The sequence below is a fragment of the Chiroxiphia lanceolata genome, chromosome 1 (genome assembly GCF_009829145.1).
Source record: "Chiroxiphia lanceolata isolate bChiLan1 chromosome 1, bChiLan1.pri, whole genome shotgun sequence".
Lineage (NCBI taxonomy): Eukaryota > Metazoa > Chordata > Aves > Passeriformes > Pipridae > Chiroxiphia > Chiroxiphia lanceolata.
This window is the reverse complement of record NC_045637.1, coordinates 141,211,460-141,283,548: the sequence shown is the minus strand read 5'-3', so window position 1 is coordinate 141,283,548 and position 72,089 is coordinate 141,211,460. Positions and strand designations below refer to the sequence as shown.

General features: G+C 38.9%; 1 protein-coding gene across 1 annotated transcript; it reads left to right on the top strand.

Moving 5' to 3' along the window:
* The first annotated feature begins 36,619 nt into the window (after window positions 1–36,619).
* KIF5B (kinesin family member 5B) lies at window positions 36,620–71,360 on the top strand. The gene is made up of 26 exons (XM_032688204.1): window positions 36,620–36,957; window positions 45,236–45,323; window positions 46,835–46,908; window positions 47,377–47,481; window positions 47,891–47,939; window positions 48,263–48,318; window positions 48,438–48,525; window positions 50,113–50,237; window positions 51,744–51,848; window positions 52,271–52,416; window positions 54,198–54,346; window positions 55,763–55,956; window positions 56,555–56,623; window positions 57,713–57,919; window positions 59,208–59,351; window positions 59,994–60,182; window positions 61,020–61,137; window positions 61,476–61,537; window positions 61,649–61,758; window positions 61,940–62,041; window positions 63,349–63,409; window positions 63,525–63,596; window positions 63,766–63,870; window positions 64,388–64,604; window positions 66,339–66,468; window positions 68,795–71,360. The coding sequence occupies exons 1-26, from the start codon at window positions 36,832–36,834 to the stop codon at window positions 68,799–68,801; spliced, it is 2,898 nt and encodes a 965-aa protein (XP_032544095.1). The 5' UTR covers window positions 36,620–36,831; the 3' UTR covers window positions 68,802–71,360.
* The last annotated feature ends 729 nt before the right edge of the window (window positions 71,361–72,089 follow it).

Below are 72,089 nucleotides of genomic sequence, written 5' to 3'. Positions count from 1 at the left end.
TGCAATGGATATGGAATGCTCCAAGTTAAGTGCCTCATCTTCTACAGCAGATGAACATATGGGAGAAGAGAGTGAGGGATAGATTGTGTCTTCTTGGTTTCAAGCAAAAAACTTGTTATAAATCATACTAAAGCTTGATCCAAAAAGGGTTTAGGAGAAGGTTGTTAGTCCTAGACCACCACTACTACTTAGCTTTCTCAGGGGTTAAAGGCCCAAATTAAGACGTAGAACAGAAGCCTTGCCATATCTGTTTAGAAATTGATTGCTTGCAGTTGCTTTTATTTCCTTACAGCCCTTTTGTTATATCAGAAAATGAGATGCATTTTTCCCTCTTGTCTCTTCCCTGTAAAACAGAAGGAGCAGTTGCTGTTGTTCATAGTGGGACCATGCAGCTGAAGGAAGCGAAGTTACACTGGAGAGGACTCTTCCTTGAAGGAAGTATGAGGTGAAGGACAGTGCCACTGAATTCCAGATTACTAGTCTTACCTAGTGATTAGATCTTTGGAAAATTCAGGTTAAGAACGTGGCTGTAGTCTCAGTGACTCTTTATTGCATTGCTGAAAAGAAAATAAATAAAATAATAGAAGTCAAAGAAGTCTCTAAATCTAGGAAAACTGGACTGTCACATAGCAAAAACACTGCAACCATGAAAAAACATGAGCTAATAAATAATGGTGGCTGAAATGTGGAATGTGCATGAAAATGTCATGACTCTAGGTAACTGGACTGTTCTAAATTTGAGAGTTTTCTGAAGGCTTAACCTGTGAGGTGCCACCAGGTGGAGGTAAACAGATGGTAGAATGAACAACTGGAGAAGTGGATTTCAGAAGTACAGGTTCTCCACAGAGTATGGCCTAATACAGGGTTATCAGTCTATACCGAAACCCTACAAAATACTAGTAATAGAGGGTGAAAGATTGCTGCTTCAGGAACAGGATGATGGGAGCAGGCAGGGTAAGCTCAGCCAAAACTCCAAATACACTTGTCCCTTGCTTGAGAGGAGTAAGTCCAAACTGATGAAAACGGTGCAGATTAAAATTGTGTGCTTTTGGAATACTGCTGGTTACATTTTCACTGAGTATTCTATGTTGACATTGTTTGCATACCTGGCTCACTATGGGAGGTAGTTAGAACTTTACCTTTTTTTTCCCATGAATGTGTCCTGGGGAGCGAGTGTGCCAGGCTTATTGGCATTTGACTGGGACTAACACATCTACTGCATGTTTTAAAGGAGAAGGTAGTCAAAGCAAGAGCGCTAGGATTTTTTCTTTCTTTTTTCCAAAGGTTCCTAATATATAAATAAATCCACAAGGGGAAGAAAGGGAGAGTTAGAATCGATTTGTTAGGGAAGTAATTTACAGGAACTAATTTCTGTACCAGTAATGGGAGACAGCCTGGACTGAGTGAGGGAGCACTGACTGCGCTGCGTTGATCCGCATGAGAAGGACGAGGCAAGGAACAGGAACCAGCCCACAGTGGCTCTGTGAGGTTGCTCTGTGCACTGCCACAGATAAAGCAAGTTATTTTAGAGTAAGTACTAAGCCTAAGTAATCTACAGGAATGAGGCTCTAGGATAAGAGTGTCCTAAGCAATTAGTGAGCGAGGCCTGTTGGTGCTGATCCAGGTCACGCAATTCAGTTCTGTAAGAAAATGAACTCCCAGGTAGTCCTGCTGCTGGAGGTACAGCAGTGATGCAGGTGGAGAGCAGCTCTGTGTTAGCCTGTTGATGTGGTGCAGCTGGAACGAGCTGTTCCAAGGGTCAGTGGGAAGGGGAGGGAAAGGTTTGCTCCTGGCACAAAAGATGCTGAGCTGGGTGCTGAGCTCTGTGTCTGTGGCGTTCCCAGTGACAGCAGCCGGGCGTGTGCTCACCATTAGGTGGTGGTCTAGAACAATGGGAAAAAAACTGCAGGTTGAGATTTTCAGAGCAGCACTACAAACTCAGCTGCAACTCTTCAGCATAATGGGGGCTATTTTTTCGGTGGAGATTAGTGAAAGGATATATTTTACCTTTAACTGTTTGTCTTCCCCCTGTTGTGGCATGTGCCACATCCTCGTCTGCACCATCTCTTGACATATGCAACAGCAAAACCACCCGCATCCTAAATCCTGTCAAAACTTTATAGTCTCCTCTTCTTGTCCTGTTTTAACACATCTGCTGAAAGAATTATGCCCTGAAGATGCTGAAGGACAGAGGTATGTGCTTTCCCAGTGTAGAGAGCTCTTCCAGGTCTGGAATTACTGCAGTAGTCTGGGACACACGGAGCAATTTCCATTTCAGTTTATAAATTGCCTATTAACCTGAATCTAGGTATTGGCTAGAATGGGTGTTTAGGAGCTGGAAGTAGTAGACAAGTTGGGAAGAAGCTAAAAATCATAAAAGTGATGCTTTGATGAAACTACCAGAGCACTATGTTGCTGATTTAAAACTAGTTATATACACTTTTTTTTTTAATCTGTTTCATAGCATAAACATTTTCAAATGTTTGAATACAGAAGTCATCCCTCACAGTCATATAGCACTGATCCTGTGCCTTTCTGCCTATGGTGACAGCAAATAGTCTCCAATCTTAATGAAGCCTGATTATAGCCACTTTTTTTAAAGGCATGTCCTCAAATCTAGCCCAAGTGCAGATGAAAATGGTGTTTTCCATACTGTTTTGGAACCATGATTGCATAGGTATTTGAGGGATGTAGTTGCTTACCTTGCTGTAGTCAAGCCTGTGCTATCAGTAGCTAAAGAGCACTGTGTTACACAACATGCAGTCTGTTACTGATTTTCTGCTAATGAGGTGCAATTAAAAGGAGTAGAGACACATTCTTTTTCTCTGGGTTCCACTGTGATTTACATTTTCCTAGTGTCTGTTCAAACAATTCAGTCCTATTCAGTGCTAACAAGCCTGTGCTGATCGCAGTGCTGAACAGCAAACATGAATTATTTCAGTACCATTCAGCCAGAGATGATGCTTAGTGTGTCAGGTGTTAATTTTAAATCCCCATCTCACTTTGTTAGACCCCTGCTGTAAAAGCAACTATGGGCTACAGCTTATGGTTTTTATGGCTGAGTTGTCAGTGCTGTGACCAGCATTTTTTGGGTTCTGTAGAAGACAGGTTTGATGAGAGATGTGAGGCGTTGACAACAATCCTTTCATCAACGCTGTCTCAGGTCTTCAGGGATTTTCAACCACTGGCACTGATACAGATAAAATCCTTTTCACTACAGTCTGCAGACTTCCTTTCCTTTCATTTGTGACTTTTGGAGCATTGCCAGTGTAAATCAGTCTGTAGCTGTCAGTAATACTTGTCTGGTTGATGTTTTCATGATGGTTTGAAGCAGGAACTGAAGTGAGGTAGACAGACTGATTATTAAGAGCAAACATCATCCATCTGCTGATGCTCTGGCATAAAGCTGCTGTTCACTTCTCTTGTTTCTGGGAGATGCTATTTACAGAGATGTCCCAATAAGAATTTTTTTCTTAAGGTACTTTAATTTCCTGTGTCATATGTTTGTTGTAAAGATGCTTGCAAAAAAAGCAAAGCCATATTAAAGCAAAATTGTATTAAAGTATCAAAACCCAAAATCCTTTCGGAAGTGCTAGACCCAAAACTAACAAAGCAGATTTTACCTACAGCGGCTCACAGTAAGGAAAGGAGTAGATTAAAAGTCTTAAGTTAACACAGAACAAAAATATAGATCAGGTACCATGGTACAGAAAATCAATAATGTATTGAGATTCTGGCATCCCTTCCAGCAATAACCTGGAACTAACCTGATGCTCAGCCACTGTTCCTCTGAGTACTTTCTGCTTTTGGGTACCTGCTCAGCCAACAATTGCCATCCTTTAGGCACTTGCTCAAGCCAATGTCACCTTCAGCATCAGAGACATGGTGGAGGGGCAGCACTAACAATAGGTCCAAATAATACAAAATAAACTTCTGATGGCATAAGTGTTAGATAATGTTCCCATTTTCTTACTGCTTCCCAGGGAGCTACAGACTAATCCTGCTTCAGCAACGTGATCCTCTGGCCAATTTGCCTGCCAGGCCAGCAGGCAGACTGCCTTCAGGTTCCTGAAAGCCCCAGCACAGTCTGTACTGAGTGTTGTGGTTTAACCCAGTCAGGCAGCTCAGCCCCATGCAGCCACTCGCTCAATCCCCCCCTGTGGTGGGATGGGGGAGAGAATTGAAACAGTAAAAGTGAGAAAACTTGTGGCTCAAGATAAAGACAGTTAACCAGGTAAAGCAAAAGCTGTGCACATAAGCAAAGCAAAACAAGGAATTCATGGGCCGGCAGGTGTTCAGCCATCTCCAGGACAGCAGGGCTCCATCACATGTGACTCTGGCTTGGAAAGACAAATGCCATCACTCCAAATGTCCCCCCTTCCTCCTTCTTCCTTCAGCTTTATATATGAAGCATGACATCATATGGTCTGGAATATCCCTTGGGTTGGGTGGGGTCAGTTGTCCTGGCTGTGTCCCCTCCCAGCTCCTTGTGCACTCCCAGCCTCATCACTGGCAGGACAGTACGAGAAGCAGAAAAGGCCTTCACACTGTAAGTGCTGCTCAGCAGTGACAAAAACATCCCTTGTTCTCAACACCCTTTTCAGCACAAACCCAGAACACGACCCCACACCAGCTACTGGAAGAAGAAAATGAATTCTGTCCCAGCCAAAACCAGCACACTCAGACTCTCCAAAATTTCTATATGCCCTTGAATAATCCATTTGTTCCCCTCAGGAGTAATATGAATAGTGTGTATTGGATTACTCATGATCAACTTTAATCAAGTTTTAAGATAAAGCTGATAGTTGCTTAGAATTGTAGGCTTGAAAAATGGAACTAATGATGACCACAGAAAGCAGCAGCATGCATCATTGGAAGTCTGTTTACAGCTCCTCGGGGGCTTTGTGTGTCTTGGCTAAGTTGGTATCATGAGCCAGTCCCACAGAAACCATCCCTGTACAGATTTGGCCTGAAATCTAAACTGGCTCTGCTTCTAAGCCTGACTGCTGGTGTTCCTCAGAACAGCCACCATGGATAGGATAGGCCTTCTCCCTTCTCACCTCCCTGCCCTTGCACTGAAACATCACTAGGTAAAACAGGTGCCTTTGGGTTTTCCCTCCTGCCTGTTGCATGTTATTTCTTAAAGCAATCATGCTCTTGATTTCAGCTTAATTTGTAACTGGGAGGAGCTTGTATACAGCTCTATAGCTTGGCTGGCTGAACTAAATGAGGCAAGAAGAGTCAGAAAGTCTAACAAGAAGGCTAAAATCTCTACTCTGCATGGGTGTCAGAAAAGAGTTGTGAGCTCACAGTCCACAACAAACCAGTTTTTGGAAAGATTTCACTCTGTGCAATCCAAACACACCATCCATCGCAGATTCCTGCCAAACCACAGTGGCAGGTACATGTCAGGAACAGCCACAGGGGTCTGACAGTGCCAAATGGCCAGCCTAGGTTGTGTTTGCAGCGATGGGATGTGTTGTAATGGAGATATGCACTCATTTTCTCAGGTTATTCATGAGTAACAGCTTTAATGTGCTTCTTTCACAGGTTGCCCAGGGGCTCTGTGACAGGATTTGGCACTGGTTCGGTTGGTACCAGAGCAAGCAGCACTCCAGTGGCATGCACGGTGCAGCAGGTCCTGGTACCCAGACAGGACCAGAGGCACAAATTGAAGCATGGGAGGATCCCTCTGAACATCAGGAAACACTTTTTCACTGCCAGGATGACAGAGCACCGGCACAGGGTCTATTCTTATTTTATGAAGTCAGCAGCTGTACTGATTCCCAGCATACTAACATGCATAACTGAGTAGGATTTCATTTTGGATGGGTTCCAGTCCAGCTGCTGATTACCTTTCAAAAACTAGTAGTTCAGTCACATGCTGCTATTTGTTAAGGCTTGAACATCTTCTAACTGTTGGTGAATCCAGGGCACTTTGTGGATAAGTTATTTCTTGTTAGTATTTCCCTCATGAAGGGAAGTGGACAGGCAGACACTGATCTCTTCTCGGTGGTGACCTGGGACAGGACCCAAGGGACTGGCCTAGAGTTGTGTCAGGTTTAGGTTGGATATCAGAAAAAGGTTTCTTCACCCAGAGGGTGGTTGAGCACTGGAACAGGCTCCCCAGGGAAGTGGTCACAGCACCCAGCCTGCCAGAGTTCAAGAAGCTGACAGTTGGATGATACTCTCGGACACATGATGGGATTCTTGGGGATGGTCCTGTGCAGTGCAAGGAGCTGGACTCAATGATCCCTGTGGGTCCCTTCCAACTCAGCATAGTCTGTGATTCTGTGGAGACACAAACTGGCTGCTATTTGCCAAAGGAACAAACCTGCATCCCTGGGGAAGGGATTTTACTGCATTTGAATTCACTAAAAACTGAAGCCAGGAGCAGCTTTCAGAAGCAAGAACTGGTTTGTGGAAGGACTAAAGCTCCCTGGCCTTGGCCTGGGAGCTCTTGTTGGTGATGGAGACAAGGAGGGACAAACTGTGCTAGATTACAGCTCCCTGTTAACTCTGGAACTCACCTTTCAAATCAAATCACATCACTTCATGTTGCAATATCTCTGCATACAAAGACCAAGGAACCATGGTTACTTTTGGGGAGTGTGCACACAGCCTGGCTGACAGAGGTTCTTCTGAAGGCATCTCTCTTGCAGCAGCGTCCTTCCCTCTGAGTCATGGAGGTTGCCACAGCCAGTTATGTTGTTTATAAACAAACAAAACAGGCACCTGTCACCCTTTCTCCACTTTTTAATATTGTGACTGCTCTGTGCAGAACATACAGTTTGCATAAAGAACTGGATTAAAGTAAGTGAAAGCTGTGAGTGGCCCGCAGGATCTTCTGAGGTTCTGCTGAAAGTGTCACAAGATTTTGCTTTGTAGTGCTAGATTAGTTCCTCACCTCTGCTACATTTTCTCTCAGTGAGATGAATGCAGCAGTATTGCTCATGTAAGAAAAATAACTGATGTTAAAACCTGGAAACTGGTGTTGAAACTTAGAAAGTGCTCCAGGTCTCAAGCACTAAAGATCTTACTGATTTCACTATGTGGGTACACAGTAATGAAGTCGGTTTTGATTTGCAAGATTGAATTACACTGTAAAAGTAGTGTAGCAGTGAGATAGAAGATACTTTAATTGGACCCACCTTCCCAGGAACACCAAACCCTTGGCTGGCTTTGGCAGCTGTCATCCCACTGTGTCTCAGTGCGCAATCACTACATAAGCAATGGAGAAACCTCATCGTTTTGAACTTGGAGATGAAAGCAATCCTTATTTACTGTTACACCCAGTGTCCATTGTGCACAGGAAGAGTGTGATTATAAAAATACAGTTAGGACAAGTCTTGCAAGTCTTCTCTACCTGACTGTAGCGGGATAAATCCTGCCCTTGTTGGATTAGCTACACCACAGCAATGCCCCTGCAGCAGTGCAGAGCAGACCATAGCTTTGTAAAATCTGTGCAGAGTTGTCACTCTGGGGGCAGAGTCTGGGTCTTGGGGGCTGTGATGAGACTCTCTAGATTCTCATAGAATCTCAGAAAAGAATTTCCCTCTCAGTCAAGGCTCTTTCCACTGGAACACAAGCAACATCTGGTTTTACACCAGAGAGTTTTGACAAACAATATCTTATAGGATTAAAAAAATGTTATTTGTTAACAATCATCATTCTTTGAGCCACAGGGCTTGGTTTGCTCGACTGAACAGCACTCTCAAGTATTCCCAAGACAAGCCACACCAGGCTCACAGACCTGACAGAATCTATGGGAGATCTGAGCTGTTCTGGAGCGGCAGCTGGAGGCCAGGCTGGCTGCCCTGAGACTTTTCTCTTGACACTGTATTTGCACATTTGAATCTCTTCTGCTGTGTCTCCCGACACCCAGTAACCACCCTGCTCCCCTCGCCCCTCTCGCTGGCAGAGGCAAAGGATGGCTCAGGCATCACTCCACCTGCATGGCCATGGGAAGGACAGGGTCTGAGGAAAGGAGCCTACAAGTGCAAGGTGAGGTAGAAGAGGGTGTGTCCTGAGAGTCTGTAATACCTGCATCACAGGTGGATATTCAGCTACAGCCTGAGTTTATGGAAAGGTGATACATCCCATGAGCAACAACTACTGATGAAGTAGCATTCCTTTGCTCCACTGATCAGAAGAGTCTATCTCTGCATTAACAAGATCTTGCACCAAATTCAAACCCCTCATTTTTGAAACCTTGAGGCTGCATTGAAGCAGGCAGCTGGAAGTTCAGAGCAAAAAGTACTCACTTCTGTATGAAAATATACCTTCACCCAGCAAAAGGACAGTTCTGGATAAGATGAAAGTAGATCCAGCTTCGGAGGCAGGACAGTATTTCATCATCAGAACTAGAGCAGAAGACATAATTTCACAGTTTTTCAATCATCTGAGACAGACATTGAAGGAAATGGCTGCAGTGAACCCCCCATTTCTGGCCAACGCTTTTATAATACATTCAGATTTTTCTAGTTCCTCCTGCAAAAGTGACATATAGTTTTGCAATATTTTTAAGTGGCAGCAAGGACATCGTGTTCCAGTTCCGCATCCCTGATGTATCAATTAACTTGAGTGACTTGGAACTCTTACCTTGAAGCTGTGCACATAATGTTGACATTAAAAAAAGAAAATGCTGCCAACAGTTGTTGAAGTGCCAAAAAGAAAGTGCTCTGTTCAGGCTCACCCCAACCACCTCATTGTTCCCATCCTATCTTATAGGATAATCAGAAAGTGCCTGTGCAATTCCCCACCCTTTCCTCACTTTCTCTACAGGGAAGCATGAGATCAGCAGCTTTCCCTTTTGTTCATTTTTGTCTTTTGCATGAATGCTATTTGTTTTGATTTATTAGAATTTATTTTCTTAAATAGAAAAAAAATCATGGAGTATAATGCAGGGATACCTACAGCCTGGGGAAGCTGTCTCTGGAGACCCCCTATTGCCAAATCTACTGTACAGAATGGTTCAGAGCACTTAAATTTTAGGTTTCTGCTCCACATTGCACTGTAGAAATTTCATCCTGACTGTAGAGGTAGCACAGGGAGATTAATCTGTCTGGGCTAAAGAAAGCCTTTGTGAATACCACTGTAGTGATTAGCAGGTTTATAATTGCTAATTTGGTATTCCGGTATTTAGTGATGTCTCTGGAAGGAGTGTTATTGGTATAGAAATATTTACAAATAGCTCTCAGCTAGCCAGTAAACAAAGACACAAGTCTATTAGTGCTAGGAAATAAATTTCCTGCCTGTAACATATGAATATAAGAAACAATAATAGCAACCAAAAGCAAGAAATCTGCAAGATTTAAGAGATATTTTAGCAAAATAGGAAGCACAGTTTGGTTAACAACCCCATCAATTACTCACTGTATCTGGTGGGACTGCTACCTGTTTTAGAGAGTTTGGTCACCATGCCAAGTCAACTTATTTTAATCTGTAAAGTTTTTGGCAATGTCAAACCACATATATCATGTATTTAATTCCACATCTAAAATCAGGAATTATATCTACCTTACAAAACCACAAGTACTAGCCATAAAATAAAACAAAAAAACAAAACAACCTTGGTTGTGCAGAATTCCTTTTGGTAAAACTTCCTGTGCTTTACTCATGCTAATTCTGAAGTCTCTGTGATCAGTCCCTTCCTTTCCCAGTTGTACAGCAAATGGGCTAATGACTTAAACTAAATGGGAAAGAGCTTCTGGCCACAAGCTATTTTACACTACTCAAGGCAAGACAGGCCAAAAAGAAAAGTGCCTGAAGTGAGGCCTGGGTAGCCACTGTTCTGGCAGCACAATGTGTGCTTTTAACTACTGGCAGAATAACAAACTGAACGAACTTGAGGTCAAATCAATCCCCAGCCTTAAATACTAGACACTGACTTTAACAACACTCCTTACGTACATCCAATGGCAAAATGACATAGAGGGTGATATATCCACTATGATTCATTTTCTCAGCCTCAGAGGTACCTGTCATTGCTACCCTGTATTGTCTGGTTTCATGGATTCCCATTATTTTTTATCTAATTTCCAACCATTTTCTGGAGAAATATTTTTAGTGTTCTGTCAAAACTGCTGAGTAATATACCCAGCATATACAGAGTAATCTGAAGAGATTACCAAAATTGACAGATTTCCAGTTGTTCACCTTTTCTGTGTTCATCTTTTCGTCTGTGCTTGTCTCTGCTGTAGTAGTTGCCTTCCATTCTCCCGTTTTTTACTGCTTCTTTCCCTCCCCGGGAGACAGCCAACCTCCACATGGGGATTCCAGCAGAAAGGGAAGCAAGGCAAGCTCTCCATCTTCAGCTTGCACCAAGGATTTCTTGATGAGCAGGGAAGTTGTGTTCTCCACAGCAGTGCCCAGGACTCCGTGGGTTTAGTGGATTTCAGTTGCATGCCATGAGGGATTACCCTAATCTTCAGGTACACAGAGCAGAGGTAATTCACCTTTTAATCTATATTTAGCAAAAGCCTTTCAAGGCACCTCCGTAGTGCAGCTGACTACCTTTAGCACTTTAGCACTAAATATTATAGTGGGTAAATGATAGAAGTTTAGGAAACTCTGGGAATACTGGAGTTGAGAGCCCAGGCACTACGCATGGTACCATTTCTATCTGTATGTTACTGCCCAGAGCTGGAAATGGTTTACAGAGAGGAACTGTAAGCAAAATGGTCAAGCAATATGGAGTAGAATAGTGGCCTCTAGCTAAAAGCTAATTTAGTTCTATTATGGTTGTATCAAAACAATCTGATAGCAAATAAGTCTTACTAGAAAACAGAATAAGAGACATACTTTACCTTTGTGAAAATTCCCCCCATCATATACCGGAAGGAGACAAGGCAACATGATAAAGAACAGAAGAACAGGAACAGTTGGTATACAGAAAATAAGTAAATAACCAGGGCAGCGGCATCTATTGCTATGTGACTACTGAATTCAGAATGTGTTCTCCATGAATTTCTGATGCATATTTCAAGTTGCTTTAGACACTTACACTACCTGTTCTGAAACCAGTGATTAGAAGCTCTGTAACCCTTCTGGTCAGTATTTCTACCTTTGATTATTTGCCCACATAAATGTTCATTGACTACAAGGTGTGGTTGTAAGATTTAGGGAACATCCCTCAGATGCAGAGTACCTGATCGGTTTTGATACACATAAATAAGTAATTATGTCAAATTATGGCCACATTTTCAAGTTTTAGATCCAGTTTATATATGGTGAACTAGAAAAGCAAATTAGGTCTTTATATGTTTAAGTATCTAATCTGTAGTGTAATCAAATATTCATGGCCTTCAATACATTCTCATAATATATGGGAAAATTAATTGTTCATAGTTGAAAATTTCACCCTTCTTTTTTGTCATTTAAACACATCTAGGGCAGTTGTAGGAGAGGGGGAATGGCTTTAAACTGAGAGAGCAGGTTTATATCAGATATTAAGAAGAAATTCTTTACTGTCAGAGTGGTGAGGCACTGAAACAAGTTGTCCAGAGAAGTCGTGGATGCTCTATCCCTGGAAATGTTCAAGGGCAGGTTGGATGGGGCTTTGAACATAGAATCACATAGTATCACAATAGAATCATAGAGTGGTTTGGGCTGGAAGGGACCTTTAAAGATCATCTGGTTCCAACTCCCTTGCAGTGAACAGGGACATCTTCAATTAGATCAGGTTGCTCAGAGCCCCATCCAACCTGACCTCAAATGTTTCCAGAAGTTGGGGATTCCACGACCATTCTGGGCAACCTGTACCACTGTGTTTCACCATCCTCAATGTAAAAAATTCCTTCCTTATATCTAGTCTGAAACGACATTCTTTTAGTTTAAAACCATTCCCTCCTGTCCTGTCTCAACAGTCTCTACTCAGTCTATCCTCTCCTAGGGTTTGTGGTAGTGCAAATAAAAAATTCCCTACAGCTTCTCAGGAAACAAAGTGCAGTGTACAACACCTGAATATGACTTTGCTGACTCCCCTTCACAGAAAGACTGGACAAAGCACCATGTTCTCTACTTATTTAGAGCTGCAGATCAGCCCATTCTGGGCACAGATTCTGGTTGTAAATTGAACAGTTTTTTTTTAAGAAAAGGAAGAAATGCAAATAAAAGGAGAATGAAAAGGAGCAAACAGCAAAAGGCAGGGTAGGAGCGGGAGTCCAAAAGTAAAATGAACTTAAAGCCCAAGAGTCTGAGGAGAGTCACACAAGCATTCACCTCCACCAGCCCAGCCTCAGCAGCAGGGAAAGAGGGGGCAAGACGTGGGGTTAGCAGCCATAACCCCCTCCTGCTGAGCACAGGGGATAAGCATTGGCTGCTGGCACCACCACGGGAATATCAGCCCTCACAGACGTGCAGGGAGGTGCTGAGGAGGTTCTCCCTGCTCTAAGTGGCCCACAACCAACATGGCACAAGGGATGGTGCTTTCTGCCACAGCTCTCCTGGCTTCTGCTGCACCTCCATGGCCACAGACACAATACCCTTTGGCTCTTCTGGTGCAAGCAGTACTGTGTTTCCATATCCAAAAAACAAGTGATGTGACAAGACTCACCATGACCCTCCAGCAAAGAAACTACATTGTACAATAAATCAGGGTGGTTTTAAAAAATTGGCATGAATTAAATATTTCAGAGCTACACATACATAAATAACATAAATATAATAATAGTGACACAGAAATTTTTAAATTTGGGCTATTTGCTGTTCCTGCATTCACAAATTAAGATCTTCTTGTAATTCTTATGAATATTTGTGGCCCACTTTGGGAAAAAAAGCTTTCCTAACCTACCTTGCCCATTTAACTGTTGTAGTCTTCAAGCCCCCTGGAATTGCCATTATTCTTAGTGCTAAAGTTGCTCCATCACTGCTTTTAATTTGGCCTCATCTCTTACTGTGTTGTACTTGAATCACAGTTGAAGAATTGATCTTATTACCAAGCATGAAAAACAATTTTGGGGAAACTAAATTAATGTATCCACCACTGCAGGTACAGTCCACTAATGAAATTATGGACTAGAAGCTCATGTCCTTGTAGCTAACCTTAGTCAGCAACATAAATGTTCATTAAGAACAGGGCATAATTCAGCTTTTTATTCAGCCAAATCTCTATCTTCAAACAAATCACTACCAGAACTAATTCCTTTGACTACTAAAGTGAAAGATAACTGGAAAAACATTCAGAAAACAACATATACTTTAACTGTCAAATTGGGAAGACAGTATTTAGTATTTTAAGCTTAGTGGAGTATTCTTTTATATGTATATTTTTATATATTATAGAAATATATATATACACATATTGCTCTCATAGACATCCATAAAGTTATTAAATTAATTTGATGAAGTTGAATCCATTCAGAAACCAGACATTTCCATACAATTTCAGATATTTTTTAAAAAAGAACATGCACAATGTCAATGATGAGATAATTTTTTAACTACTTTAACAAGTATGCTTGCTTGGAGGAAGACTTTCTCTGTTATGCAACCGACAGTGCAACGTGCAAAAGATATACTGACCTGGCTGCAGGTTCATTTTCATTTAAGGGGGAACTGAGAAGGTCTCTTCTGTGGGTGACCATAAAGCACACTGAAAAACTCTGGGTGCCTCCTATTCTCCCTTCAACCCCTGACATCATAAACATGCTGTGTTAGGAAATAACACATTCCCTCAGTCGCAGTAGGTAACTACCAGTTGATCCCGGAACAGATCCAGTACTACCACCAGAAAGGGAAGGATTAACTCAGGGGCACGCGCGGTTCGGGTTCAGGCTGCGATGGGTGCAGAGAAGTCAAAAGCTTCTTGGAGGCAAAAGAGAATTTCTCCATCACTGGATCAAAACTACTCTGGCCACTGTCCCTGAAGCCAACTTCCTGTACTCCTCCACAGCAATGTGGTTTTTACTGGAACTTCAGATGTGAATGCTAGAGCCTATCTATTTGAGAAGCAGACCTTTGAAAGAGTAGTCGTAAATAATTTTGGTATTTTGAAGAAATTTCACTGAAAGTATTATCTAAAAATCTTAACAGTGTGGCCCTTACTGATGGAAGTGAAAAACTATTCTTAGGTAAGATTAATGCTGTGCGGAAGATGATCACAAGGTCCAGGGCCAAACAAAACTTGGTGCCCAATTAAGTGTTTATTCTCCATACAAGGCTGAGATGATGCCATATACACAAATGGGATGGGATCATGGCTTTTTTATGGCAATAGAGCAAATTGGTTCACTAGGTTACCACTTTCTGCAGACACCAACAACTATACTGCCAAATCCCAGCCTTGTGACATAAGCTATCATAGTCCAGTTTCTTGAGTGTGTGGTAGGAATCATGCTTTCTCAACTGGCCTTCTATTTTATTAAGTTTCAAGGATAAAGCATTTTTTATCATCAAAGAATTCAATTTGAAAAAATAGATAATTTGTTTAATGTGTTTGATTATATAATTGAAGCTGTGGATAAAATGGGATCAAATCACCTAAACAAATGCACTTCCATGTTCAATAGCATTTTCTAAAAATAAAGATGGCATCATCTTAAGAGTAATATTAGTTTTAGAGATATGTATTTCATAAGGCTTGAAAGTTTTCATTCTGTTTATAGTTGCATGTCTCAGTGTGATAAAACATTCTCTTAAAGTCTGTTTATACACAGATAAAGGAAACCAGCCACATCAAAAATCTGAATGGAGATTATATAGCATAGACAAATCTGAAGTTTGGCATCTGCTAGGAGTTCAAAGCTTGTTTTATTCTTTAGATTAAGTAGTTTGTGTTCCATTGATGTCAGCAGTAGAGCAGGCATAATTTTCAGTTTCAAAAAATGCCTGATTTAAAGCTTAAAGCATTTGGGTCATTACTATGGGAATAGCTGTTGCTTAAGCACAGGAGACTGCCACACAGTTGACTCAGTGGTGTGTTTTGGTATTTTGTCAGGAATATGATCAAAATGAAGAATTTCAGAAAGAAAAATTTCTGAGTTTTGTTTGATTTAACATTTTGCTTGTGCTCTAGAGATAATCAGTATCATATGCATCTTGGAAAGCAAAGTATAAGCTAAGGCTCAGGAAGGGTAATAAAGTGAGCCCACCAAGAAATCATATATTCCATTCTTCGTTTCCATAACCAGCCTCATTTGCAGGAGCTGGCACCATCAGTTTGTGCGGGTGTGCACCAGCACAGCCTTGACGGCCACGACAACCACTGTCCCTCAGGGTCACGGCTGAGAGGCGAGTGCAGGGTCCTTTCTGCAGAAGGCTTGTGTCACTGTATGCGGGTTGGGAAGGGGGGTGGGAGGAAAAGATTGCCCAGAAAGGGAAGATGGATGTGGGTAAACATTGAACAAACCTTGAGAATGAAAATTAACAGCCTCTTTTGCAGCTTCCTTGGCGCCGGCAGTCTTCCTGCTGGAGCTCAGCCTTTGGCAAGCCGCTGGGATAAGCAGTTTGTCAGACTGTCTTGGTGCTTTGGAGAAATGCCTGACTGTGGCTGGGGACAGCAATCAGATGCCATCAGCCAATCCCACTTCCAGGCATTTTTATTTCTCATATATCAAAGTGTTTGTCCTTGTTTCCCTCCTGGTGAATGGTTCGCAGCTCCCAAGCTCCTCACCAATCCCTGACTTTTTTTCCTTTAGATTTGCTGTTCCTTTAGATTTGGCCACTGCCCCTGGATGTTTTTTGCCCTTCTGCTTTACCTTATTGTTTCTCTTGATATAGACAACATTGAAATAGTTTAATTGTCTGGTTTAGAGACTTCTGAAGACTCAAAATCATAGAATCATAGAGTCATAGAATCATAGAATCATGGAATCAGCCAGGTTGGAAGGGACCTCTGAGATCATCAAATCTAACCCTTGATCCACTACCACCGTGATTATTAGACCATGGCACTGAGTGCCACATCCAGTCTCATCTTAAAAATCTCCAGGGATGGAGAATCCACCACTTCCCTGGGCAGCCCATTCCAGTGCCTGATTACCCTTTCCATAAAGAATTTCTTCCTAATATCTAACCTAAACCTCCCCTGGCACAGCTTAAGACCATGCCCTCTTGTCTTACTGATGCTGCCTGGGAGAAGAGACCAACCCCCACCTGGCTACAACCTCCTTTCAGGGAGTTGGAGAGAGTGAGGAGGTCTCCCCTGAGCCCAGGCTAAACAGCCCCAGCTCCCTCAGCCCCTCCTCATAGGACTTGTGCTCGAGTCCCTTCACCAATCTTGCTGCTCTTTGCTGGACCTGCTCCAGCACCTCAATGTCCTGAACTGAGGGACCCAGAACTGGACACAGTACTCCAGGTGTGGCCTCATCAGCACTGAGTGGAGGGAAAGAATCACTTCCCTGGACCTGTTGGCCACACTGTTCCTGATCCAGGCCAGGATGCCATTGGCCCTCTTGGCCACCTGGGCACACTGCTGGCTCATGTTCACCTTCCTGTCAATCCAAACTCCCAGGTCCCTCTCTGCCTGGCTGCTCTCCAGCCACTCTGTGCCCAGCCTGTAGAGCTGCAGGGGGTTGTTGTGCCCAAAGTGCTGGACCTGGTACTTGGCCTTGTTGAACCTCATCCCGTTGGAATCAGCCCAACTCTCCAGCCTGTCCAGTCCCTCTGCAGAGCCCTCCTGCCTTCCAGCTGATCAACACTCCCCCCCAGCTTAGTGTCATCTGCAGATTTGCTAATGGTGGACTCAATCCCCTCATCTAAATCATCAGTAAAGATATTAAACAGAATCATTGCAGTAGGGTACAGAAGCTTGCCTTGAGGGCATTTGTCTGCTTACAGCACAGGCCAGAGCTCATCAAAGGGCATCTTTTAATTGCTTGGAAGTATAAAAATGCACATTTTGTCTTAAGTCAAATCCTGACAGATATGGATTATCATTATCATGAAACCAATCACCACAACTGCAATTAATTTGGACCTCTGTAAGTGATACTTGAGCTCTGGTAAGTGATACAATCTCAGACCTGAAAAAATAACATAAATGTGCATCAGTACTCTGCATTGAAGATTCAGTTTTTGACAGAGCCAACACAGATGTAACAGCTCCCTTTCAATGGGAATTTACATTTTCATTTCCCATCTCAGATTTAGCAGTACTAAAGTAATCCTGCACCTTTATATCAGGCAAGCATAGGAAACAAGAATTGTTTTACATAAGTAAAGGCACCGAAGAGATGGGTTAGATGATACACTGAATCCAGCTATGTAATTGCTTCCTTGCTGATGGTCTCAAAAAAATCTTTCCACAGAGTAAGTCAAGTGATAATAAACATGATTTCACAGGAACCTAATGCCTTCCTTCATTCCCTACAAATCAGAGTGACAAGATAATTATAAGGAATACTCCATAGAAAAGAAATTGTGGTCTCAGCAAAGATCCACAGAAAGAGGCAAGCAACAAGCCTCAGCAGTAAGCAAAGTAACAAGTACAAAAACTTTTGGCATACCAGAAAAAAAAGTAATCTAGTTGGAATTAGGACTCATTTTGCATATGATGCTCCATGCTGAAATTGTAGCAAGAATAGGATGAACCTTTCTGACACTTGGGCGTCTGACACTGCTGCCAGTGATGATCCCAGAGCAGACCATTCCGAAAGTTCTCTCAGTAGCAAGAACAATTTTGTTGGAGATGTCTTCAGACACTGCCCTTTCTAACAAGACTTCTACATTTAACCTGGAAGTTTCAGTGAGACATCCCATAATCCATCTTTCTATAATACATCCAGCTCTGCCAGATCAGCTGAACAAAAAACTTTCAATTATGAAATTATTGGTATAAAAACACTATTAAAATTGCACTCACCGGTTTATGGAAATGTGTCAAGACTTTATGCTTTAGTAGATACAGACTGTTTGAATAGAAAAAAATGACACAATGTATGGCTTCTCAATTGCTACAGAGCTTTGTGGATATTGGGAAGGTCTACCTTTCACTTATGCTTGGTCTAACAGACATTATGGTGAAAATATTTGTTTTGGATGAGATGCAGAAGATAACCCAGCTGGTAACTTTCCATCTTGTCAGGAACATTAAACCCATTCCCTCAAATAAATTGCTAGTTCAGTTTCATGTGTCTGCTGGGGCTGAATGCCCTGGTAAAGCAAGATGGAAAAAGACAGATTCAGCAGCAACCACAGAGATCAGGCTCAAAATAATTTGGCAGAGATTGGGCCTTGGATTGGCACAGTGCCTGGAAGTGAATTATATCCATGCCACTGGACTTAGTGGCCTTTCTCATATGGTCTTTACTATATATTCTTACAGTGACTTAGCATCTGCCTCCATTTATGTACTTATTGCCTCAAATATCTTCAAAATATCAATATCATAACTATTAGAAGATTTCTAGTGATGATATGTTTGACACCTAGAAGTCTCATCTCTCTAACTTTAGTTTTTCCTCTTTGTTAGTAATTTTGGATTAATTTTTGCTGTTCTCTGTCCTTCCCACTCCATTTCCTGGTACAAGTTTCTGTCAATTCACTGTGAATGTGGCTGTTTGGCCATCTCCCAGGCTTGAGAAGGCTTCAGTGAAAGTACAGGAAAGGGAATTGCAGTCAGAAAAGTACAGAGATTAGGGGAAAAGATACTCAGAACAGAACTCTGACTTCCTGCCAGAATATTGACTTTGCACTGGTTGGCAATGGAGCTGCACTGTCTGAGAGCAGCTGTCACTCTATGGGAGGAAAAGGATTGGTCATCATGAAGGATGTGCAGCAGGCCATCATGGCCTTCATGGACCATCATTCCCTGTGTAGGCACAAGGGATATAAGGCACTTCAAAGAGAGGGGCTATTGCATGGGGGAGCAGCACTGAACTCTGTAACTTATACCTGTTCAGAAGGCACAGCTGTCTCACCAGTCACAGCCAGCACTAAATTGGGTTGTTTTCAGTACTGGTGAAGCATCTTGAGTACCTTGTTTTTTTAGTTTCATTTTGAAGGCTTTTATTCAGGATATGGCAAATGGGATCATTGTGACCTCAGCTCAGCTCCATCTGCTGATAGAGACATTATTTTTGGGCGTAATGTCACAATTGCTTTAAATAATTTAGACTGAAAACCTCCAGGATGATGCCTGCAATGGAAATCATAGCGCCTCCTGTCATATCCTGCTCTGGGAAAATGTCTAGAAGGAAGATAAAAACCTGAACTTGACTCTCCCTCCCTCCTGCAGGTAGGGAAAGGCTGTGCATGGAAACTCAGCTACTGCCTGCAGTGCAGTGCAGGTTTCTGAGCTCGCTCTGGGTTAGCTGGCCAGGGCCCCACTGGAAATGGAGCTTTGGTGCCTGGTTGTCAGCAGGGAGGTTTGTCCTGTTACAGTGGCCACTCTGCTGCTGCAGTGTGAGACACGGAGTGGTTTGAAGCTCCTGAGGGTTTGTGCTCAGGGGAGAGAAAGACAGAGAGAGGAGGCAGGGCAGCACAGAGATGCAAAGCTCATGGGAACCAGACCAAGGATCTCTAAAATTTGCCTCCTGCTTTAGTTAACTTGGAATTAACACCTTGCATTTTTGAAGGATGCATCTGACCATACACTTCTCCTTCCTTAGGTGGAACTCAAGTGTTCAAAAAAATCATGACTGGCTGAAAACAAATAAAACACCCACAGATTGTGCCCTTTGGCTCTGAGCCAGTGGAGTGTACACTCAGCAGTTTTTTCAAAGACTTGAGACGTGCTTCTTCACAAGAAAATCCCTGAAAGTGAAAAATGCCGCATAACTGTCAACCCAAGGATGATGGGTTGGAGGAAAAAAACCTGGTGTTTCAAATCTTGCTGTGAACTGGGGGCAGCTGAGAACATCCAATTGCAGGAACACAGGTATGTTGCGAAGTCTGGATTGTTTTGCTTAATAGTGCTACAGACAATGACGACTCCAGCCCATCTCCAATGTCTAGCCCATTTCCATCCTTTCAAAATATAACTTGACTGATGTTATAATTCAGTAATGGTGGCTTTCTGTGTCAGTTTATGGGCAGGTTTCTTGAAAGACAGCTGCTTTTGGCTTTTGAACAACAACCAGCATTCACTGGAAGCAGTGTACAAACAGCTTCTTACTGGAATAGGTCAGGATGTTGTCCATCCTGTTCCCAGTGCACATTGCCCCTACCACTGACATCCCAACCACACTGGCAATATAACTAAGTTCCAACAGAAAAAGACTGAAGGGCCATGGACACTAAATTCACATCCCACCCTTGGAAATTATTTCTGCCTAGTGAAGCTGGAAATAAGAGTTGTAAAGCACATCGACAAAGAAGACTGCCCAGCTGTACCCATATTAAACATTATGGAGGAGGAAACCTCATCTGTAAAAGCCACTCATACCCTAAGCAGTTTTTTCAGTTAGGAACTCCCACTGAAATTGCAGGAGATTTTAAAACAGTCTTGGTTAAGGCAAGGGATATATTTTATTGGAAGTAATCCTAGATACACCGAAATTACTTGCAAATTTTGATTTATTTCAGCAGGATGGAACCTTGGTCACTTTTGATGGAGTGGAAATGAGCTCCATAGGATGGCAAGGCATATAGCTTTTCACATGGTTCAGTGCAGGAATTCGAAGAAGAGCATCCTCCCTAACATGCATGTAACAAAGCACAGTCACTGTTCCACTGTTCCCAGCCTCTTTACACCCTTTATACACATTAGGCTGAATTCAGCTGCTATCTGATTTCACAGATTATCTTTGATGCCCACGTTGTACTACATGACTGAAGAATTCAATATCATGAGCAATTATAAATTAATTAACATAGATACACACTAAGCAGTTGGAGTGTATGCAGCCTACAAACATCTCAATGCTAAGTTTTAAAAATCCCAAGTGACTGTCCACAGTAACACATCTGGAAAGCTCAGTATTCATTTTCACCAGTGACAGCTCAGAGCTGGGTCCTGGTCCTTTGTCCAGTCACTCTTCCTAAGCAGATATTCTCATTTACCCCATTCCTTTCTGAAGTCAGCAGATCTCTGTATGAGAATCAGCAACTCTCTTCTTATTCTCAATGGCAAAACTGATGCAAAGGAAGTAAGAATGAAAGAAAGAAGGGAAGAAACCACTTCATTTCTGATAAATCAAATAAGATAATCAAATATAGTGAGGAAAGTCCCTGCAGAAATGTATTTATAACACAAAACCAGTCAGTGACAGGGAGAATGACTTGAGCAAGTTAAGTGTCCAAATAATCCATGAGGCTTTGAGTTGGCAAGAACACTACAGAACCAGACGTAGGCTGTGAATCAGCAGCTCTGGAATGCCAGCACAGAAGGAATGGTAACAATGATCCAAGTGGGGACAGAGGCATGTAGAAACTGCTCCAAGACCATTTTAGCAAAGCACATGTTTCTAACATATATCTATGTCCCTGTGATGGTAAAATAATGGTTCATATGCTTTCTAGCTTATTTCTTCAAAGCATTAATTGAGGTCAAAAAGACTTCTCGATATCTTGAACAGATGAAATCTTCTGCTGACCAGACACTAAGGCAAAATTTAAAGTTAAAAAACATGCTTTAGAAAGACTTATTTGCTGGAAAGTGGAGGCAAAGTGCTGAATTACTGCTGCTTGGTTTCCAAAATCTGTATTCCATAGACTGACTTCTGCTCTGGCTGGCACTACAGCAGGCTGAGGAACAAGCAGAGGGAAGTGATCCCATGCTCCTGGCAGTCTGGTGCCAAGGGCAGGATTCCTTTCATCGGGTGGGGATAAGAGACATGCTGTGGGCAAGAGCAGCATTTGTTCCCAGCTAACTTTGTCTGTTTGCTAAATAGTCCTAGGACAGATGCAGGTCCAGTGGGAGGGCTGGCATGTATCCGTACCCTCACCCTCCTGACTGCATACTCTCCTTGGCAATGGGGGATGCAGGATTATTGCACTACCCAGACTTCACTGCTAAATATCTTTTGACTCTGTGAAAAGATACTTGTATAGGTCAGTGAGAGTGCTTATACCATTTTCTTCTCAGCAGTGTCACTCATTTCCTCCCCCCCATGAGAGGTGAGGGACACCAAAACAGTCTTTGGCCTCTTTGGTCCATTTGAATTCATAGTCCCTGTGCCCTACTAGAGAAAAATTAGATTGGGGTCAATAGAGAAAGCAAATGAAGCTTCTGTTTTTGGAAAGAGGAAAAGCACATGATACTACTGGAAGAATTATCTTTATTCTCTTCAATTAAGCCATGCTTCAGGAAATTTTGTGGGAGTTAGAATATATTTATTTAAGCTTCAAATGTCACTCATTTCATGATTAATTTTTCTTTTCTCTCCTTTTTTGTGTCAAACAGGAAAAAATAATTGATTTACAAAATTCTAACAATAACTTTTCATCCAGCTTTCCAGAAAAAAGCTTTAAAACAATTTCTCTATCAGCTGACTGACTGTGAGTATACCCTGGTCTGCTCAGCGTACAAAGAGACCATTGTTAATAGTCAGAAAACACCTCAACACTTCAGACAGAAATCACATGAGAGGACATTTCTGGTGACCAGATTGATCAGTTGGCAAGAGGAGGACTGATAGCGATGAGAAGCCTACTCTGTTTGTGTTTACAGTTACCACACAGGCTGCTTAGGATATTTTTATTTATTTTTTCTTGTGACTCTGCTGTCAGCAAAGTCAAATATCTTTACAACTTCCATAATCTTCCTGAAGATGCATTTTCCTTGAAAGCCATTTCAGCATTTTGAGGGAGGAGTAATCCTGTCACCAAGGAAGCAGGAATTATTTTCTTCTTTCAATTAAAAATTAGTTCTAGCTTTGACTAGTTCCTCATATTACTTTGTCTAGTCCAGAACAGCAATGCTGAGTTCTTTTCAGAAAGCAGGATAGCAGCACTTTTTTTCCTATAGAAGTGAATTCTCTGGGTTTAATTTGGATGAAGATGGGACAGGGAAAAACCAAAATGAAATAGAACAAAAACCACAATAAAGCAACAAAATAAGATGAGAATTTCTAGTGTTCCATTCTGCTTCTCAGCTGGAAGATCCCATCCAAGATGGTAATGCACTGTTCCATGGGTTGTGGTCAGGAGGAGAACATTGTTTTCAGAGGACAACTGCAAACTCTGTTCCTTAGGCTGGAGCTGTGCTGTGCTCTGAGGCACAGGGCTAAATGACATTCTTTTCAGTCTCACTATGCCCAAACTGAGACTCAAGGGAAATTTTATAATAGTCTCTGTGGGCCTTCTGTGCTCATTGCATTTAAAGCTGCAATTGCCTAAGTGAAGGGAGAGGCAGCAGCATTTTTCTCCCATTTCTAATGTGTCTCAGACTTAACTTGAAAAGAACACTGATAGAATGAGAAATTTATGTCACTCTCATGTTCTGGCTTCACTTGCTGCTGCCCAGATTGATGCCATGTGTGATAAAAATGGTAGTTTGGGTGCTGAAGACACCTCTGTGCTGGGAACTGGCCTCTTGCTCCTTGCAGAACACCAGGCAAATACCTGGCACAATATGTTGCTGCCAATGAGAGAATTGACCTGAACTATTTGTTAGAAGTATAAATTATGCCTCCTGTTGCAAAGCACCTGGGCATTTAGAAATTTGGAAGGGTTTTTTTTACTGCTCAAGCATGAAAGGAAACTCCTCAAACAACTGCCAGTTTTTGTCCCAGTTACTGAACCATGAACGTAATCTTGGTCTTATAAAAACAAAAGCTGGTTCCTATTCAACACCTCTCCTCCAACAGAAATCAGAATAAGGAGCTACCACATGTATTTCACATGCAGCTGACCTGCCATGCCTGCTAAATTCTTACAGACGGTGTGTGATCTGATTTTGATTCATTGGTTGCTTAAGTAATACAGATGTTTTGCTCTCCAAAGTAAAAAGCAGAAAAGACAAAGTAAAACAAAATGTAAAAAACCCCTACCAATTCTATGCCTAAGCTTGTGTTTGCAGGTCGAATAAAGCAGAACTGTTTGCAATTGTTTCTGAAAAGCTTATGGGTTTGCATATTACCTCACTGAGCAGAAAATCACTGATAAATGTAAAAATGAAGAAAGACCTCATCAGTAGAAGTATGAGACTTCAATAAATGGATTAAAATAAGTCGATCTGCATCTTCAACTAGAGACCAGGAATATGGCTCCGTGTTTGATTCTTTGCCAGTTATGCCACTGGGACTTTGTCTTTGCACTTGTAACCCAGGCAGAGAAATGGCATGCAAGAGAGAAAAGTGCTGGAAAAGCTCATTCATGCCTCTGTAAATAGCAGTTCTTGCCTTGTACGGGCACTGGGAATGCTTTTTTAATGAAGATTCGGTGAATACCCAAGCAGCCTCAACACTGAAGGACCCTATATTGCTTTACAAACTTCATGCAGACATACAGGGTAAGAGTAAAATGCATCTGCAAAAATAGCTCAGTTGATCTGCAGCTAGACTTGTTAATTAACTTTTTGATATTGAATGGTTTCTTTACATGCATTCCAAGATAACCACTAGCTGTAAAAAGCCAATACTTGGGTCTGTGTGTACAAAACAGAGTGGATGCAGAGCAAACAGAACCATTATAGTTTGGCTGAGTCTACGTGTTCTTTCCGTTACATTCCCAACCTGAACTGCAAGATAGAGATGATGATAATTTCACATTGAGAAGGTAAAAGTACATGCCCTGAGAAAAGAAAACAGTTTGTACTTTTCCAAACTGAAAGAAAAAGTTTCCTTCAGTGACTCATGGCTATTTAGTCAGGATTGCTTATAGTACATTGTCAGACGCCTGGCAATCAGCATGTTGCCAAAATAATATAGTACAGTCAGTTGTACAGACACAAGGTTTGTGATTTGAAATTATATAGCTTGCTAGGGTAAATGTTTCAAATTTTGTCAATGATAGATTTGTTCTTCGGACAAAATAATTAATTCTGTCAAAAATGATGTTTTCTTATGGCAAACTCAGAAATAACAAAAAATTTATGATACACATCCATTGCATTCATTTGCATAGTTCTAATTCCAATCATCTGTCATCTGATTGATTATCTCTGTGACATGAAGCTCCATTAACAGTATGCAGTAATGCAATCACAGAGTTTAAATTTTGGCAGCATGTCATCATATGCATGTAAGGTTAGGAGATGATACTTACTCTTCAATCATCGATTTGACTCATCTAAAAACACCATATGGTGAAGCAGAAAAAATCCAAAGGAAATCCATTCAATCAAAATAATTCTTTTATATAAAACTTCCATAGTATTACTCATCAACTTTCTTTGATTCTTTAGGAAATGACAAGCATTGCTGCAGGGTTAAAACTGGACAAAAAATTATAGGGATGGTTTGAATGAGTACTGTTGCATATAGATGAATCAGACTGTGAGCACTTGCTTCAGGAGTCTGAAATTAGAATACTAAATATTTTCCTATCTTCAAATCATACATCTTGAATGATGTGGAATTCATTGTTTTCACTTATAAGTCAACATTGGAAACATCCTCTTACTGGGAAAAACAAACTTGAAAAGACTGACGAAATGTTCAAAATATTGATACTGCTCTTCTATTTAAATTTGATTTTGATCATGCATGCTGAGAGTTTTATGATTTGATCTAAATTATTGAAATACTTTAAACTAAAATAGGACCGCTTCATATGCTGGAGCTTATGAAAATGAGCTGTGTATTTAGAGGAAAAAGAAAATAGCAAAAATATCCTTTAACATAACATATGGTAGCTTATTTTTCATACCATTGTCTTTATTATCCCTTCCAAAAAAAGATGATCACATAAAGCAATACATAAATTAAAAGAAAAAGTGCATGCTATGCTCTATCAGTGGAATGTCTGATTTTGATCAATGAAAAGTGTCAATTTAGTACTTATAATACACCAGTAGATCAATTGTTGTAATGCTGTGAGGGTAGATAACTTCACTACACAGTTCTGTCCTTAGGGTTTGTTTCCACTCAATTTGGTGTGTGTTCATTGATATTGATGTTTCTGTTCCCACCTGGTAGGGAAAGCACAGACCAGTCCATCACTGCAGGCTGGTTTGTCAGCCTGTAAAGGATGCCATTCTGAAGCTGATTGTTCCTTACTTTTTTTTTCAAATATAACACAGGCACTTGCCAAATTTGTCTCTTTGACATAAAAGTAAAAGGTTTCTTTAAAACACTTAAAACCCTATTTTCAGTTGTTTGGTTTTGTTGGGATTTTTTTGGTGGGTTTTTTGTTGTTGTTTGTTTGTTTTTGGTTTTTTTGTTTTGTTTTGTTTTGTTTTTAACAGAGAAAATGCAATAATAGGACAGACAAAGCAATTAGAAGTCACCGTACGGGGAAAGAGGGGATGTAAGTACATGGGCGCCAGAAGTGCAGTTATCACAGAACCCTGGAATAGCTGAGGCTGGAAGCGAGCTCTGGAGATCATCTAGTCCAACCCCTGCTAATGCCCTATGCCTTTCACTATGCACACTAATACCATTTGGTAGCTTCTATATGCTCATAACTCATGTCAGACTCTAATCAGCCGTTTCAGAGAGCTAATGACAAAGCTCTCACAGACAGTACTTCAGCACAAAGTTGGAATCAATAATGTTTTAATGGATTCTGTTTGATCTTTGCAAAATCCAGAGAACCAATTTGATTCTACGTCACTGGAATACTTTCCTTCAAATGAGTGCCAAACACATCCTCTGCTTTAGAAAAAACTGCTCTAAAAAACGTACTATTTCACTCTGTGTGTGCAGCACATCTGAAACACTCATGTAATTAGAAATTATGTCCTGAGACTGATGCATTGATGTTATCAATATATTGCATATTACTGGAATAATTGCAGTTTTCTGGAAATCTCCTTAAGGTGGATCCAAATTTACATTTAAGAATTCCATGAGTAGATTTAAGCATCTGAATGAAACTGCCCTATTTAGGAGTCCAGCTCAGTATTCATCCTACCTAAGCTTTAGGTATCTAAGACTTGGCTGTCCAAAGCTAAGTTAGTTTACTTGGGCTCTTTTACGAAGAGTCAACAGAAGGTACATGGGCCTCTCCAGAGGACAATTTATCTCACCTACCAGTGACATAGATCACCTTCTGGGGTGTTGAAATTTTTTCACAGACGTTAAGAGGAGGCTAGGAAGACTAGCTTACATGCTAGTTTCTTGATGCTTATAGTAGATTAGATGGAATGTACTCTAGATGTTAACTGTTCTATTTAAGTGTTCTGGTTGTTTGACACTCTAGGAAGCCTCTCGCCCCAGGAAGGTCAAAAAAAAAAAGAACATAATACCTCTATGGCAGGCTGAACTTCAGCTTTCCTCATTCAAAATGCTGAAGAGACTCTCCTGGTCACCAGCCAGACTAGAGAACATGAAAACAAAGGTTCCTACGTACTCTGGTATATGATGTTTTTTAGACAATTTGTTTTTATTTGATATTTCTCCAAAAAAAAAAAAAAAGTTAGCAGAAGAACAGTGTTCCCACACACAAAAGATTACTATTTTGCCTGATTTTTTCTTTGCAGGAGCGAAGTGATCTCAAAAAATTAATAATCAATTAACCAGTTGACAGCAACTTTAAAGTCTTGTTTATGTGATTTTGCCTCTTTTAATGTTGAACCTTGAGGAGAGATCAAAGCAATGAATATTGGTAATCTCGTGGGAACCCTTTCTGAAGCAAACCAAACCTTTGCTCCTTTTTCAGTGTTCTCATTAAGTTACATATATATCCTTGCTAGCAATGCAGTAAATTCTGTTGACCATGTATAAAAAGGAGCAGAATTCTGCTTATTACCTAATACATAATTACCCTCTCTAGTTGGAATAAAAAAGAAAATAAAATTACTTTTTTCACTTGTATGTGAAGATAAAATCCTTACAGACAAAGAAATGGATTTGCTAAGTAAAAGTCTATCATGTTCAGAGATTTTTTTCTCAGAGCAGAAATGCTGTTTAAAGTAAAAGAATTCTACACAGCCGAACACACTGGTGGGAGCACTTTGCTGTATTTTCATTAATATATATGATATTTTCTGAAAGGGTTTCCTCTTCAATCTTGTATATCTCATAAAACCTTCAGTAATCTTAATAAAGACCTATACCACATTGGACTTCTTAGTTAATTCTAATGTGATTTGACCAGCATGCTTGTACTTGTCTTTTTTAAAGACCAAGTCATGTTGTTGAGCTGCAAATTACAAAAAAGGGAATGCCTGTCTCCCAGGGTAAGAGCTGTACCACTTCCCACATCTACGTGCAAAGAGGAAAAATGAAAAATGTACTTTGTACTTGGAGCAAAAAACAGCTCTTTTAACATATTCAACATTCACAAAATGCTCAGTAGGGATTTCTTGAGAAATCTTTAATTTGGCCGAGCAAGAAGAGCCCTAAGCAGGTGAGAGGCACAAACAGCAGCTTTACAAGCTTACAAGCACTGCTTCTCGTTGTCTGGGTTCAGGTCTTAGCACAGTCTAGAACACAGTAACAGAGTAAAAAGACTACTTAGGTCATTGAATGATGTCCCAGGCAATGCAAGAACCACTGCAACAAATATTTGTTTTAAAAGAGCCATGCAGCTCGTCCATGAACAACCCTGTACCTCAGCCTACACACCACTCCTGACTGCCCACAGACCTGAGGCACAAAGGAAAAGGACTAAAGATGTACCTCTGGGGTACCATAAGAAGAGAGCATGAGTGGTCATTTCCCAACACCCTTACAGCAGCAAGAATTGGAAGTAAATTGACCAAAAGATCCTAAGATGTTCCAAGAGCTTCTAACGCCAGAAGTGACACAGTGTCTCTCACTGAGCACTGAGCCCACCACCTACTCTCTGAGTCCCAGAGATAAGAAACAGAAGTCCTGTAACAGGAGGCTAAAGCATTGCAAACACACGGAATCTCCTCTCCAACACACATTTGGGAATCAGCACTACCAATAAATTGGATACAAAAGAACAGTTATCTCAAGGTTTAATTCTAACTTCAGAGTCATTCTTATCTTGTTTTGGGATCCCTATCCATAAACTTATCAACCTCCATCTTAAAACACTTTAAGTTTCTTATAACAATGTACCATTGTTGTCTACCTTTTCCCAGGGAAATCTAACTGTGGGGAATACAACAGGAATGTAATGCATTTTTTCTATTAAAACAGCATGAACTTGTGTTTTAACCCTTACATTGTTCTGCTAAATATTATACATCTAAAATAACAGTGACCAGTGCTGCTTTCTGTAGATCAGGCTGTACCTTCAAGCAATAGAAATAAGGCTGATGTATCTGTAATCAGTGTAATCTGTAATCCTTACACAGAAAGGACAGCTGCTCCACATAGTCAATTCATGCATTAAACACTACTACAATTAAATTTGCAAGTCCTAGATTAAATGCATACTTTTTTCAAGGCAAACTAGGACTGGTACCCACCTATGCCACTGGGACCTATGAGATGCTGATGATGTTAGACAGAGAAGATTTTCAGAAATAGTGATGGGATTAAAGAAGTATTTTTTCCTCTCCCATTTTTAAAAGAATTTGGAGAATTATATCTGTTCTGGATACTTGATCATCAATTTTATTAACAGAGAGAAATTTTTATGAGATTTTAATATCACATGCAGAGTAACTATTCTGCAGAGCCATGACTGGGTAGAGGTCTGGTGGATGAGGTAAGAGGAACTAAAGGACACACAGGGCTTCGAATCTACAATGTCTTTAATAACCTTTTACAGGTTGATCTGCCAAAGTGCAATGACCAATGAACCATGTGCTTCAACTTCCTTGCTCTCAGCTCCCAACCCTCTTCTTGTATCCTAAGCCTCACATACTCTTCAAGGTAGATCTTTAATCCCGTATCATCAAACCACACTCAAAGGAAAGCAGTGCTCTATCACCCCTGCCTGCTGCCTGTTAAATGCTTGGCCAGCACAAGGGGTACATGGAAAATTCTGATTTTACTCACATTATGCTACCTACGTAAGTTCCAGCTACTGCAAAGGGCACTGTTTGCCATTTCAAAGGACATAAACCCTAATGAAAAATTTATTATATATCCTCCCCCTTCAGCTGGTGACAAGTCTAATGCTTTTTGGGGTTTCAAAAAATGGAGACTATACCAACTGAAGAACTCATTTCATTATTTTTCCACCCAAGTACAAACCCCATCTTCACAGTTGTAATGAAGGAAGGGAGCATTCTTTGCCAGGAATGATGATACTATGGTTTCTGAAAGAGATGAATATGGACAAATCAGAATACAATTATTCAAGAGGCATGGGATTCACCAAGGCAATTTCAGTTCTACCATTCTATTTTTTTCTCTGTATTTTGGCAATCTCTTATAATTTTCTACAAACCATAGGAAAACAACAAGGTTGTTGATGTCTAGTGAAGAAGACAAATTTAGAGTACCACAGTCAAAAGGATTAATAGCTTTTAAGATTAATCCATGTCTTCTAAATACAAGAAATAAACGGGGTTTCATAAATTGTTCTCACTGTTCCTTTGTCTTTGCCCATGTTATTCACCATTTTAGTAGGCACCATGACAGAGAAATCAAAATCTAGAGAATTTGATAACTGGAGTGATGCAATAGAAAGCATTGTGGCAACTCTGCGACAAAGAGAAAAACTGCATCCCATCATCACTACCAAAGAAAAGAGGATAAGGCATCATGAGCAGAGGTGAGAGCAGATAAGCAAAGAGAGGCAAAGTCATACAAATCATGGAATGCAAAACCAATGATCTTTAAAGCTGCAAAGGCATTTAAGGAAGAATTAAATATTATGGGGCAAGAAAGGGTTTATTAGTAGTTATACTTTTCTTGAACTGCTTGAGATGCCTGGTGGATATTGGGAAAGCAACAAATGTATCAGGAAAAACCATTACAGGGCTGGACAGACAGGGCAGAGCTGAAAAGTGACCACCTTTGTGAATGAAATATGGATGAGACGGAAGTTTACTTAGGATGACACAAGCTCTTTAGATGTTGCCAAAAAGTGATTAGTACCTGTCTCATCTCTTACCTGATTTTCTTTTCTTTACTCAGCCACTCCTTAGTGTGCTAAATCAGCACTTTAGCACCAAAGTTTCTGAATAACCACTAAGAACTGCTGCTTTCCCACATACTAGCTCCATGTCATAAGACCTGGCAAACATCCGGATTAGAAAAAAAAAAAAAACAGAAGGAAGAATTTTACTAAACAATTAGAAAATCTGGTGAAATCTCTCTACTATATCCTGTGGCCAGCACAGTAAATAAGGTTGGTGAAAATGTGACTGAGGAGATGGAAAAAATTATGTGAATTGCACTATGAAAATACTTGTGCATGCACACACTCCCCCCACGTCCCCTCACTGCCTTCACCTAGGGCAGCACTTACCATTTATGGGAAGATTAGAAGTCAGGATGACGAGTCTGTGTGAGATGAGCAGGAACTTCACATGAAAGGTTAATTTTGAAGCACAGTTGTCCCACCCTCTCACGCATCATGAATGATGCATTTACCACTGCCAGAGGCATTTCTTCAGCATACAAAAAAAAAAAAAGCACTTTCAGCCTAGCAGTTTCAGACTGAACTCTGAAAATCAGCTCTGTTCTGCCTATCTCATGTACTGTCACCAACAATAAATATCAGAACTGAGAAATTTGTGTGGATAAAAGAACTAGAAAAAGGGTTGGATTCCTCTCCTCCAGCATTATTTCTGCAGAGCTTATAAAGTAGAGAGAAACAAAATATAATTTTACCAACAGACTTCAGACATGAATTTGAGTATAAGCATACCTCAAATTTGTTGAATAAAAAGCTGTGTATGGTCATCTTTCTAAACAGAATGACACCTAAAAAATAAATATGAATTTTATAATCACTTTGTGTGTGTGTGTGTGTGTGTGTAGTGACTGTGAAAAACACAGTTTACTTCAACAGTCATAACCTCCAATGATTTTTGATGCATGAACTGGACAAAAAGTTATAGCCAAGAGTAATTTTTCAGAACAATGAGATGGGGAGGCAACCCCATCTTAAACTGATTCTGTCTTTAATTTTCACTGGTTGATAAAAGTGTGACAAGCTTGGCTAGTTAGCTGCAAGAATTAATAAACAAGAAGAAAGGCAAGATGGCAGCTCTGTTGAACTAGAGTAGAGTGGTAGCTATAGAGTGGTGTCCCTCACCTGCTTGTTCCACATTTGTTTTCTGACATTAAAAAGTGAGGGATCTTAGTTCCAATTCTTGATTCTGAAAGAGCTCCTGCAGAAATCACAGCCTTTTCTGCCTGGTTCTACTATGTTCCCAAAATTATCTCTTCCACTTTGCCGCTTCTTTCCTGACGACTTTTCTTGTTTCCTTCTGTGAATAAAGCATCTTCTTCTTGAATTGAAGACAGTCACACTTCTTGCCTTCAGCTCTGTCTCCCACATCAAACACATTGACTGCAAAAGGAAAGCCTGCTAAAAATCCATTGTCTAGACATAGAAACTAAGATACAATCCAGTGGCAAGTTTAATAAGGGTTATAAATGATGAAAAGCAACTGAGAATAGAGATTTATGATAGGATGTTTCAGACAATGTATGCTGGATGATTTTAATGGTTAAAAATATAAACAAGGTCCAAAAGTGTATTCTTCTTTCAAGGAGAATTGGATGCTTTAGGTAGTGAGCAGACAAATTGTTTTGCATGAATTTGCACAAATTAGCTGTAATAAACATCTAAAATGTGACGTTATTCCCAGAGCTTGCTTTTGCTTTTAATTAGTCTATCACTATCAGAAATAATTAAATATGATCTTGGTGATTGGGAACAAACTAGAAGGTTTTCAAGTTTTATGCATATCCAGTTAAAAAGTAAAATAAAACTGATCTTTGGAATTACTTCTATTTTTGCCAAGAAGTTAATATGTATCAGAAACAGAAGCAGAAATATCCTTAACATCCATTTCATCTGTCTAGTTCATATAAAATCCTAAACTTGATTGAGACAAGAGATACATTCCACATCATATTTTTTCCTGCAATGAAAAGAAACTTTTGAATTTTGTAACTGGATGAGAGCTTCAAATAATCTAGTTGGACTCCAACGGTATCTTAGGGCACTGAGGTCCATGCACCAACCTTCAATCAGTTATTGAGCTCCTCAAGTTGAGTTGACTAGACACAGTCTGTTGGTAGAGACTTAAAATGTATTTATATTATTTAAAATATAATTGTATAAGCTGTTTGAACTATACAATTTTGTTAATTTTAATTACACTTCTACAGTGTCAAGTAATGTTTCTGGACTTCATAAGTCATCTTAATAGTCTTTATTTACAGAGTGTGTTGCAAACCATAAAGAACTTTGTTTGAGGTACATATATGTGACAGATTAATCACTCTTTTGTCCTACAAATTGACTTACAAATTTGGAATAAAATTGACCTGGAATGCACCTTAAATTCTCAGAAGTCGTGTGCTATATTTTCCCAGCACATTGCAAATTAAAATGAGAAGAGCACTTGTGTTTGCCTTAGGCACACCGAATGTCAACAAGTGCTGTCAACTGATGAATCTCAGAACTTAATTCTTTAAAGGGCAGGAGGAAGCAGTTTTAATTCACTTCTTCACAAACGCCTGGTTTAAAGATTTATTCAAATATGTAATGTCCTTTTACGACCAAATCAAGACCACTTTTGCTCTGCCGGAGCAATTTTGATGGTTAATTACATCATTATCCAGATATAGCTTCCCTGTAAGGCTCAGGTTTGCAAATTCCTTTTGCTTAACATGTTTTTATTGCTGGGAAAGACTGGAGATCTAAAGGAGCTGTAAATCATAAAAGAATTTGTAGAGGTCTATTGCACAGATCATAAAGGGAAAGAAACATGGTTAGTGAATTAACAAACACAAATTCCTTACATAAATTACTTTAAAAAATACATTGGTCCTTACTGAGGAACTTTACCAAACTTATTTGTTAGATAAAAAAAACATATTTGATTTACATGAGCATACTAGGCTTAAGCATCAAACAGAAGGATTCACTTTTTATGATAACTGAGACATCATTTTTTCTCATTACAATATATTACTTTTAAACAGAGTCTTTTATCCTAAGTATCAAAAAATGTATGTTGCAGACATTACATAACAACATAGAAGACAGCAAATATATTCCCAATTAGCAGAGAAAGAACATTCTGTAATTGTGACAAAATGGGAAATTCACCAGGATGTTTGGTCTCTGCCCTGGTCTCACGAGACTACATCTTTAAACACAAATCCTCAAGACTGCTGTTTTGACACATCTTGGCGCCAGCAGAGATAACACACTGCCCTCTTTGAGCACACTGCTTCCTTGTGTCAGACCTTAAGTAGGTCAAGTCAAGGAACGGTTGCTATTTTGAACAGCAGATCAGAGAGGAGAAACTTCATGACAGAGTCCCTGAAAGGGATCTGAGAGGATGCAGTTGAGCAGATGTCATTCAGCAAAGGCTCCCACAGCCAGGATGGGACACCATCAGCCAGTTCTCCCAGGAGCTTGCACAGACCCAACAGCTTCACAGTGGGTAGTCCTTTCTACAGGGTTCACATGCCGACATTTTCTGTTTCAACATAGTTACAATGAGTAATTTCCTACGCATGTGTCTGCCTTGTCTTTGTGTCTGCTATGTAAAATTGAAAAGGTAAGCAAGCCCAATCATCTGTTTTCTTGAGAATCATGTCATTATGAGGTTTCTTCCTTAACAAAATGTTAAAATAGCAATCAACAGAATTAGGCCTTCTGACACAATTATGTTTAAAACATTTTATTGAAAACACAAACAGAACTGTAGATATATATCTATATATACCTCATATGCTAGATGATGTGGAGCAGCACTGCACCTTCTACAGACTGAGCCTATATCTTGGCTTTTCCAGACAACTATTTCCACAATTACTGGTAGGTAGGGATGCGTAATTGTTGCTGCCCTGTATAAGACAGCACAGTCCTGCAGTATTTTTAATCACAGCGGAAAAATAAAACTTGTTACAACATGACCTCAATTTAGAAGACTTAGATTACCTCATAAGAATAACTAGGCATAGAAATATTTTTCGTATTACTGTGTGAAAAGAACCTATAGATGAAACTAGATTGTTAGGTAATTCTTTTGTCATGTGGAGCAGTTTTGAAGCTGTGTTTGCCTTGCACACCTATCCTGAGTGAAAACACAGCATTGAAATCCCTGAACTGAGAAGTCTTGAAAATGGGGGATGCCTGATTACAGATGGTCCCTGTTAAAATTCATAATATTTCCCCATTTTTTAATGAAAAAAGAAGACTTTTAAGGGAAGGACACTGCTATTTTGAGTCATTCTGCCCTACTAAAATCTACTAATTTAAGAGAAAGGCTCCTCAATTTTTTTTTCAATTTTTTTTTTAATTAACTTCAAGGCTGTTTGAAAAATTTCCAGTACAAGTCATAATTTCTGTTAGGAAACTGACTGACTTTAGCCAAGCTGCGAGTCTGTACTTTGTTCCAATCTGAAAGTTCATGCCTGGATGTAAGAGGCACAGTTATAAAGTCATGAGACTCTTGGAAATCTCAATCAGAATGGTTCACCTGATGATTTTTGTCTAGACACAGTCAGTAAGTTTTGACTGATTAAAATTAGATCCACTGTAATAAATTAGTAAAACTTGTAATAAACTAAGCCTAAAAAAACTACTGTGCAGACTTTGTTTTTGTAAATTGTGATGAAGAGGTTGTGAGAGACTCCATCCCTGGGGATGACACCAAGAGCTGTGGGCTGCCATGTGCTCTGATCCCACTCGCTGGCTTCCAGCTCCAAGAGACATGCAGGTAATGAGGATCACAGGAACTTTAGCAAACACTGGCAGCTCCCTGACGTCTCTGAACACCTCACAGATGCGGATTTTTTCCCTTTCTGAGCCAGGAAAAGAAACGAAAACAAAAAAATCTCCAAATATCATAGGTTTCTATCTCAACTGCCCACTTGAAGCCTTTACTTCACACCCAGCCTCTCGGTTTTCTGTCGCTCATACAGAGCTTGGCTCTCCCCAGCACTGCCCTGCTCAGAGTTCTGCTGGTGACAGAGCCCATGTTGCAACATCTCTCCAAAGACCAGACATGGCGCTTCCTGCCATGACATGGTGACAGTTGACATGGTGGTGTGGTTGGTCGGAGCTTGGACTCAGTAATCTCAGAGGTCTTTTCCAACCTAATTGATTTTGTGATTCAGTAATTCTGTGTGGCTGCTCTATGTGGAGGGAACCGGTGCGGCGCCAGGTTGCCCAGGGAAGTGGTGGAATCACCATCCCTGGAGGTGTTTAAGAGGCGTCTGGATCTGGCGCCGGGTGATGTGGTTCAGTGGTTAGTGGGTGGACGGCTGGACTGGACGATCTTAAAGGTCTCTTCCAACCTTGATGGTTCTACAATTCTGTGATTCTCTAATTCTGTGGTTCTATAATGCTATAATTCCATGGTTCTACGATTCCAGCTCCAGCCGCACACGGAGAGCGGCAGCGGGCGGTGCCACCGCAACCCCCACCCGCCTGAGGGAGCCCCGCCCCTGTCGCCCGCCCCCGGCGGCCCCGCGGGCAGCACCGCGCCTGCGCACAAGGCGGGGCGGGCGCTGCAGGGGTGACGTCACCTTGACACACACCCCCGGCGGGGCGGGGCGGGAACCGCGGCCGCACCGCCATGGCCGGGGCCATGTTGGGGAGGAAGTGAGCGCGGGAGGCGGCGGCGGCGGCCAGGAAGGAGCCCTTCCCTTTTCCCTCCTGCCGGGGCGGGCGCGGGCTTCCCGGCCACGGCGGCTTGCGAGACCCCCCCGGCGCGGCGGTGCAGCTGCAAGCAGCGGGCGGCGGCGGAGCTGAGCGCCCCGGAGGCGGCGGTGGCCTAAGATGGCGGACCCGGCGGAGTGTAACATCAAAGTGATGTGTCGCTTCAGGCCCCTCAACGAGTCCGAAGTGGCCCGCGGCGACAAGTACATCGCCAAGTTCCAGGGCGAGGATACCGTCGTCATTGCGGTGAGGGGCCGGCCCGGACTGGAGCGGCGGGAGGCGCCGCGGGCGAGAGAGGGAGGGGGTGTCAGGGGTCGGCGGGGTCAGACGCCGCGGGGATGGGCGCGGTGCGAGGCGGGAGGGCCCCCGGGTGGGGACGCCTCGGGAAGGGGGACGGGCTTTTCGGGGTCTGTGGGGGAAGGGGAGGAAGGCAGGCAGAGCTGCGGGCGGGATGGGCTGGTCGGGATGTGGGCACGGCCGGGCGAGGCGCGGCGCGGGCTGAGGGCCGTGGGACACGGAGGGGGGGGCGGGTCGGGAGACCTTTGACAAAGGCTCCGGCGAGACGCCGAGGGACGAGGTGCGGAGTGAAGGCGGGTCCCGCAGTGAGTCCGCCAGCCGGGCTGTCCGGGGATATGTGACCGCTGAATCCCGCTCCAAATGCACGCGTGGGAGCTGCCGACGGGTAGTGGTCTGCGGAGAGTTTTGGGGAAGAAATGCAGCACAACAGTGCAGGCTCCAGCGCATTGGTGCTTGCGATCTGTACATCAGCCGTCAGCTAACAACTTCTTGTTGTTGCTGTTAAATCAGAATAAACAGACTATTTGCTTTACTGCAGGGTTGTAAATGTGTTTTAACTGAAGTCTCCTTGCAAGGTACGAGACCTGTTATAAAACAATCTGGATGTTGCAGGGAAAAAGATAATCCTCTGCTTTTTGTTCACTGGGTCATATTTAGCTATGAAGTGGAACTGGAATATAAAAATAAAGTACAGTAGTTTATTGTCTCGTTTGGTTGGTGTTGTATAAACACACATTACTCCTAATGCTTGTTTTATTTTTGTTAACTTTTTTGTTTTCATGTAAATATTTTTTCTTGAGAGACACAGTGCTGGTTCTGCATTGCTGAAAGTAATTTAAATGCCAGTTATCTGTCTTCAAATTTTGGTGTTTTTTGTGGTTTTTTGAGGCTGTCAATAATAACTTTTTTGCAAACTATCTGAAATTGCAGGAGATGATCTAATAAAATCCTTTTTTTTGGTATGAGTTAGTAAATACTAGTACTTTAGTCTGTTAATATTCAGATGAGTTTGTCAATAAAATATGGAATTCCTTGAGTCTGGAGCAACAAGAACGATAGCATGCTTTTGAAATGAGGTAATTTGGGCTTATTTCAGCTGGCAAGTTACTATCTTGGAGTATATCTCTTCCTCCTGAGGTTGTACAGGTAAACTCAGAGTAAGGAATGAATCCTGGAAAATTTAACTGGAACAAATGATCTCATTCTATGAGTGAATGCCCATTCATTGTGACACTGCATAATCTGTTTAAAACCCACAGTTTAGTTTAGAAACCTTGATGTTTTCTAACTTAAAAAATAAATTTTCCACATTTTCTCTCATTAGTCCTAGTAGGAATAAAAGCTTATATTTTTAAAATACTCTTTAAGTACGCTTTAAAGTTATCTGAAATGTAAATTGTGCCGAGGTGGTGCTATGTCTGAGCAGAACAGTCAGATGGTGTGCTCCTGAGGGATCACATGGGGCTTGCTGCTCAGGGTTAATGTTTATTGTTGCCAACTCTACTTTGGTGATTTCTGCATGGGTAAAAATCACAGCAAAAAATTCCCCAATGATCCTGGGTCCAGTACGTGCTTTGTCTGACTTAGGGAAAAAATGCCCCGAAGTTATTAGGTTGGGTAGCAGTGACAGTATTTGTGTCCTGGTTCACAAAATCTTAATGAAGTATTGATAATCTGTGATTTTGTTTTTATAGTGGTGGTTATAGGATAAGGTCAATGTTCTCAGAATCATGACTTAATTCTGCAAAACTGTTGAGACAGTTACTTTAACTTGGGTTTGTTTGGTTTGGTTTTTTTTTAACAAGCTAACTTTTTACAAATTGAGGGACCTTCTAACCTGAATCTGTAGCCAGACAGGCTTGTGTTTCTGTGTTGCAGAATTGCCCAAGGGAGGATAGTAACAGAAACAGTCCTCATGAAACAGTTTCTAAAAACGTTCCCTGATAAGCTTTGTTTGGTTACTTCAGCTGTTTCATTTCTGCCCTTATTGGCTGCCTGTTGAACAGTAATTAAGTCACTTCTGTTTTTTTTATGGTTGCTTTCCTCAGCTTCCTGGAGGACTTGCACCTTCTGTGTTGTCTGAGTGGAACACTGAAGGCTGCTTTAATAATACTTGGGAGTTGCCCGTAATGGTAGATGGGAGGTGAAAACTGGGAGGCAGCGGAAGCAGGGCTTATCCCAGACTGCACATTTGATTCCTCCGGAGGAGGGTGTGGAGGAAAAACCAAACCCTCCTCCTTTCTGTCATCTCTGAGCTAGCTATCCTCCCTTCTATTCCTAGCTCCTATGTAATTAGTGTCATTGTTATCTTTCTGGACAAGTGAGTCATTTTGATTTGTGTTAGATAAAATACTTTTTAATTGTAACTAGTGTGTAACAGCAATTTGAGGGGACATATGGTGTTGGTCTGTTTTAAAGAGCAGACTCTGAAACAAAATATTGTTTTTCCATAGGATGAAACTTTTTTCACCATTAAAGAACTTTTATATTATTAATTCAAGGTGACTTTTATCCATATTAATGGAAAAGTCTATTAAATATTTTTTCCTCATGTCTCTTCCTTTTAATGAAATATAAGGATTTTGTTAAAATAGATAGTGGGGTGACTCATAATGAGTATATGACTTTGATGTTAAACATTAGAAATGTACCTGTATACAAAAATTGATAGCAATTTGCTCATGGGTTTCAGGCTTTTGAGTAAGATGTAACAGAGAGGAATAGCAATCTGATATACAATTATGTACTTTATTTTTTCAAATATAAAACTACTTGCAACTGAGTAGCTTTATGGTTCTGCATAGCACCTCTGTAAATCTCTAAAAACATCTATACCTAGTCTTGCTCATCTTAAAACTGCCCCAAAGGTAGACTACTGAATACTCAGGGATTTCTGACTGAAGTCTAAACCAAAACCAGTACTATCCAGTGGCTGAAGTGGTGAGGTGCTATGGGCACTCACAAAAATGGGCAGTAGGCCTCTGTTGTCCAAATGTATTTAGTAATGATCACAGTATATTCCTTATTTCTATGACTTTTAAGAAAGAATCGTGGCTACCTGTCTGTATTTTCATATTTGTTTAGAGTGCTGATTTTTTTTTTTAATGTAAAATGTAACCCCTGTGATCCTGGAAAGAGCTTGAGAAATTTAGATTTCTTTTTCATGGTCTTTAAAACTAGTGTTGGATCATAAATGAGAGCAAGGTCAGGTTTAAGTTATGTTAGAAGCAGGTAATGAAGATCACTTGCTACTACTGCAGCTTTTGGCAGCAGATTTTTCAAAAGGGAAACCTAAACTGTGTGTTGCTGAAGGCTGTGCTGGACTGTATAAATGCAAGAAGCAAGATGCCTTCTTAAAGCAGCTTTTTAGTTACTGTTATTTGCTGACATGAAGGAAAGCACTGTTTTGTTAGAGACACACAGATAAAAGTTCTTCATGTCTACAGTGCAACCTTAATCATGAAGGAGAAATTGCAGTCTGTAGCTGAAATAATACTGTTCTTCCAGAGTTATTCTCTAATTTTTTTCTAACTTTATTCCGTTAAGTGGTGAATAACAAAGATGCTTTTCAGATGATACTGGTATGATGATTTTACAGAAAGCAAATATTCTATGTTACATTAATCTGTAAAGAGAGAACTCTTCTCTCTGGCTACTGTGCCACTTGCTTAGAAACACCTCACTCATACTTGTTTGTTTTTTGGTTTGTTTTTTTTCATTGTTCTGAAATTCAATGACCATTTTTATGCCAGGAGTGCTTGCTTTTCTCTTTAGAAAAAACTTTTTACTAAGGCAAAGTTTGGCTGAAACTCCTGTTCCAAAATTATTCCCTATATTGATGCTGGAAATAGAGTTTCTAGTCACAATGTTTTAAATAAAATCACATTTTAGTCATTCTGTAACAGTAAATAACTGCTGTAAAAGTTGACATTTGAGTTGCAGTATTTGCACAGAAATATGGAAAATAGGACAAAGAGAGCTGAGATCCACTAACTCTTCTTTATCAGCTGCACTTTTGTGTGCATGGAGCTAGGACAAGAAGAAAATCCTCTTTCCTTATCCTAAAAATAAAACACTAATTTGTAACTGTGGCTTTTCCCCCATTTGCAGTGTTGGACTCAGGTGTGTCAAAGCAGCAATACCTTAGCTTAGTAACGGGAAGAACTGAGCCAGGTATTTGGCATCATACTTTCCAGAAATTATTCCATGTGGGATTATTCTTTTAATGTATTTTGCGCTGACAGGGAGAACATTCTTTGATAAAGATACAGAACTTAAAGGGAAAGTTAGGCCCATTATGTGCTACTTCAGCCTTTCACTGAGAGTAAGCTGACATGGGTGGGTATGACATGAGTTTAACTGTCCATTCCAGCAAAAAGCAGTGAAGAGCTGCAGATGTATTGTGGTAGAAAAATATGCTACTGATTTTTTTCAAATAAATTTTCACTGCTGACTTTTTATGCATTAATATCTGAAGCCAAGGTGAACTCAGGTATTCTTAGGAATAACCAGTTCTGTAGTTTATGAAAGTTGCAATAGCAATATGAAGGTTTTTTACAATTTCTTCTATGGAGATAAGTTTAAGTATTTCTCTGACTTTTGAGGTAAGATTTCAGTGTAGTTGTGATTGCAGATTTTTCCATGGTGCTCATTGAAGGTATTGACTTCAAAACATTTCCAAAGAAACTCATGCATGCTTCAAATTTTGTATAATTTAGGTGGGTTAAGCATCCTTTTATGAGTATAATGGGTAACTAGTCTTCAAGATAATTGTGGAACTGTGTACTTCTGCATAAGCCCTTTATTAAGATTCAGTTTAATCCTGCTAAATCCTGTTGGCAAATGTACTTTTTTGAGGGCTGTTAGAACACTTGCAAAGTTTTTACTGTGAGACCACACCCTTTCAGTACAGGCAGCTGTAGGAGCTGAAGTTGTCTTGTGGTTGACTATTGACAGAAGAAATGCTAGGCAAGGAGCTAACTTATTTGCAGAAGCTCTGCTTGTTTGCTTGGTATTTTATGTGTTGCTTATAGGTCATATGTGTTAAATTGGTAATAGAGTTTGAGCAACACCTGCTGAAAAATTCTGGAGTATGTCAAAGCAGCCTCATACCATGGTAGTGACACTGCTACTGTGCCTGTTGTGGACTCCATGTGGTAATGTTACTTGGACCTTTTGTGTCTTCAGGTCATCATTAGATTTGATTGTTTACTGCTTGAGGAAGAAAAGGCATCTGGTATAGAAAAAATATCTGGCACTTTAATCTTTCTTGATTAATCTCTTAAAGGTAATGAGGAGGCTTTCTAGGGCATGGTAATCTGTGTAATACTGTTTTAGCTTTGTTTACAGCAGAAAGTAGACTTTAAAGAGAAGTGATAAGACATAGCATTGCAGATGTCAAAGATGTGAAATCATGCTGAGTGGGTGTAATTTGTATTCTTAGAACATAATCATCTTGGAACCTACTTGTCTAAACCTACTTGGTTAGATATTGATTCGGTGATGATGGAACAGAGACGTGCCTAGTATGGATTTTCATAGGTGTGATAAAAGTACTGTGACCCGGGAGGGAAACATGTAATGGTATTTTTGAGTGCTTTGAGGTTGTATTGTGGCTTCATCTAGGAACCTGTAATACTGAGGGCACGTAAACATACACTTTCCACCTGCAAGGGATGGAGAAGAGACAAGTGACAACAGGACTCCTCGTGAGGATGCTTTTGACCAGAATTATTAAATTTGTGGCTATCTTTGTAGCAGTTGTTAACTAGAGGGAAATTGGAGTTTGCCATGTGCCTAACAGCTTTCACTGTATAAATAAACTAGATCAATTAAAGGCATTACTGCCTGAGCAAAGTTCTTGCAGCTTGATTTCCTGTACTTACTAGTCCATGACATTCGTCATATGTGCTATTCTTTATATTAACATTCTGTAAAACAAAAGAGATTGTATGAGATACTGTAATTGGACTCTGTTCTCTTATGAAAGCATTTTAGTGACAATTGAAGAGGAGATAGTCTAAAAGTATTCTGTGTCTGCAGATTGCTCTCAAATTAGTAACATTTTTCTTTAACACAGGAAAAAAATAGTTCAGTCAGCCTTTGCTTGGCAGAAGAATTAAAAACAAACCCCTCTAAATGTTGTTTAAAAATGTAGAGAAGGGAAGCTTTTTTTAGAACCTGCTGCAAATACCTGTAGGTTGCAGGATGGTTGCAGATTAGTGCAGGTTATGCCTACAGTTCCTTCTTCCTGCTCTTTGGCATCAGAAATATTCTGTAGTAATATATAAATACACAATGATGTGTATACGTTCAAACACATACTATGCAAAATAGTGTTTACATTTTAATGTACTTTTCCATTCCCATTGTTGTCATGCTTTGCTGGCAACAGCAAAGATCAGGTATGTTAGGATCCATGAGAAATAGTGAATATTCTTAACAGTTACTCTATAGACTGTCAGAAGATTGTATCCAGGAACTTTCCCTAATTCTTCTAAAATCAATGTAATTGAAAAATAATTTTCATCTATATGCTTTCTGGAGCAATAATTTGAAGGAGGGTTTAAATCTGACAAGCACAAACACAGAAATTTCTAATACCGTGTGGATTGTTTATAGTGACATTGGACACTATCACTTTTCTCACTATATTTTTCCAATGTGCAATGCTAAATATGATGCTCCAAAATGGAATTATTTCAGAGCATATAAATATGCACACATGACCATGAAACAGATCTGATTAATGTTTTGTGATGTAGTTGATTGATATCTGTGAAATTGGAGGTTTTTTTAAGCTACAGCTTCTAATGAGAAAGAAAAATGTGTAGCTGGTGTCGTCCTTTCTACAGTGACTTCCTTTTTGTGTAATGTGTTCTCAGTCTTCATTTTCTTACCTCAGGGTTACTAGAAATTTTCAGTTATTTGTCATCTGGTATATGTGATGGCCTCAATTCTACCTGTAGAACAGAGGGATTTGAGATGTATTTGAAGCTGAAATGAGTAATTGAGGAGGTTTGTGCTTTCCCTGCTGTGAAACAAGTGTTCTGACAAACTTCAGCACCTTAGGGTTAGTTTCTGCCTACTGAGTCTTGTGGTTTCTTGAACTTATTTATACAGTGAATACTTAATTGTTATTTTCCAAGAGGGAGCTCCTCCATCTGAATTCAAGGCCTCTGCACAGATAAATATGTGTTGAATTTAAAAAAGCTTTGTTTGGTGTGGTGCTAGACATTATTAAAGACAAATGGAAGGTCAGGCTGGGGAAGGGAAATGTGGTGGGTGGATGAAAGATGGAAACTATACTTGTTCCTTTGCCAGAGAGTCAGTTCCAGAATATCCTTGGGGGAGGATGATAATGAATTAAATTTAGGCAAAATGGAATACTTCACTGTTGCAGGGAGTTTAACAATGGTAACTGACCTAGGTCCTTTGTAAACTTTACCCGCTGCTTGTTTACCTACAAAGTCAAACTCTGAAAGTGCTACAAAAATTTGAACTTTGTAAGATATAATAGTCTTTTTAAGAGCATAATAGTTCATATCCTAATGGACTGTTGGCTGCTTAGAACTGTTATGAAAATCTCTGTTTTTTAAAAAAAAGCAATATCCAACATTCCTCTCAAAATTCTGTCAGAGCTTCCTGACCACATAGCCTTTTCCAAAAGGAGTCTTTGTGAAAGGTTCCCTTCCTCCAACATGGCCTTTTCTTCTGTTTGGGGAGCTTTATTTTAAGGATGTAGTGCATGGCAAAATAGTTCTTGTGCTAAACGTTTCTTTTTGGTGTGAGTTTTTTTAACAAATATTACCAAGACAGATGCTCTGTGTCATGGGGTATAAGCTGTTTTTAATAGTTTGCGTTTACCATAATAAACCTGCCACCAGAGTAGAAGAGAATAAGGGGTTCTTGGATGTACAGACCAGGCATTGGCTAACCTTGTAAATCAAGTATCTTGAGGTCATGTGGCAGAGTGGTTTTGGAGAACTATTTAGATAACACTTTGAAACCAAATGTATTTAATTCAAGGCCTTACTTGTAAGCAAGCCCATGAAGATTTAGGCAACACTGTATAAGCTGATTTCCTTGTTGCAGTCTTCATGTGCTTAAAATAGAAGATTGGGCTGAGACAGTATAGGATGCTTCTAAACTATATGAACAAACACCTTCCAGTTCCACTTACAGCATTTTAATGACTCTTCTATCTCTTTTTATTTTTTTTTTGCAGTCCAAGCCATATATATTTGACCGTGTATTCCAGTCAAACACGTCACAGGAACAAGTATACAATGACTGTGCTAAAAAGATTGTCAAAGGTGAGGTGGAAGAGCAGCTTTACCATAAGAAAATGTCTCATGTTTGTGTGAGTTTCAGTGTTGAAAACTGATACTTCTACTGCTGCCTTTTATCTTCTGCATGTTTAATAAGTGCCAACATGGATTGTAGCAGTATAAAATTATCCTGTTGTTGAGATAATAAATCCTGTCAATACTTAACCTACCGTTTCAGTCGATTGCAACACTTGATAATGTTTACCTACTATGTTTTGGGTTGGGTTTTTTTTTTTTACTGTTCTGTGCAATAATTGTTTAAAACAATTTGTCTGAAATTAATCAAAATAACGCTTTTTAGTAGGTTTGAGGTGTGTTGTCCGTCTGTCCCCCAAAAAATTTATTGGTGAAAAACATCCTACATAAGATTGTTTGCAGGAATATGAGTGGAAATGAAACTTGTGAAATATGAGTTTTTGCTGTGCATGCCAGAGTGTACAGTTTCTCCAAAACTGAATTTTCAGAATTGGCCTAGTACCTTTAGAAAATCAAGTCTTATCACAAAGCAGGATGATCCACAATAAGTTCCTGTAGTAAGCACTAATTGACACAACTTTCAAAATGGCTTTGCAAAGTTTTGTCAGAAACCCCTGAAATATCAGCTGCTAGTGACAGGAGAATATGTGGTAAATGTGGGGGGGCGGTTTGATCATCAGAAGAGTGGATTGCTGTGGAAAATTCATACTGCTGCAAGTATTGAACCCTTTAATGAGTTATTGGTAATCAGGATTAGAAAAAAAGTCTGCTCTTTAAAAGCTGGAATTGAACTAACAATTGTAATGCTACCCCTTTTCTCATTGTAAAACTCTGATTTCCATGTGGCATCTCTAGGCTGTGCTACATCAAGTGGCAAATGAACTCTGGTGGTGGGACAAATCGATTTACAGGTCTGATGGAGTGGCAAAGACCTCCCAATTGGGAGTATTTTATACCTGTTTTTGGAAAATAAAAGTTTGCTTGCAGGATGTGATTCTACAGTAACTGCTTCATGAACAAGCCAACCCACCAGCCCATCACCTCTCAATCTAAAACTTTGGCTCAGTTCATTCATCATTTGGAAGAAAAGCCTAAGAATAAGATGCTTGACACTTAGGGCATAGCTCATTTTCATCATAACTGGACAATAAACTTTCCTGAGGGTCAAAAATATGATGGCATTCTCATGATTTCTTCTTCCAAGATATCAAAGACTATCTGTTCAGACTGGCAGTTGTATCAATTTCCTTTTTGTCCCTGACTGTGAATTCCTGATTTTTCTGGTTGAAGAAACAGGTGGTTCTAATACAGGAAACTTCTAAGACAGTTGATGATGGCATAATTCATTAAAAGGGGTAGGAAGAAACACACTCCCTCCCCCTAACTCTAGCACAGGGTTCCCAAACACTGAGTGATTTAACTTGCTGGACTTTTAGGAACTGCCTGCGTGCATTCTATTAAATTTGACTTATCTTTAGAAGAAGGAAATGAATGCTAATGAAAATACTCCTTCCCTTTAGATGTACTCGAGGGATACAATGGAACAATCTTTGCTTATGGGCAGACATCATCTGGAAAGACACACACTATGGAAGTAAGAAATACTAAAACAATTTTCTCTTAATGTCTCTGTCACATCTCTGCATCACAAAGTCTTGCCTTTCTATAAATAAGATGTCTGCTTGTTTTCTTCTCGCAATTTTAATTTTCTTTCCCTTTCCATTGCAACATTTTTATACCCCATTATTGTTTTGAGGACTGAGAATGGCAATTAGTGTATCTTTTTCAGCCCTCAGTAGCAGGATGAGAAATGCAAGAATGATGTTAGTAACATATTTTCACTTGTAGTAGTTTGGCAGTGTTCTGAGGCTGTTCTTTACACTTCTGGCAAATGCTGGGGTTAATTGGATGGTCAGGACTGTCCTTTATAGGCAGAATAAGTGCATCATATCCACCAGCACTTTAATGTGTTAACTGGAACCAGTTACCTTGCCTTTGTATACTGTTTGTAATGTTGCATTCAGTATGAATGTTTAATTTTATTGTATCTTTTTCTAATAAGGGGAAGCTTCATGACCCAGATGGAATGGGCATTATTCCAAGAATAGTGCAAGATATTTTTAATTATATTTACTCCATGGATGAGAATCTTGAGTTTCATATTAAGGTAAACTTCATTTTTACTTATTTATTCTGTATTAAAACTGGGAGGTAATCTGTGGGTAAATGGATATTCTGTATCTGTTTCAAATGCCTGTAATTTGGAAACATGATAACCTGAGTTGTTTCTGAAATAACTGATTCTTCTTACAGAAGAATTATGTTAACAGTTTAATTTTGTTTCCGTTGAACATTGATGGTAGTTATCCTGATAACCTGTGGCAGTGCTGATAGTGTTTGAAGCTTTTGATCAAATGTGTTTTTTCTCTAAAGTGTATTTAGTTCAGCCATAAGAACTTGAGCTGGATGTGGTGTTATGTGGGAGGTCATAGCAATCATACTGAATCCTTGTGATCAAAAAGCAAAGCAATTTTGCTTTCTGGTGATGTATCTCTTTTTCCTCTTCCTACTTCTAGGTGTCATATTTTGAAATATACTTGGATAAAATAAGGGACCTTTTGGATGGTAAGCCTTTTATTTGTATTGAACATAGAAAGTAAATTGTTTTGGAGAGAGCTATTAAAAAAAAAAAACACCCTTATGATACTTAAGTATATGTTATGCTAATAGGCTATACATGGTAAGGGTACATCAAAACAGGAAAGCATGGAGCTTATCCTTATAATATTACTAAAACTGCAGTAGTGGTGGTTTCTTGTATATTAAATTTTTATGAAGTGTTGCTGAGAGGTAACATTCATGACTCGTCCATGCATTGTACACAGTGCATTCATTAATTTTGCAATTAAATCACATGTGCCTTAGTGTTGCAACTTTTTCTCTTCCAGTTTCAAAGACCAATCTTTCTGTTCATGAGGACAAAAATAGAGTTCCCTATGTAAAGGTGAGCATCAGTCTGATATGTCTCCATCTTGCACTCCTAGTGTACACCGTTTACTTTTGGATTGTTGGTGTGGTGTTATTTTACAACCCCTCTTCCCCCTTCCCTTTTGTTTTCCAAAGGGTTGCACAGAGCGTTTTGTATGTAGTCCAGAAGAAGTTATGGATACTATAGATGAAGGAAAATCAAATCGACATGTAGCAGTTACAAGTAAGTATTATCTTTTGTTTCCTTTTAGTGCTTTATTGAGTTGCTTCTGGTATGGAAGTACAAAAATAGTATGGAAGTACAAAAATAGTATGGAAGTACAAAAATAGTATGGAAGTACAAAAATAGTATGGAAGTACAAAAATAGTATGGAAGTACAAAAATAGTATGGAAGTATGGCAGACAAAAATAGTTAGCTAAACAGTTCAGGTTTCTGAAAGGGTCTGGCATAAGCAGTTTCAATGTGTCTTTCCAAAAGAAGTATTTCAGTTAATTTCTTGTTAGATGATTGCTTAGACTTGCATTGAAACAAGAAAGTAAGTGGTCAGTGAGGAGCTCTGAATCACTGGAGAAAAATTTGTAGTTCTGCTTTAGTAACAGTGCAAAATCCCAGTTTGGGGAATCTATTTCAATTAACCTGGAAATCTCTAAGTGAGGCACTGTGGCTCACTGATAGTTTGACCATTCTGTCACATATTCCAAGAGCAGCTGGTCAGAATGTATATTCAGATGTGCTGCAAACTTAAGCAGCATCCCAATGTCCCAAGATTTTTGGCAGTAGCATGCAACTGAGTTGCAAGGAGCCCTGTCACGGGTCTCCAAATTCCCACCAGTAGCAGGATTAGGAACTGACAGAGGGGTTGAAAAAAGAGAAGGAAAGATGAGGTGCATGCAAAATAATACTTGAGTTCTTTGCGACTGAGGTGACTGCCAGAAATGTCTGAGAGCCAAGTTGAGAGTGAGTTTTACAGTCTTCCTGTGTTTAGTTTTTTATTCAGTAAAAGAATATAGAGTCAATAAGAAAAAAAAGGTTTTCCTTCTCATTTCTTTGGTTAAAGATCAAAATTAGAAATATGATGTTCCTTTTAAGGAATGATTCAGTCTTGCACGTCCACTCGTTGCTCCTCCTAGGTAGTAAGGTTCTGAAGTGGGGACCACACTAAGTAAAGGAAAAGTAGCAGAAATTTGGATAGAAGGGTATTATTTTATTCTGTGTTGAGCTACTTCTGTAGCATCAGTAAACCAGTCCTTCTAGGTGTGTGAGGGATTTATAGTTAAAAGGAAGAAGAAGTAGGCAGACATTCTCATTCAGATTGCAGTCTGCTTAAGTTTTGTTACTGAATTAAAATAATTCTTTGAATTCAACAAGTCTTGTTTGCTCTGCATGTTTCATGGCAGAGGGGGCAGTACAAGAAAGGGCTGAAAGGTTATGGCCATCTAGTTCAAATTATCACAAAAGGATAAAATGTGATACACTAGAAGTCTGTGAAAAGCATTCTGATATCAAAACCTAAATATGCTTTCAGTTCTAATAAAGTAAATGGGAAGTGTGAACTCCATAGTTGACGGGCCAGCAAACCTGATCAGTGAGCTTATGGGGCATTAATAGAAGCTCAAGGGAAACTGGATCTTTTGTTACTTAATTAGATGATGCCGTTGGTTTTGCTGCCTCTAGTTCTATTGTCATTGAGGGATTACACTATACAGTTGCATTAGCTTTTTATCTCTCACTGCACTGTGGGAAGGTGCTGTTTTAAGTGAGTTTGGTTGTGCAAATCTTTTTGACAGTGTGTGTATTTTGAATTATAGATATGAATGAACACAGCTCCCGAAGCCATAGTATTTTTCTTATTAATGTAAAACAAGAGAATACTCAAACAGAACAGAAACTAAGTGGAAAACTTTACCTTGTGGACTTGGCAGGTAGTGAGAAGGTAATTATAAGTTTCTTTTTCTACTCTGAAAAGCTCTTTTTTTCTTTCAGTCAAGTATTTTACATTAGTGTAATACTGATTATTCAGTTGTCATCTCTGAGATGTTAATTTTGACTTTAAAATGTGGTTTCTGAGTCCTAGGCTGAGTTGCCTGTTAGATACTAACACTTTAAGCTGATCTGCATTTCTACAGTGAGAGTCTGTAAATATGGATTAGGGTGGGGAAATAGGGTAGAGTTCAATTTCGGTATCTGAGAGCACAAAAAACGTCTACAGGTGTGTGGGTTAGTCAGGTACTGGAATAAAGAGTTCTATAGATGTGGAATATCTGAATTTTCTCATATAGTGATACCAAGTTTCTTAACTTGAAATTCTAATTGACATGGGTTAAAATGATGGCTTGCTTTCCTATGTCAGTGTCTTAAAGCAAGAAAAGAAATATGTACTGTAATTACCCTTTCAAGAGTTGGTTTTTTTACATTCTTTTCATCTTTGCTTCTGGGTTTATCCCTGTCTTTGTCTTCAGTTTTTTCATTTGTTTCTCCTGGCTGTTGTCTTTCCTTACATCACTGTTCTATGACCTTATTGTTGTCTCTGATCCTGTGTTTATTCTGAAACGTCCTCCTTTAGTTATAGCCTTTTTTGCCTTTTAAGGGCTGGGTTGCAGGTCTCTTTTCTCTGTAGTTCCTTTCACTGTTTATTTCAAACTTTACTTTTGTGTGTTTCCCCAGTCTTTTTGAAATACATGAAGTTGCTAATGCCATGTTTTGGTTTGGTTTAAACGCAGGGAAATAGAATTGTTTAGTTGTAGTCATGATCACAGCCTGGTGAAAATAGTAAAGGGCAGTTTTAGAACTGTTAGTCAAATTATGGCCTTGAGGCAGAAGAGCTAAGGTAAATAGAATAGTGTCAGGTTAGATTTTTTTTCACATTTCTGGTGGTATCTGCTTAAGTTCCTAGATCACTCACGTAGGTCAGATTCAGCCTCTGAAATCTGTTCTCATAAATTTCTGCTAATGAAGACTGTTATGTTTTCCAGGGGTAGTGGTGGTATGTGGTTTGAGTTTTGTAGTTTGTTTTTATGGTTTGCTTTTTTGGGGGATATAGTGGTGGTTTGGTTTTAAGGGTAACGTCATAATACTTTTTTACTTTTAAGGAATTCAGTCTTTTTGACAAACTTCAAACTACTTTTGAAGTTGTTCATTTGACAGGAGTTTTTAACTGTAGGTTTATCTTCTATAAAAAGACCTCCTTTGCAAGGAGAAAATTCACTTCAGTGTAAAATATCAGGAACATCTTCAAACACTGACTTTTGAATGAAAAATTGATAAGGAATCAGAGAAAGAGTCTAAGAAAGAATTTGCTTATCCTAATGCAACTTGCTTATGAGCATCTCTTAAAGTCAGGGAGACTGACTTAAAGCTCAAGTAATTTTTCCACTTTTATCTTAAACACAAAAGATGTTTTTTGAAGATGCATTTAATAATGTACTCAAATATTGTATAGGTTAGTAAAACTGGAGCAGAAGGTGCTGTGCTGGATGAGGCCAAGAACATCAACAAGTCTTTGTCTGCTCTTGGAAATGTCATCTCAGCACTGGCTGAAAGCAGTGTAAGTGTCCTCTTTTGTACTTTTATACTTGAAGGTTAAAGGCTTGCATTTTTGAATATGATATTACACAGAAATTCTTACCAATCTCTGTGGTATGCCTAGAGTCTTTTAAACTACTCCAGTTGCATCAGTGCATTGGAGATGGCCATTGGTCTTGTACTGTGTTGACAGTGAAGATTAATAAGTTACATTTAATGCTGAGGGATCCAAACATCATCCTGAAAGTCTTCCTGGGCTCTAAAAGTTGCCAAACATAGAAGTACAATTTTGCACATCCTGTGCATCTTCAGTTCTACTATTTATGGATTAAAGTAGGATTTGATGTCTAATGAAGTTACACCTAGCAAAAGCATAACTCATATTTCAACAAATTAACTGTGTCTGAGAAACCATGACTGATCATTTAACCATTTTCTTGGTAGACGTATGTTCCATATCGTGATAGCAAAATGACCAGAATCCTTCAAGATTCACTAGGGGGTAATTGCAGAACCACTATTGTTATTTGCTGTTCTCCATCTTCTTACAATGAATCTGAAACTAAATCTACTCTTCTATTTGGCCAAAGGTGAGTAAATGACTTATTAGAAATAAATGCAGAATGAGAAATAAGCAAGTTACTCCATTAAGATTCCTCAACCAAATTAATTAGAATGTTTACTTACTTTCTGTAATTTTTTATTGTATGTATGGCTAAGTGTTGTGATCTACCTTATCATATTATATAAAAATCCTTAAATTGGGCAGGATCCTCAAGACTGCATTTCCAGGAGGACAGTGTATAGTTTGGTTCAAAATGTGGTTTAATGTATAATTTTGGAGGGTAATAAGTACCTTTTTTTTTTTCCCCTAAAGTGGAAGAGGGAGGAAAGAGCTCACTCCTGTTAAGTTGAATCTTTTATTTACCAGGGGAGCCTGTCCTCATCTAGCATTCCAGTGACATTTGAGTTCATACTTGTAAATTCCTGTCATTTGTAACTGAATTTTTAAGTACCCATTTAAAATTTGGTATTCTGTTAGGTAGCTCTTTGTCATTCTACTATTAATGCTACCTTGTTATACTCCAGTTTCTGACCACTTGATTGAATCACTGCATTTTCTGGAACACATTACAAAAGCAGTCAGTGTTTTGCTAGACCATCTGATCTTTGATGTTAGTGTACCTCTTCCACTCTAGTTCAAAAAGATAGTTTTGTACTGGTTTTCTCTGATAAGCTTTGTATTTTGGAAAGTAGACTAGATGAATTCAGAACTTCTTAGAAATCTGGCAGAATATGAATAGTTAGTGAGTGTGGAGCAATCACTGCATTCTGTAACAGCGAAGGTTTTTGGTCTTCTTTTAGAAGTTAGAAAGTCCTTTCCCTTTAGTATTTATTGAATGAGCTGCTGGAAAGTGTCTTCCAGCTGCCACTATGTGGTTTCACTGCCTTGTACTCTTGACTTCTTCAGGAGTTAACAGAGTACACTTCTGTCTCAACCACCATAGTTACTCCAGTATAGTGATTCAACCTTCTAGAGTTTTCAAATTTATGCTGAAACCGTCAGCTGTAGTAACTGAAGGCTATGTAAATATCACATGACACAGTAAAAATATCATGTGTCTTTTGCACTAAGACTTTGCAGAAAGATACTTACAGGGATTGTACTGTGGGGCTGGAGAAATGTTTGACTGCCATTAAGCTTTTTTCCTGTTCTGATCTCTTGGGGTGGGGTGTTTGGTAGTAGGAGACCATACAGGAAAACTACTGATATAAGTGATGTAGGGCACTAAAGTAAAAACCAGACATTAACTTCATGGATATGTTATTTGTACCTGTAGTTTTGTCTCCAAAGCTAATTGGCTAATTGGATGGGGTTCACGCAACTGAGTGTAGATAATCCCATCTGAAATTATCTAATTGGCTTGTAACACCTTTTTGGTTAGTGGAGATCTAGTAACTGGATTTTTTTGGTTGAAATGAGCTGTTTGTTGGGTAGGCCAGTTGGTTTGCACCCTAGAAGTATTATGCTCTCCATTGTACAGCTAGATGTGAATACTATCCTTTGTTCAAAGTTGTGCACAACTATCCTGACCTGAATTCTTTCAGGTAAAGGTATGCATCTGAATTTTTCCAACTCAGTCAGCTTGAGATTTTTCAACCTTCTCAAAGTTTGTTGTGTTGCTCTGTCCATTAACAGTTGTATCAATTGAATTGAAAGAATAGTAACTTGACAGGGAGTAGAAATAAACTTTTGGAAGAGGTGGGAATGTTTACACTTTCACCAGCGATCCGTGGAAATTTTATTTAATAACCTTTGATTCCTCTCTTTAAAAATGAAGTTTCAGAGCTTTTTGCCTTTTCTGTGTAGAGCGAAGACCATTAAGAACACAGTTTGTGTCAACGTGGAGCTCACAGCAGAACAGTGGAAGAAAAAGTACGAGAAGGAAAAGGAGAAAAACAAGACTCTGCGTAACACCATCCAGTGGCTGGAGAACGAACTCAACAGGTGGCGGAACGGTGAGAAACAATTAGATTTTTATTATGCAAACTTTGGTCAAGACAACAGACACTGACTAAGTCTTAAGGATACCAAAAATAGCTAGAGGCACTATGCAAGACAGTATTAAGAATATTAAATCTAGGATATTAAGTTGACTTTCGAACTTCATGCTTTTCACTTTATTGCAACTGAAACAACTTCCAGTAATCTCATAATGGCAAAAAGGTCTGAAAGTGTATTCATGTTAGATTATTCAGTACTTGCTTTACTAGTAGAGCTAGAGTTACATTGTAAAATTCTTATTTTGGGAGAGAAAAAACTGCTTTTAATTTTAAGTGCAGAAACTGAGTTAAATGTTTCCTCTGGTTTGGTTTTCTAATTCAAATCAATATCACAGGATCTTACCCTCATTTAAAACTCAAACATGTTAATAGGCAAAAAAACCCACCCAAAACTGCTGACAGTGCAGGATATATGCCTGTTCATTCTTCCTGAATAATTAACTTCTTATCAATTGAAGTTTCTGCAAAATGCAGGTTAATAATGAAGCCATTAATTCAGGAAAAGAGTAACATAGGTCATAATTACAGGTGTATTCTGGAGTTTGGCAACTATAGAAGATGATTTTGCAATCTTGTAGGCAACTGCACCATATCCTGATACAAATCTGAAAAAATGGGTTCACTGAAATAAGTTTAGTAGGATGTGGGTTTTTTTTTGGTTTTTGAGGTGGTTTTTTTATTCTTTTATAGAGATGGTATGAGACCACACCTGAAATGTTAAGTACAGTTCTTTCAGAATATTGACAGGAGATACTGAAGTGTTGGAAAGAGCCTGTGCCTTCCAAGGACTGCATAAAATGTTTTGAACAAAGCACTAAGGAATTTAGTTCAAAGAAGTGCCTTGATTAGCATGTGATATTTTTTTCTATGTGAAGTTAGTGTTCTCAACAGAAAAAGCTTTATGAACATAAAAGATAAAACGATAACTGAAAAGGTATTTTAAAGAAGCAAAGCAGTTTAAAAGTAAATATGGCTACCTAGCAGAACAGACTACCAAGGGAAAGAAAGGATTTTCTGTCCTTTGGGCAACTTAGGTGACTTTCTAGAAGATAAGGTTTGATGTAGCTCATAGCAGAGTAACTGGGTGAAATATAATGTTTTGTGGTAAGCGGGAAATAGTTTGGATGATTTGGGTCTGGTGGTTTTTTTTGTTTGGTTGGTGGTGTTTGGGTTTTTTTGTTGTTTGTTTGTTTGTTTTGTTTGTTTTTGTTTTTGTTTTTTTTTTTGTTTTTGCCAAGTAATCACATTAATTCAATTGCTTATTAACTGTGGAGCAATACTGTTAGTAGGAAATATGTAATATTTCTCCAGGCTAACTTTGTAGAAGACACTTTATGGCTGACTGTACTAAAACTAAGTGTATTCTTTAAGGGGAGACTGTGCCAGTTGATGAACAGTTTGACAAGGAGAAGGCCAACTTGGAAGCTTTTGCAGTGGACAAGGATATTACTGTTATTAATGATAAACCAGCTACCACAATTGGAGTAACTGGCAATTTCACTGATGCTGAGAGAAGGAAATGTGAGGAAGAAATTGCCAAACTATATAAACAACTGGATGACAAGGTATGGTATTCTTATTTAATGTAAGACCTCTTGAAATTATATCTTGAATCATATTATTGTGTAATATTTAATTTGCCAGTATTCATTTGTTAGTTCAGCTTGTTTAAGTATTTGCTGAGAGTGCCTACTCTTAATTCTGATTAAGAGAAATCAAAGTTGCCTTATCTGGTACTAAGTGAGTATCGTTTCTTAGTTGGAAAATAATGAGAAAGCGGGATAAAGAGTAATTTGAAGACAGCCTATTTTATTTGAATATAATATCAAATTTAAGCAGTAATATATTTGAAGAGAAAAAAATCTTTTAATTAAATCTTAATTGTTTCTTGAAAGTTAGAACAACTTGAAGAAGAGTTGCAAAAAGCACCAGGTATAAGATTTTTGTCTTTGAAGCATGGTGTGTTACATGTACATGCCAGGTTAAGAGCCTACTGGATCAGGCACTGAAATAAAAAGGATTTTTTTTTACTTCAATTGCTTTCAGTTGTGTAATTGTCTCAGAATAGGGAAAAGTTAGATGCCAAACATCTGATGTCTCTTAGATTATTTTTTCTGAGTGGTATTTGTCAATTTAATGAACACAGTCTTATTTCAACTGCAGGATGAAGAAATTAATCAGCAGAGCCAACTAGTAGAAAAACTGAAGACACAGATGTTGGATCAGGAAGAGGTGAGTTTTGCTCTTGCATCTTTATTTTTGTTTGTCTTTTCTTTAAAGAAAGTGGAGGTGTTCTGAATGGGTCACAGTGACCAGGAAGAATGGCAGCTTAACTACTGCACAGTAGTTCTCTTTTATGCCTTATCTAAATGCTCTGCCTATTCATTCCTCCCACTTACACTGTGCTAATGGCTAAGCTTAAACCAATTTGCTTGAATCTTAAGTATCCATGAAGATTGAAAGAATTGAAGTATTTTATGCAAAGACAGCAGCAGTTGTTTTCCCCATGTAAAGTCAGCAGTTTGTCAAAACTGAAGGTAACTTGATTTACTCTAAGAAATCTGTGGTAAGGTTTACTTTTGGTCACTTGCTGTACAGAAAGAGAAGGGAGAGGAGGGAAATGAAAAAGGAAGTATCTGTGTTTATTTCAGACCATACTTTCTAGAATACTCAAACAATTTGTATGCACATGTTGCCAGAGATGTAACTTAATTAAATGGGGACAGATGCCTATTAATAATGAAAATGTTAATTTCATTTAGCCAAGATATTAGAAAAAATATTTCTCCACAGCACAAAGATTTAAAAAATAGTAATCCTTGTGTACATGGTAGGAAGGAAGTGGGTTGAGAACTCAGGAAGTTGAAGCTACTGTTTAATCTTATTTAAATAAATAAAATGGATTATTTAGCAGCTGTATGCTTTGAGTAGTTGTTCTTCAGCAGCTAATGGTATTAAAATACTGGAAGTTTAATCCTTAGCCTGCTGACAATTTTATGAGTAGTGTTCAGTGGCTTTTCTGAGAACTTGCTGTATTCCATGTGCATTTCCAGTTGCTGTCCCCATGTGTCTTGATTTGTAATCACTTCCAATTTGAAGATACTGTAAAAGCTAAAGAACTGTGAATATAGACGGTAAATTTAATTATTCTTTCTCACTGTATGTTTCCTTGGCATCCTTATTGCATGATGCAGTACACTAAAAATGTAGATGTAAGCTATTGTAGTAGCTAAAAGCAGTAATAAAATTCAAGTTATACGTGGAATTTTGTTCATGATTATTTGTTTTTGCAATTTTATTAAATCTCTGTTAATGTTTCAGCTTCTAGCATCAACCAGGCGGGACCAAGACAACCTACAAGCAGAGTTGAATCGCCTTCAGGCTGAAAATGATGCCTCTAAAGAGGAAGTGAAAGAGGTGTTACAAGCCCTTGAAGAATTAGCTGTCAATTATGATCAGAAGTCTCAGGAAGTAGAAGACAAGGCAAAGGAATATGAACTGCTTAGTGATGAACTCAATCAAAAATCGGTATGAAATTGGGATAAGAAACTACTGACAGTCTTCAATGTGACTTGACCTTGTTAGATCTTGTCTTTTTAGTGTCTGTGGTGTTTTACTACCTGAAGAGTGTTCAGAAATATCCTAGATGTCAAAAGTTAACACTTTGATGACATGCTGGTGATCTGATTCAGGTTTTTTTGTCTTCCTGGTGCATTTGGGGTAATCCTGACTTAAGAATCTTCTTCTTCCAATCTCGAAGTTGCAGTGAGCATGCTACAGCTTTTCTAGAAAGGAATGTGTATTTACCTGCTGTATTTATGGTGTGTGAAATAATTTACCTTTATGCCTTCAAAAATAAGCAGTTCTGTTTACTTTCTGAAAGGAGTAGTTAAGAACACTGAGGACATATTAGAGAGGATAGCCCTGGTTAAAATACAGATCCAGCATCAGGCACAGGGTTAATACCATACACCTCCTTACATACCTGCAAAGTTTCTGAACTGACTGATGGTTAGTTGGCAGACTTCAGTCAGTTTTAAGCAGTTAATACTCCCTTACTATTCTAAAACTCTGAGTACTGGAAAGAATCAACATGTTCGCTGGTGTTGCAGACAATATGTGATGGCACAAGTCTCGTTCTTCTCTGTTCTTGAAGATGAAATTTGAGTGTGTCTGGATCTTCTAGTGAATGTGTCTTTCAATTTTCGATTGGTAAGATTTGGCTTGATAGAACACTGACTCTAAGGTTGAAGTTCACAAATAACCCAGGCATTAGCCATTCTTTGGCATCTCTGCCAGAAACTTTCCTGCTGTAAAATGTCTGGCACTTTTTTTAAAACTGGAGAACAAAGAGCAGACTTCTGAGAATGTGAGCTGCTGAGCTGTAACCATTACATTCAGCATCTCAGACTTGCTGAAAAACTGCTCTAGATTGTGTTGTGTATCCACTGTCTCAGTAGTGGATGCAGTTTTTTGCTTTGCAAATAAGAAAGAGTTAAGAGCTCTGCAGGCAAATAAATTGTTTTCCTTTCCCAAAATATGGTGAAAAGTGTTGGACTTGCTGTCCATGTACCTTTTTTCTGTAAAGGCAATTCTCTACAATATTTAATTGTATATAACTCTGAATGCTGTCTAACAATGTGGACACTAATTTTGTTGCAGAGTTGGAAGATGATATTTTGTGAGCTAAAGGTCTCTGTCCGCAGTACTTTTTAGTTCTTTTGGAAGAAATGCTGTCACTCTGTAAATAGTGTGAAACTAGTTCCAAAAGCAAGAGTGTGTTTTGTTTATTAAAGGGAAACTTTTTTTACTGTAGGTCACTTTAGCCAGTATAGATGCAGAGCTTCAGAAACTTAAAGAAATGACCAACCATCAGAAGAAACGAGCAACAGAAATGATGGCCTCCTTACTGAAAGACCTTGCAGAGATAGGAATTGCAGTAGGAAACAATGATGTCAAGGTAAGGATTTATCAGTGCTGTCTTTAATGCCATGTATTAAACACATGTATTGTGGATAGGTGGGGTCCTTTTCTTCGTATGGTAAAAATTACCACCATAGCAAGCCTTACGTATATTAATAATTTGGGCATAAGCTTATCCATTCCTTATACTGTGACTTAATTGGGTCCCAGACAGAATTTGATTATGCAAAGCCAAGGAAGAGCAGGCATGATTTTTTTTCTGAAGCAGTGTTTTCCTGTTGAAACTGCTGTATGAAGTGGTCTTAATCAACAGCATTGTCTTGGAAATGTAATACTGACCTGCAGTGACAATCAGGATGAGACTTACATAAAAAATGGAATGAGGAAATGAAACGAAAGAGAAATCTAGAGGATCACTGCAGGGCCAGATTGTAAGCAGTATTAGAAATCAATAGTGAACGTATTTCGCTCTTCAGGCAACTCATTACCTTAGTACAAACTTCTAAATAATCTGTCAGAAAACTTAAACACCACAATGTTAGGGTTTGGGTTTTTTTTTTAAGAACTGTGATTATCTGTTGAGGTGGGGGATGTGTTCTGGGCATTAAGTTGCTCCAGTGCATCTTTAGCTTGGTTTTGTTATCTGAGCATTCTAAATGTACCATTTTGCACTTTTCAGCAGCCTGAGGGAACTGGCATGATAGATGAAGAATTCACAGTTGCAAGACTTTACATTAGCAAAATGAAATCAGAAGTAAAAACAATGGTAAAACGATGCAAACAGTTAGAAGGCACACAGGCTGAAAGCAATAAGAAAATGGAAGAAAACGAAAAGGAGTTGGCTGCCTGCCAGCTCCGGATCTCACAGGTAAATGTTCCTCTGCAGTAGACTTCCTGAATGTTCTTTAAAAATTAAATTCATTAACCTATTAGGGAAAAAAAGTTGCAGTTTCTTTTTGACTCCTGACAAAGCACATTGTGAGTGAACAGCCACAAGATTCAGCTTTTTCCTTAGTACTCTTTTCAGTTTGGATGCTTCTGAGTAGTTCTGAGTGTGACAGGATGTCAGAATTTCTGCAATCTATCTGTAACCTGATAATGATTTTGCAGCACTTGTATTAAATACTAGAGTCCCTGTTTTCTTCATCACTGGATCCTTTAGAAATACAAGTCTTACAGAAGCAGTGGCTAGTGAGCACTTTTCCTGCTAGTGCTTCAAGTTGGACGTGGGAGAGGTGATAATAGCACAGTAAAACTACAGGAGGCTTGCGTAGCAGGTTAAATTTACTTCTCATGCAAGCAAGGCCATTTTATTGTGATTATTAGAAAAGATCAGTAATGTGACCCCTAACACTTCTGAAAATTGTGATCCACATATGCAGTTTAACATTCTTATATTATGTTTTACATATGGATGATCATCTTTTTTTAAATCAGGAGATGCAGATTTCAGTGCAATCTCTTAAATACAGCGGACCTCTGATAGTATTTAACAATTTCTTTCCAATCCAGAATAAAGATGTTATTTTATAGGCTACATTACAGATCTACTTGAGTAGTCATATTCTTCTTAGAGTTTTTAGTTGGTACCATTTTTGTTTTGAGATGAGGTTACTTCTTGTTTAAAAAGAAGTATGAACCATTTATGCAGATGTAATTCCATGATACCTGGTTCCAAAGTAAATGAATCTTTTCATCCCACAAGCACGAAGCCAAGATCAAGTCCTTGACTGAATATCTTCAGAACGTGGAACAGAAGAAGAGGCAGCTGGAAGAATCTGTGGATTCCCTTAATGAAGAATTAGTTCAACTCCGAGCACAGGGTAGGACTTGCTTCCCCACACCCCACCCACCACCCTCACCATTTTAAGTATGTAGTGATAAATAGGGATTTGCTTTGTTTAGGTTGAAGGGTAGAGCTATAGAAAGGCTTTTTCCTACTCAACATGGGGAGTTAATCAATGCAAAAACATGTTTGTTGTTTGAAAGAACTGCTATGGAGAGGATTAAATTGAAGATGTTACTGATTTAATTGATCTTTGTGGTGGGAGAGGTTTTTTTCCAAATTTTAAGGTCTTGCCAAGGGAAGGGGAAATTAACTCCATCATCCATGGAATTGCCTTGTTACCTGGCTGAAATGTGTTTTCTCTGTCCCTACTAGAAAAGGTCCATGAGATGGAGAAAGAGCACTTAAATAAAGTTCAGACTGCAAATGAAGTCAAGGTAAGTTAAATTCATTGTCTAAACTAAAAAAAAACAAACCAACCCAAATCCAATAGAGTGAAGTCTGGTGGCAATTCAAAGCATTTAATACAATCTGGTTTTTTCTAATAGCAAGCTGTGGAGCAGCAAATTCAGAGCCATCGTGAGACACATCAGAAACAAATCAGTAGCCTGAGAGATGAAGTTGATGCAAAGGAGAAGCTTATCACTGAGCTTCAAGAGTAAGTGATTGCCATTATTTTAGTAGTACCAAATGCTTCTGGACTGTGTGAGTACAGAAGCAAAATACAGTGTGAAGGAAGTGGCAAGGGTTTCCTCCAGCAATGTCTTTTTGTCTTGTGTTGTTACTGAATGTGTTGTCTGACAGTTTCACCTGATAAAATATTTACTTTCTGTGTTCAGCCAAAACCAGAAGATGATGCTTGAACAGGAACGTCTTAGAGTTGAGCATGAGAAGTTGAAAGCGACTGATCAGGAAAAAAGTAGAAAACTGCATGAACTTACGTAAGTGATGATGCAGAAAACAAATGTGTGTGGCAACACTTATTCTATAAACTAGTGACCTAATATGATGAAATGGCTCTCGCTGTATAGGATACCTATTAAAGAGAGGGATTCTGGGGCCTTCTTGAACTTAACTTTTTTAAAACCTTTGCATTGCCTGAATATTTAAAATTGGAAGTAACATTATAAAAGATATGAAGGGCACAACTATTTTTTGTTAATATACTGAGGATTGGAGTAATTAACTTTTCAATTTGCAGATAAGTGTTGTATGATCCAAGACTGGAAGAGACTTGTAACAGTTCCTTTATTCTTTTTTTGGTTTTTATGCAGTTTAAGTAGTTAGGTGGTTCTAACTGGCTTATTCTTAAAATGAAACAGTTGCATGCTTCATTGATTAATTGCATGGCAAATGACAGACCAGAAACAATGCAGATTTATTTTTTTTTTTAATTTAGAGTTATATAAGATGCCTGCAACTACTTTTCCAGAGAGGTCTGGAAAATGGATAGGATGCTGAGATATTGATTAGAATATTTTATTACTTCAAATGTTTATTCATTTAACAGTGAGCTAGCGGTGAAACTGGCTGAGTGAGGAGATATTTTAAGAGGAAAAGAAGCTTTTTGGCTACTTAATAGAAACACTTCATTTTTGTGCAGTCCCTGGCCTTTCTCTTCCAACCTTGAGTCATAAAACGAGAAATCCACATTTCTTTCCTGTATTCTGTCATCTTAGTAACTGCAGTGTCTTACAGTTCTGAGAGAGAACATTTTTACTCTTGTAGAAAATGCTTTCATGTTGCATGGGAAGACAGCAGCTCTGTCCAGTGATAATCACTAGGTTATATACCTTTACACTAAGATTGTTGTTTATGATGCTGGCTTTGGCAAGCATGCTGAGAGTTAAAACAAAACAAAGAAAAAATCCTTATCTGTCACATGATACTTACCATCTCTGCTGGTCAGAGCTAAGAACATTTTTAAGATAAGATCTCCCCAAATATTCACTCTGACTCTGAGAGTCTTATCTTTTGTTATTGTAGAAACTTTTATGCATCTGAATGTACTTGTTTGTATTTCTTCAATACTGAAAGTACTCCCCTCTTTTCCTCTTGCAACTCTTGCACTCCCAATCCATCCCATACGGATTTCTGAGTGTGATACCATCCATTGGTTACATCTTTGATTTAAGACTTCAACTGAAATATGTTGTTTGTACCAGACAGTATTTATTACCCTAGTCTCCTAAAACATTAAAATTTCTAGTTTTGCTGGGATGTTTAGGATGACTTTATTGTCTTTCAGGGTCATGCAGGACAGACGGGAACAAGCACGACAAGATTTAAAGGGTTTGGAAGAGACTGTGGTAAGATACTCAGAATAAATTCCAAAGCAAATATCAATACTTGCCTTTTTTTTTTTTTTTTTTTCTCTCAGAGTTTGTTCAGGTTGTTTTGTTAACTTCTTATCCTTAACTGTAGGCAAAAGAACTTCAGACTCTTCACAATCTTCGGAAGCTGTTTGTTCAAGATCTGGCTACTAGAGTGAAAAAGGTAATGCGGTGCTGTGGTGAAACTTGTTGTTTCTGAGAATGCTGCATAACTTTCAGTTTAGAGCTAAATTAGGAATTGATGTTTATGCAGTGTAATTTTCTGGCTCAATTCTAATATGCAAATTCAGATTTATACTCAGCCTCCTTTTTCCCTCCCCATGTTACTGCAGAGTGCCGAGATTGACTCAGATGATACAGGAGGCAGTGCTGCACAAAAACAGAAGATTTCCTTCCTTGAGAATAATCTTGAACAGCTTACAAAGGTTCACAAGCAGGTACAGTGAGACTAATTTTCAAGTTTTAATTAAAAACAAACTCCTCAAGGTTCATTATTATAGAAGCAACTACCAATTGGTCATAAAGTAACTATTTTTTGATTAAATACTTCTATATCTTTAGTGTGTCTCTTGATGTAGGAAAAATTTAGTCTATTGTTTTATAATGTAAATTAATTAGCCATTTTAAGTACACGTGTAACAAAATAGCTGCATTTAAATTGAAGAAGATCCAAGTTGGCACTTTTTTCACAATATATCAGTCTCTGGGATTCTTGCCTGTCTCTTATGGAAGAAGAATGTAGAAATACCTGTGTTGGGTAGCAGGTTCTTCCACAGTAGCTGATTTTTCACATAACAGTCTTATTGTCACTGAAGTATAGATTTACTAAAAGCTTAAGCAAAGTTAATATAGTAGTCCTACTGCTTTGCCTGTTTAGGGGTGGGAGGGTATTTAGTTAGCTCTCCCTATGAAGAGAGGGAGGTGCCAAGAAAATAATCCATTCTGGTTTTGTAGCTGGTACGTGATAATGCTGATCTTCGCTGTGAACTTCCTAAACTGGAGAAGCGACTTAGAGCTACAGCTGAAAGAGTTAAAGCTTTGGAGTCTGCACTGAAGGAAGCCAAAGAGAACGCTTCTCGTGATCGCAAGCGGTATCAGCAAGAAGTAGATCGTATAAAGGAAGCTGTGAGATCCAAGAACATGGCCAGAAGAGGACATTCTGCGCAAATTGGTTAGTAAAGAATCCCTTACCCCCCAAAGCTTCATCTGTCTCCTTTTTTTTTTTTTTTAACCTTTGTGCATTTATGGATCTTTCAGCCCTCATTGGAACTGTGTGTGTGGACATGATGTACTTCCATGAGTTACATTTCAGTTAATAGACCACAAGTGTGTGTAGGTCGTGCTGTGTGGTTGTTTGGCTTTTTATTTGTTTTGAATGGCTCTGGGAAAGGCTTACCAACCTAGAATTCTAGCCTGAATGTGTGTTGCATATCCTAGAACAATACAATACACTGAGTATGAGTCTTTATCTGTTGGAATGGAATTGGAATGATCTAATTTCTAAGACTAAGGAGGTATTTCAAGACAAGGAGAAAGATTAACCTGTAGAAACAACAACAGAATTGTCTTGATCTTGTGGAGGAGAGGGGCAGATGGAAAACTACAGCATCCTAAGATCCCTAATTACCTTTTCAGTTCTTTGTTCCAAAATGTACAGTACTCCACCACCCTCTCTAGGGACAAATACTGGAGAAACAGAAAGGGGTAGCAAGGTGGTGGCAAGACAGTCATATTCCCTGGGTCCTCCACCTGCCATTACACTGTCAGATGCTGAGGAGCAAGAGGGTATGTGACCTGTGGAGGACTTAACTGTGCATATTACATTTTAATTGTAAAACTGAAGGACTTCAGTAATCAATACACTTCTCTTAAATGCTACTGCAACTGAAATGAGTGTTGCAGTTAAATTTTGCTTGTATTCTGTAGGTCTGAAGAGAACTGTTGCAAAACAGTTATATTTTTTTTTTCTTGGTCACATGAAGTGGCAGCTTGCAGACAGGTGCTTTTCTGTCTTATCTTTCTCTCTAGTGGTCTCCAAGAAAAGAAACAGAATTCTCTAGTGAGCTTACCAGAGGTACACAGCCTCTTTTGCATAAATGTCTAGATGAACTAGTCATGTCTTACTGGAGATCAGCTTCCTATAAGGCATAAATCAAGAAGTGTTTCTCTGATGCAGCTGCTACCTGCAGGTGCTTTATATCCCCTCTTGCCTGCTGAAACTTTAAATGCTTCTGTTTAATATTACAGAACTTGGTAAAGTCATACCATTGTGCATGCTCTGTCAAGAGCTAAGTGCAAAACTGATTGAAAATACAGTTTATTAAGTGTATGCAGCTTGTGAATGACCTGTGAAAACTGCTGCGTTTTCACTTCAGTTATAGAGCAAATTTTATTTCTGTGTGGTGGTAGGTTACAAAGCAGTGTTATCTGTGGAGTAATTGGTATGCAGAACCACTTGCAGAGCAGAGTAGCTACTGACTTACCAATCAAATAGCTGTGGGAAGTACAGTCAGGTGTATAATGATTCCTTTCAGGAGCCATAACCCTTGTGAGACCCTCTAGCACTGTGTCTTATTTGAGTTCTTATTGCCAAAAAACAGAACTTTCACAGGGTAATACATTAAATGGAGCAGATAATTCATATGAATTTTTATCAGAAGCTTTGCGAGCTTTAATTCTAGTAGGGGCAACAAAAGCAGGGCTTGTTGCAGGGCTATTTTCCAGGGCTTGTTGCAGTTGACACTAATCTGTTAGGTTCTCAGAATACCATCCCCTAAAGTTGTTTTCATATTCAAAGTGCATTCAATTTCATTTGGATAATGTAAAATAAAGCATCAGTAAATGTGAATAATCCAAGGTACAGTTGTGATGTATATATTTGTAAGCCATGTTTCTTTCCATGCAGCTAAGCCTATCCGTCCTGGCCAGCATCCAGCAGCTTCTCCAACTCATCCAAGTGCAATTCGTGGTGGAGGTGCGTTCACTCAGAACAGCCAGCCAGTTGTACTGCGTGGAGGGGGACGGCAAGACAAAGTGTAAGTTTGTCTTGTAGGATGTTTTTTAAACGTGTGATCAAACTACTTTGTACTAGGTTTATTGCAGTTCATTTTGTGGCATAAAGTCACTTGGAGAGTCAGATTAACTTCTCTTTTTTGTAGAATTTTATAGTTAGGGGAACAGTATACATGTCCATCTGATGAAGGATGCTGATGCTTTTCTTATAAAAGTGGTGTTTGTTGTAAAGTGGTAGTTCTGGGGTTGTTCTGCTGGAGTAGAACAAAACGTGAAAACAATCAGTTGGAGATAGTTACCAGTCACAGGCAATACCTATTGTTTGGGAAAGGAGTGGACATATAAATTCTTTGGGCTTGCTATTATCTTTCTAAATATGGTTTCTTCAGGAAAACATTCAGTGATGAAGTAAAAATGACCCTATTCTTATATGTTATTTATTTGCTTTTCTTACTGCTTCATATGTCAGTGATTTGGAATTATATAACAGAAGAACTCATGTCTTCATCCAGTAAACTTAAAATGTTAGCCTAGCTAAAATGCAGCTACAGTAATTGAAATTAATATATGCACTTATTAATCTCCGAAGTATCACTTATTAATGTGCAGATCTCTAATCTCCAAAGTAATTACGCAGTGTGGTACTTGATATGCTGAAGTTGCTTTACAGAATCGCATCTTTTAGTTAATGTCTGCTCTATAGTTGATCTGTTGCTCACCAAACAGTAATGCTTTACTCTTCATTGTCTTCTTCCCTTTTGAGCGTGTCTATAAATGTCTTCTAGACATTCCCTTAGTTAAGGTTATTGTCATCTTCAGTTTGAAAGTACACCTAAAATGATTGTGGGGTGCTTGAATCCTGGTGCTCCTATTCTGAAGGGCTCCAGAACAGCTTATGTTAAACTTGTTTCTATTAGTTTCTTTTTATTAGCTGATTGACTTTCCGAAGCTTTCTCTCCAATTTAGAGAAAATTAGGCTGTAGTACTAGTCAGGGTACCTGGTTCTGTTCAGTAATGTCTCTTAATAAGTACGAGGTTGAAGTGATGGGTACTTTAACTTTGAATAACACCTTAAATGACCAAGGAGCTGGCAGTTCATGGACTCTTGATCATTAACATGTTGAGAGTAATCTTTAGATAGCTACTTTGACTACAAAGGCAATCTAGCTCAACTGTCCAATGTAGAGACATTTAAAGGTATGATTGACCCAATTTATTTTAGTTGTCCTTATTAGCATGAGTTTGCACATGCTCTGATGTTGCCTAGAATGCAAACTGAAAAGAACCTATTTAGTCTCATAGCTCAAGCTTTAGAAGACCAGATATAATCAGCGATAAATAGTTAAAATAGGAATTTGCATCTTGCTGTGAACAAGAGCTTTCACTGTTGCTCCTGGAGAATATAAATATGAGACTTGGCACTTTGACTTTTGGACTATGTGTAGGTAAATCATGAAGGAATGCAAAATGGTTAAGGCTTGTCTAGAACATGTTTTTAACAAACAAACCAAAACATTCCCATGTAATATGCTCACAGAATCAGTTGCAAAGCTTTCCTGTAATTCTGCTGATGTCATCATGTCCCCTATTGTGGTAGAGGCGAGTAGAGTTTAGCACCTAAAGACAGGAGACTTGTAATTCATTTCTACTTTCCTATCTTATTCTTAGAAGAACCTGTCTCTTATGGAAGCAAAGGAACAAAACTTTTGGAACTTATTTTACTATTAAATATAAACTTGTTCTGAGCTTGAGAATACTCTGGTGGCCAGGATCATTTTTCTCTGTAGTAATGGCTATACTTTTTTTGAGGATTAATACAGATTATAAGCACGTGAACTTGTGATTAGAGAAGAACTTTGGGTAGAGTTGGAACACAGCATACTGTTTAACTTTTGGAGACCACTATTTAACGAATTATTCTGCACACATTAAAGAAGTACAGAGATGATAAATTAAAATCATTAATGCCGAATGATGTCTTAATTCCCATTCCATCTTTCCAAAATAGCAAAATCAAAACTTCGCAATAACTGGTGGGTGACATCCATGCAGTTGTCACTAGCCTGAAAAAGCAGGAACAGTCATGGAAAATGGAGCTGGGTTACGAGTGGTTTCTCTCTGTAATGTTTACTCCACTAATGCCATCAAGATTGCACACCCAGTTGGTTTGTCATGCTGTAAATGCTTTGTGTTGAGAGATTCCTTATTTTAAAGTAAATGTTTTATTAGCACTTATCTGAGTAGTCTAAGAACTGGGCTCTTAAATCTATGTAAATAGTGATATGGTCTACTGTAAATATAAGTCACTTGGCATTTTTGGCTTAACTCTGTGATTTTTCTCATTTACAGTTGCTGAAAAGTAAATGCGGCGTGAGAAGTATCCGATATTGTGTAGAGGGAGTCATTCCATGACAATAATCTCTCCATTTGGGGACTGTAGGATTATTTTCTGAAAATGTATAAATTATACCTGGCCTGTACAGCTCTTCCCCCTTCTACAAATTCTGCTAACTGATTCCCAAAAAAAAAAAACTAGAGTGCAATTTTGGCGTCTTGAAAAATGACATGTTACTTAAAGTGTAGCTCTGCTTATTACACAGTTTGTCTTTCATGTCTTAAATTTAGTCTGCACTGTGCCAAGCTGAATGTATGTTGAGAAAATCTTAGTTCCAATTTTCTAGCTTAATTTGTGTACATCTTATTGTCTTAGGGAATGTGCAACAGTGTTTAAGTATGCTTTCATTTTTATCACTTCACATAACACTACATGTCCCACTGAACTAGGGCGGCACTCTACATCACAGTTTTCTTTTGGAATGCTACATAGAGCATTGGAACTAAATCTGTTTGTACAGTGTAAGAATACTGAAGTGCTTACGACAACTGCCACGAGGCACTGCGATCGCTACACCACAGATCTCAAGAGTTCAATATGAACACGGCTGTATAACTGTTATCTGATTAAATGCCCGGTTATCGGGTGACTTAGAATTAAATATTGTACAGTAATAAGAGTAAACCTAAGTTTACAAAAAAGACTCTGGCAATGGATTATCCCATCTGTCCTGTTCCTGATTCTGCACACAGTACAGTCTGGTGGAGTGAAAACATTCTGCTTCATTATGATGAGCCTGTCTGTCCATTTGTCTGTATCTGTGATGGTTCACTTTCGCTGTTTGTAATAGCGAAATGGGCGCAATCTAAAATGTAACTTTATATTCCACTACATACAGTACTGGAATTTTTGGCTAAAATTTTAATTTTCAGTTAGAAAAACCTTTTTCAGCAACAGGCTAACGAATTCAGATGCGTTAATAGAGGACACAACTTTTTAAAACCGGTGTATCTGGATATCCCAGAGACACGTGTTTAAAATAATAATAAAGTGCTACCCTGAATTGTATTTGTAATCCATTTGTAAGTAGGTATATGAAATGTCCAAAGTAGTAGTTGTTGAATATTTTTCTTCTCTTTGCAATAAAGTCCTGTAAAGTGGCTAACAAAATGAAACATGGGTTTTTTTGTTTTGTTTTGAGCTCCAGTACTCCCACTGAGCTGAATCCAGGGTTTAAACTTTTATAGTGTAATTTGCTTAACTTATTCATAGGGTTTAGCCACTATAATTTTTAGAACAACCTTCTTCTGTATGGAAACTGGTTACCAGGTCTTTGAGAGAGAAGGAACTTAATATTACTGGAAGAATATTAAGGTCAGGTGAGCTTTCCTGACCTGGTTGGTACCACTTTTTGTTCTGGCTTGAATTTTGTTGCTGGGTTTTCATCAGTTATTGTGGAAACGGTAGAAACTCTGTGACTGTTCAGACAGCAAATCACTTTCAACTTTTATATTTTAAATAGGCAAAATATTTATATTATGATGGATTATAGTCAAATTTTAGACCTTGAACCACTTTTTTCTATTTCTACAGTAGTCTGAATTTTTAATAGTTTGATTTTTAAAGGTTGAGTGTATCAGTTGGAAATCTCACTGTTCTGGAGTTTTCGGCTTTTAAGACAGTTTTGTTCATTAGGGCTGCCAAACACTCCAAACTTACAGTTGTTTTAGAGCACGATTGAAGACAGCATACTGAGCAAAGAAAAATAAAGGAACAGCAAAATATTTTGAATTAAATTTCTCATAATGGAAACAGCACTGTCCATTATTTTTCTCAATGCTAACTACAGGTTTTCAGACCTTCATTTGTCAATGTGCAATCATAAAAACAAAACAACGCACTGAAATGAAGCAGGATTTTTTTCTCATGCCTGTGAGTGGGGGTTTCATTCCTGTAGGTAATTGTCATGGGTTTTGGTGCTGAAAATTGCTGTGTTTAAAAAATTAGATTAAATAGTAACTAGTGTGTAGCTCAGTGTACATCACCTTTTTATATTTAAAGTTTTTTTTTTTTATTTGAAACCTTTTATGACGTTTACCAAGAACTGCCTCTTAAAATGTAAAAAAAATTAAAGAAACAAACACACAACTTTCTTTGCTTTCTGGTTTGGCTGTCATGGGTCAGCCAGACAGAACAGTTACTGTATTTTGTAAATTAAAATATTCAGTCTATATGGGGAATGTTCAACACTGCTACTTCAACTTGCAGTCTTTGAATGGTTCTTATTTTTACGTTCCTCTAGATCATATTTTTAAAAGATGGTTTAGGATAGGAACTTGATGAAATAATATTTATTTCTGGTGAACAACTAAATTATTTACATAACTTAAATGCTGACTCACTACTGTGTGTAACTCTAAATTTGACATGAGGACAAGTCTACCTGTGGAATATGATTTAACTTCAGTACACGTAAGATGCATTAAAACAATTGGTTTGGGGAAGACGCCATATAGTTTTAACTTACCTGCATGCTGTAAATGTATTTGTGTTTAAATAAAGAGAAGAAAAATCTTTGAACTTCTTTGTGCATTTATTCTGTTTATTATCTCTACACCTGTTTTTTACATTGTCTCCATATAATACTTTTCACTTGATAGGTTTCATGACCACTTTTGTCTTTGTAAATTGTGATCACTTGATGTCTCTTAACCTCATATCCGTGTTAGTTAATACAAGTAAGCTTTCCCCCACACAAATATCAATATTTAAATCTTAGTCATCAGAAGACTGTTCACAATAGAAAAAGACACACAAGCCAAAAAATCCCAAACCAAACAAAAGAACAGAAAAAAAAAAAACCTGATTGATGCTTATGGAAGTGTCAGACATCAGTTACAGCCATGGTCTATCAGACTTTGCCTCCCTCTAGTCTGGGATTACTTTGATTTTCCCAAAGATACACTTGCTATGTAGTTGATTTTTTAATGGCTTCTCTTTGTTGTGAATGTTTTGGTTTGTGGTTGGTTTGGGTGGGGGTTTTTTGTTGGGTTTTTTTTTGGAGGGGGAGGTTGAGGTTTTTTGTGGTTTGTTGTTTTTTTTTTTAATATCAACTGGTATTTCCTATTAATGGAAGATGGCTCAGTCACAGCAGTGCAGTGCTGGCTTTTGAGTGGATTTGTGTCTGCTAGGAGATGACCAACTGAGATGTTTTTAATTGCAGACAATGACTAAGGGATGATCAAAAGGAAAGTAAATCTCCTTTCACACTGAAGTTTCTGGGGAGCAATGTATGATCCAAAATTACCT

Bases quoted from the DNA above. Each gene is read 5' to 3' on its own strand.
- KIF5B (XM_032688204.1), top strand. From the start codon at position 36,832: ATGGCGGACCCGGCGGAGTGTAACATCAAAGTGATGTGTCGCTTCAGG. The intron at 48,319-48,437 runs GTGAGCATCAGT...TGTTTTCCAAAG, and splicing joins ATAGAGTTCCCTATGTAAAG to GGTTGCACAGAGCGTTTTGT. The intron at 54,347-55,762 runs GTGAGAAACAAT...GTATTCTTTAAG, and splicing joins ACTCAACAGGTGGCGGAACG to GGGAGACTGTGCCAGTTGAT.